At 41.0% G+C, this 72,089-nt stretch overlaps 1 protein-coding gene across 2 annotated transcripts; it reads right to left on the bottom strand.

Annotated features, from left to right (window-relative positions):
- Positions 1 to 30,690: 30,690 nt before the first annotated feature.
- LOC140310339 (LIM domain transcription factor LMO4-B) lies at positions 30,691 to 34,668 on the bottom strand. Of its 2 annotated transcripts, none has more exons than XM_072388614.1 (5): positions 34,327 to 34,668; positions 33,386 to 33,622; positions 33,165 to 33,261; positions 32,657 to 32,815; positions 30,691 to 31,830 (listed from the first exon to the last, which is right to left on the bottom strand). In XM_072388614.1, the coding sequence occupies exons 2-5, from the start codon at positions 33,598 to 33,600 to the stop codon at positions 31,822 to 31,824; spliced, it is 480 nt and encodes a 159-aa protein (XP_072244715.1). In that variant the 5' UTR covers positions 33,601 to 33,622; positions 34,327 to 34,668; the 3' UTR covers positions 30,691 to 31,821. The 2 variants fall into 2 exon arrangements, with proteins under 2 accessions (XP_072244715.1, XP_072244714.1); XM_072388613.1 differs by having other exon boundaries at positions 33,386 to 33,627.
- Positions 34,669 to 72,089: the final 37,421 nt, after the last annotated feature.

Raw genomic sequence — 72,089 nt, forward strand, 5'->3', positions numbered from 1 at the left:
GGAAAAGAGGGGGGAAAAACACCATAACACCATTCAAAGGATATCTGTTGGAACAGGGAAACATAGGTTAATAACCACAATAATGTCACATGTACATAAAATCAATTTTGAAATTAAACAGGGGGAAAAAGAGAGCAAAGTGAGGAAAGGTGTGACAGATGAGGTCCCCCAGCAGTCTAAGCCTATAGCAGCTTAACTATGGGATGTTTCAGGATTACCTGAGCCATCCCTAACTATAAGCTTTATCAAAAAGGAAAGTTTTAAGCCTAATCTTAAAAGTGGAAAGGGTGTCTGCTTCCTGGACATTTACTGGCAGCTTATTCCACAAGAGAGGGGCCTGATAACTGAAGGCTCTGCCTCCCATTCTACTTTTAGAAACTCTGGGAACAACAAGTAAACCTGCAGTTTGGGAGCAAAGTGCTCTGTTAGGAAAATACCTTACAATTAAATCTTTAAGATATGATGGAGCTCGGTCATTAAGAACTTTATATGTCAGAAGAAGAATCTTAAATTCTATTCTGAATTTAACAGGGAGCCAATGAAGAGAAGCTAAAACTGGAGAAACATGATCTCTCCTGTTAGTACTCATCAGAACTCTGGCTGCAGCATTTTGGATCAGCTGGAGGCTTTTCAGAGAATATGTGGGACAGCCCAATAATAAGGAATTACAGTAGTCCAATCTTGAAGTAACAAATGCATGAACTAGTTTCTCTGCATCACCCTGAGACAGGATGTTCCTGATTTTAGCAATATTACGAAGGGGAAAGAAGGCAGTCCTAGAAACCAGTTTTATATGTGCGTCAAATGATAAATTCTGGTCAAAAATAACTCCAAGGTTCCTCACTGTAGAACTAGAAGCCAAAGAAATACCATCTAGAGTAACTATATAACTAGACAATTTCTCCCTGAAGCGCTCAGGTCCAAAGAGAACAACTTCAGTTTTGTCTGAATTTAAAAGCAGACAGTTCTGAGTCATCCAGGTCTTTATGTCTTTAAGACAGGCTTGTAGTCTGACCAACCTGTAGGTTTCATCTGGTTTCATAGATAAGTACAGCTGAGTATCATCAGCATAACAATGGAAATTTATGCCATGCTGTCTGATAATGTTACCTAATGGAAGCATGTATAAAGTAAAAAGAATCGGTCCAAGCACAGAACCCTGAGGAACTCCATGACTTACTCCAACGTGTGAGGAAGATTCTTCATTTACAAGAACAAACTGGAATCTGTCAGATAAATATGACTTAAACCAGCCTAATGCAGTTCCTTTAATCCCAATAACATGTTCAAGTCTCTGTAACAGAATGCTGTGATCGATCGTATCAAATGCAGCACTGAGATCCAACAGGACAAGCACAGAAACAAGTCCGCTATCAGAGGCTAACAGGAGATCATTGGTAACTTTCACCAGTGCTGTTTCTGTGCTATGATGCACTCTGAATCCTGACTGAAACTCTTCAAACAGATTATTTCTATGTAAATGATCACAAAGTTGAGCTGCAACTATTTTTTCAAGAACTTTGGACAAAAAAGGGAGATTGGATATAGGTCGATAATTAGCCAACACTTCTGAATCAAGAGTAGGTTTTTTAAGTAAAGGTTTAATTACAGCAACCTTAAAAGTCTGAGGTACATATCCTGTCAACAAAGACCGATTGATCAAATCCAATATGGAAGTGTCAATTAAGGGGAAAACCTCCTTGAACAGTCTGGTTGGGATTGGGTCTAACATACAAGTTGATGGTTTAGAAGAGACTATTGCTGTTGTTAGCTCAGAAAGATCAACGGGACAGAAGCTGTCTAAATACAATTCAGGTTCGAAAGATACTTCTAAAGCTGCTCTACTTGATGATACATCAGTGATAATAATGGGAAGGATTCCATTAATCTTCTCTCTGATAGAAACAATTTTATTGATGAAGAATCTCATGAAATCATCACTGCTGAGAGTTAAAGGAATACATGGCTCAACAGAGCTCGGACTCTTTGTCAGCCTGGCAACAGTGCTGAAAAGAAACCTGGGATTATTCTTATTCTCTTCTATCAATAATGAATAATACGCAGTTCTAGCTTTACGAAGTGCTTTCTTATACGTTATTAAACTATCTTTCCAGACTAATTGAGACTCTTCTAAATTAGAGGAACGCCACTGTCTCTCCAGCTTTCTTGCAGTCTGCTTTAACGCACGCAGCTGTGAATTATACCAAGGAGCCAACCTCTTCTGACTGATTACCTTCCTTTTCAGAGGGGCAACATTGTCCAGTGTTGTACGCATTGAAGCTATAGTGCTGTCAACAAGAGAGTCAAGTTCTACTGGAGTAAAATTTAGGTAGCCATCCTGTGTCATATCAGCACATGGCAGTGAAGAAAAGGATGATGAAATCAACTCTTTAAATCTGGTTACAGCATTCTCTGACAGACACCTTCTATATGTAGAATTCTTCTCAGAAACCGTGTAGTCAAGTAATGTAAATTCAAAAGTTATTAAAAAATGGTCAGACAAGACAGGGTTATGAGGGAACACTGTTAACTGTTCACTCTCAATGCCATAAGTCAGCACAAGGTCAAGGGTATGATTAAGGCAGTGAGTAGGTCTGTGGACACTTTGAGAAAATCCAATAGAGTCTAATATAGAATTAAAGTTAATATTTAGGCTGTCATTTTCAACATCTACATGAATATTAAAGTCACCCACTACAATGACTTTATCTGTACTCACCACTAACTGGGATAAAAACTCTGAGAATTCAGACAGAAACTCAGAATAAGGGCCAGGTGGACGATACACAACAACAAACACAAGAGGTTTTTGTGATTTCCACTTTGGGTGGGAAAAACTGAGAATCAGAGATTCAAAAGAGCTAAAACTAATCTTGGGTCTAGGACTGATTAGTAACCCTGATCTGAAGATAGCTGCCACTCCTCCTCCTCTGCCTGTGGTTCTAGGAACATGAACATTTAAATAGTCAGAGGGAGTTGATTCATTAATGCTAACATGATCCTCCTGCTGCAGCCAGGTTTCTGTAAAACAAAATATATCAATATGATGATCACAGATCAAATCATTCACTAACAGAGACTTCAAAGGGAGAGATCTAATATTCAGCAAACCACATTTAATAGTTTGATGTTTTTGTTCAGTTAAAGTTTTTGTTTTAATTTTTTTTTGCACAAGAGGATTTGCTCCTTTTGTGTTTTTTGATTGAGGGGGGGGGCAGCATCAGGTGGGAGGCCGCAGAGAAGTGTGTAAGACTACAACTCTGCATCCTGGTCTCAACCCTGGGATGTCATGTTTTTGGATGACTAATAAATTCGTCCATATTTCTAGAAATGAGAGCCGCTCCTTCCAAAGTGGGATGGATGCCGTCTCTCCTCATCAGACCAGGTTTTCTCCAGAAAGATTGCCAATTATCTATGTAGCCCACGTTGTTTGCTGGACACCATCTAGACAACCAGCGATTGAATGAGGACATGCGGCTAAACATGTCATCACTGGTCAGATTTGGCAGGGGTCCAGAGAAAACTACGGAGTCCGACATTGTTTTGGCAAAATTACACACCGATGCAACATTAATTTTAGTGACCTCCGATTGGCGTAACCGGGTGTCATTACCGCCGACGTGAATAACTATTTTACCGTATTTACGTTTATCCTTAGCCAGCAGTTTTAAATAGGATTCTATGTCGCCCGCTCTGGCCCCTGGAATGCATTTGACTGGTCGCTGGTGTCTCTAATGCCACGTTTCTGACTATAGATTTGCCAATTACCAGGGTTTTGTCCTCAGCGGGTGTGTCGCTGAGTGGAGAAAATCTATTAGAAACGTGGACAGGTTGATGGTGAACCACGGCCTTGACTTTAGGACTATGACTCCGCTTCCTGACAGTCACCCAGCCACTCTTAAGTCCCGGCTGCTCGGGATCTGCTCGGGGACGACTAACAGAGCTAGCTACGCTAGGTGGCTCCGCACTGACTAAAGGGGCCTGGCTCGCTATCGGGTGGTTTTCAACAGTGCAGAGCCGAGCTTCCAATTCAGATAACCTTGCCTCCAAAACTACAAAAAGACTACATTTGTTACATGTACCATTACCACTAAAGGAGGCAGAGGAGTAACTAAACATCTGATAAGTAAAACAAATATACATTTTCAGTTTCTTAATATGATTTTTGTAGTTTTTTTTCAGTTTGTCTATAGTAGGTTGAATGTAGCTGACCAGAGAAAATATACAACCTGAATGTGTAATTGTGTTTTTTTTTTATAGTAGTAGCTTTTTTCTAATATATACTAAAGACTTAATCAGATAACCATAAGCAGCAGATAGACCTAATTAAAACAAGATCTGCATTTAATCATTTCCTTGCTCTGAATTTGATTATTTTTCCTGTTGTGTTTAATCTAAATCTATTAAACTGAAAAGTAAATGAATCTGACTTTATCATCAACAAATACTTCCACTTGAAATTACTTTGGGCTAAGGAATTAGTTCACAGGGGCCTGATCCTGTATGGATCATGGTTCACACCCCTATGTTCTACGCTACTGAGGTATTTTTGCCTGTATCAGTATCCTCCAGGGGACCTCGCAACACACAGAAAACATATGCCATAATTTTGTGTAAAATATCACACCACTACCTTCTCTGCTTCGAGAAGAACACAAAGCAAATTGCAGAATTTTAGAGGAGTATTTAACTGAAGGCGACAGTGATCAGTGAGATGAGGCATGTATTTTCCAGAGAGCAAATTTAAACACTTTGCTAAGCAGACACAGCTACGTTGTGTCCTAATGAATGGAACAATGCTGTCTCTCTGTGTTCGTATTTGTGGGAGTGTGTGTGTGTGTAAGTTTTCCTGTTATCTTTCAGCAGCACAAGAGTATCTTTCACTCTCAGGAAGTGGCTTATCAACATCTACGCAGAAGTTGAAATGCACTTTGAAGTTTCAACCCACTGCAAAAAAAGAAGAAAAAGGCTCCAGAAAAAGCTGCAAGGTGACAGAGAAAGGTTGAACAAAGCACACGGAGGAAAACCGACCTCCTCCTGTTCCTCCCCACCAACCTGCAGTCAAACAATTGCGATCTCTACACCTCTTTGTTCAGGACTGCCATCAGTCTCACAGTGGGAGGTGTGGTCAGAAAGAAGAGGAAATTGTTCTGAATTTGTAGGTAATTGAAAACACCTCTATCCCCTGTGTCCCCATCTCTATCTACTTTAAAAAACTCCACACCCCTTCTTACTCCCTGGTGCCCATCTTCTATACCAATACTCTCTTAATGGCACCCCATGTCCATCCTGTCCTCCATCTCCCACTGGACTGAATTGATGCAAACGATTGCGTATCCATTTGCTGTCTGAAGGAGAGGTGACCCACTTGTGTGGTTTGCCCGTTGTCTCCTGCCCTTCCTTTCCCAATTGCTGGTATTGATGCCCCATCATTGTTTCCCACCTGCCCAGGGGGTGGAGTGGTTTGTGGGAAAATTGGGGGACCCCTCAGGTGTTTGATGGCTTTTATCGATTCACACCAGACTCTCCATCTCCCATTTACCCTCTGCTATGCTGTCCAAGCTTTTTAAATAGGAACTGAACTGCAGAGGTGAGTACTGTTAAGCGGTATTTTGTTATTTTGCCTGTGCATAAGAACTTTTTTTTTCTTTTCTTTAGTGGTCACTGTTGTTGTGCTTCTGCATCTTATATCATCAATATTTGCTATAATTACACAGTTGTGTGCTTTAAAATAGACTACAAGGAATTTGGAAATAAATGGCATTTCTCTAACTTAGAGGAGTATCAATTAAAAGGTAGTCTAATAATGTATTAGAAAACCCTTCATTAAACTAGAACTGCTTACTATACATTATTGATTGCAGAGAGTAAGAACAACCCCAGTTCTTTTAAGCACTGTAGCCAGGCTGGTGAAGAGTCCCAGCTCTGAGCCATGTGTTCTCAGTACTAATGATTTCATGAGCTTCTTTACCAATAAAATTGTTTCTATTAGAGAGATGATTTTTGGAATCCTTCCCACTATTATCACTGATATATCACCAAATACAGCAGCTTTAGAAGTATCTTTAGAACCTGATTTGTATTCAGTTTTTGTTCAGTTGAACTCTCTGAGCTAACAACAGCAATTGTTTCTTCTAAACCATCAACTTGTATTTCAGACCCAATTCCTAGCAGACTTTTCAGTAAGAAAATCAACAATCATCAATACTGGATTTGATCAATCGGTCTTTGTTGACAGGATATGTACCTCAGACTTTTAAGGTTGCTGTAATTAAACCTTTACTTAAAAAACCTACTCTTGACCCAGGACCGTTAGCTAATTATTGACCTAAATCCAATCTTCCTTTTTTGTCTCAAGTTCTTCAGAAAATAGTTGCAGCTCAACTTTGTGATCATTTGCTCAGAAATAATCTGTTTGAAGAGTTTCAGTCAGGATTCAGAGTGCATCATAGCACGGAAACAGCACTGGTGACTTTAAGTCATATTCATCTGATAGAGTCAAGTTTCATCTTGTAAACAACAAATCTTCCTCGCACACCAGAGTAACTTATGGAGTTCCACGAGGTTCTGTGCTTGGACCGATTCTTTTCACTTTATACATGCTTCCATTAGGTAACATTATTAGACAGCATGGCATAAATTTCCATTGCTATGTTGATGTTACTCAGCTGTGAAACCCAGATGAAACCAATCAGTTGGTCAGACTGCATGCATGTCTTAAAGACATAAAGACATGGATGACTCAGAATTTTCTGCTTCTAAATTCAGAAAAAAATGAAGTTGTTATCTTTGGACCTGAGTGCTTCAGGAAGAAATTGTCTAGCTACAGTATATAATTTCTCTAGATGGTATTTACTTGGCTTCTACAGTGCTAAAGCGAGGAACCTTGATTTTTTTTTTTTTTGCCAGAATCTGTCATTTGACATATATATAAAACAGATTTCTAAGACTGCTTTCTTTCACCTCCACAATATTGCCAAAATCAGGAACATCATGTCTCAGAGTGATGCAGAAAAATTGGTCCATGCATTTGTTACTTCAAGATTGAACTACTGCAGTTCTTTATTAGTGGGCTGTCCCACAAATTCTCTGAAAAGCCTCCAGCTGATCCAAAATACTGAAGCCAGAATTATAATGAGAACTAGCAGTAGAGATCATATTTCTCCAGTTTTAGCTTCTCTTCATTGGCTCCCTGTTAAATTCAGAATAGAATTTAAGATTCTTCTCCTCACATATAAAGCTCTTCAAGACCAAGCTCCATCATATCTTAAAGATCTCATAGTTAGATATTTTCCCAACAGAACACTTCGCTCTCAGGCTGCAGGTTTACCTGTGGTTCTTAGAATGTCTAAAAGTAGAATAGGAGGCAGAGCCATCAGTTATCAGGCCCCTCTCTTTTGGAACCAGCTGCCAGTAAATGTCCGGGAAGCCTCTCTACCTTTAAGATTTGGCTCAAAACTTTCCTTTTTGATAAAGCTTATAGTTAGGGATGGCTCATCCATTGTCATGCTGCTATATGCCTAGATTTCTGGGGGACCAGAAATACACCTTTAATACACCTTTCCTCTCACTCTGTTCTCTGTTTTGTTTATGTACATATAAGACTATTGTTGTCTTTAACTTGTGTTTATCTTTCTCAGCAGGTATCCCTGGTCTGGTGTCCTGGTGTTTGTTGTCCCCTCTTTTCTGTCCTCTCAAACTCCAGCTGAGCAAGGCAGATGCCATCCTCTCTGAGTTTGGATCTGAGGTTTCTTTTTGTTAGGGAGTTTTTTTTCTTTCCACTGTCACCTCGTTCTTGCTCAGGATGGGAGATTGGATCAAAGTGAAGTTTCTGTGCATTCTGTTGGTTTCCTTAGTGTGACAACTTTCTTTGAATTGGGTCTGTATGTATTTATTGGGCATGTTCTCCCTGTGTATGCGTGGGTTCTCTTCGGGTACTCTGGCTTCCTCCCACTGTCCAAAAACATTCATGTTAGGTTAATTGGTGTCTCTAAAATTGTCCTTACTTGTAATGTAGGAGTGAGTGTGAGTGTGTGTGTGGTTGTTTGTCTCGTTTGTCTCTGTGTGGCCCTGTGATGGACTGGCGACCCATCCAGGGTGTAACCCGCCTCTCGCCCCGATAACTGCTGGGATAGGCTCCAGCCCTGCCGCGACTCGACCGACGGATTAAGTGGGTATAGAAAATGGATGGATGGAATATTCAACTCAAATCAAACTTCTAATTTCATGTTATGCAATAGGAATAAACAACCTCCATCTCTCACAGAAATACTTCTAACTTAAACATCCACCCACAAACCATGATATTGTAACTAGACAAAAGCCATGATCTCTGCCTTTGTAATTTGGCATGCATGCACTGTAATATAAAAAAATATTGTTCAAGTTACAGACACATCCATTTTAATTCTGGTTGTAAAGCGTACTTGAAAATGAAAAAAAAAAAGTTTACTTGTATCAAGAATCTTGAGTACTTGATACAATCCCTGGTCTGGTGTCCTGATACAGGACAAGTACAGTGGTTCACAGCTAGAATATAATATCAACTAAGTATGTGGAGTTTATGTCTTTCTTGTTAAAATCATGCAATAAGAAGCCAATTGTTTGCTTCTTTTTCAACAATAACAAGAAAACAAAGTAGTAATGAAAAATATTATTTTGTCACTATTGTTTGAAGCACAAAGAAACTAAGTGCATCAGAATAGAAATCACGCAACCAACTAGCATCTTGGCTGTGTACATGCAGACTGGTGCAAAACCATCATCGCACAAGTATGGATTTTCACAACAGCTTACATAGACTTGGGTGTAAGATCTGATTTATTTATTTTGGGTACATAATGAAACTTAAGGTCTTATGGCAAGGATTCAAGTTTAGATAAACACAGTATCATTTCTGCTGTTCATATAATTGTAGGCTATACGTTGGTGTGCTACATCAGTGAACCACAATGCTCTTGGGAAACAAACAAAAACCTCTCTTAGCAAGGAAATAAAAAAAATAATTTGCTAACACAAAAAAAAAAAAGCTCTGAACTTACTCGAAGAGCAAGTTAAAAAAAAACAGCACACAAGGCCAAACTAAGAATCCCACTTTAACGAGGTATGTACAAAAAAAATACTATTCTATTAAAGCAAAAGTAGCTAAATGGCAAAGGCCAACAAAAGGATTCCAAACATGGTTCGAGACAGACTTGACTTGACCTGACTTGACTTGACCTGACTTGACTTGACTTGACTTGACTTGACTTGACTTGACTATGGCAAAGAGGCTGGTGTGCAAGACGAAAGGACATGACACAGTGGCACGGAACAAAGGGAGACACAGACTATAAGTACACATGAGGAAAACGAGGGAACAGGTGGACACAATCAGGAATTAGGGAAGACAATTAGACTGGTGAACCATGAGGAAGAGCAAGGAACATGAAACGAGAGGAGAGTTAATTTTCAAAATAAAACAGGAAGTCACACAACAAACCTGGTGACAGGATAAAAACTCAACTTGACCAATGGGTGTGACATGAAGTACAACATAAAAGCGTTTGATAAGCATCCAGCCCCATGTCTCATGGCTCTGCTGTAGCTGTGGATGTATCAGCTCCAGTTAGTAGTCCAATTTTGCAATAAAAAAGATGAAAAAAGATTTGCCAAAAATTATGGCAATTTTGTTGATTATATTCTGTTAAATTAAATCAAGGGTTACTCTGAAACATTTCTAAATATTTTCTTCTTTCAAATGTAGGCCTTTGTATGTAGGAATATTCTGAAAAGATGAATGCACACCACCCTCATTTTGTGCTGTTTAAATGTATTTCTCAACTCCAAAAAAGTAATTTTAAAATAAGGGTAATTTAAAGCTAATTAAAACAGTGTGATGGCTAAAGAAAGGGGAAAGGATAGGTTCTCTTGGAGTTTAAAACCTGGTGATAGATCAGCAAAGTTAAAAGGTGGCAGAGCCTTCTGGTGAGGCTCCATTGCTATTATAAAGAGGTGGAGATGGAGAGGAGGCAGGTTACAAGAGAGCCAGCCTGGTGGGAAACTGACAGAATGGAGGAGAGTTTAGAGATTGGGATTATTTTGGCCCTCATGCATGCTACTTTTTGAGCAGGCAAGGTCCATTGGACCAAAGAAGTGACAACTAAATTAACCTCTTCAACCCTGTTGATCTGACTTTGATGAAGGCTCACAAATGTTACAAGCTTTATTTTGAGACGAAGATGGTTTACACAGAGTTTGTAATTGCAGAAAAATACTCAATTAATTTTGGGCGTGTCATTTTCAAGCAGTAACCCTAGAAAGACTCCTGGAGCTAAACAGGTAAAGAATGAGGTGAGTTTGACAGTGTGGAAAAACAGGATTGACAAATAATAAAAAGTTCAAACATCTGGAAATGAGGGCAGACATGGGAAAAGATAATTCTTGTTGAACCTACACTATAGCTTTAGTTGAATAGGTTATATTGTTATTTTTTAACATCTAGTCTCAGAACCTACAGCATACAGTAACAATAGATGTAATATGATAGTTACCTTCACAGCTCTAAAATCTTTAAAACCTGTGACCCTTTTTTTGCCATAGACACTTGTTTCTTTTGTGAAAGAAGTTTGAAGCCAAAATTTGGCAACTGATGAGTCTCATTTGTTCATTTCTAATTGTTGCAATTCATTAGATGCACAAAAAAGACAAAACAAAAACTTTACATCAATCAAAGGCCAAGCAAGGGATGAAAATGAAAGGAAACACTTTCATTAATTGGCAGAGCAATAAATTGTACAACATCACATTTCTGCAGACAATTTCATTCCAAAAGGATGTAACCTTGTCTGCAATACAAAATTACGTTTAGCATATAAATTTACAAGTTCTCATTAAAATAATCATACACATTGGTTGAACAGACGGAAACTGCATATTGTTTAGAGACTGGAGGAAACAGGGTAGTAATGGTCTCTTAGCACTTCATACATGCCCCACAGGGACCATTTGAAAGTCAAATAGCAATAGCCAACAAGCTGATATCATTACACCCAAATAAGCTATGGAGAGCTAATTGCATGATGGTATCTGAAACATTAAGGTACTTTATGTTCCCAGCTTTGGCCACCCAGTATGTTAACATATCAGACAGCTTACTAACTGAGTCAGACTTTAAAGTTAATTCAAATTGAGTCCTCAGTATTACAATTCCTGCAGGTTCATCTATTTGGTGATCCAGCTGCATCCAATTCACATTATGACAGGTTGCAATTGTTTGTTCTGGTTTGAGGTATATCTTTTATTAGTATGAGAATTGGGAAGCAAGCTGTGCAAACAGAGAGGCTAAAAGTGGTGAAGTTGTGCCAACAGGTCTGGACTCCACAGAGTGGAACCAGTCAAATTTACCATTATTTGAGTTTAAACTAAGCAAAGGTTTCTGGAGTTTGTGACTTTGGGAATTTAACTTTATTGTTGTTATTTTCATTGGTAAAGAATAGCTATTGATGAAAATATAAAGTTTATGCATCACTACGTTCTGTCTATTCTAAGAGGCAGAATTTTTTTAGATTTTGTTTGCTTTAGTTCTGCAATCTGACTTAATGCTGGCGGTTAGGCAGGTAAATACCATGGTCATTTCATTCAGAGCACACACTAATCAGTCCTAACATTATGACAACCTGCTTAATGTTGTGAAGGTTGCCCTCATGCCGCCAACAGTGCTACGACTAATCAGGCAGTGAACAAAGAACACCTGAAGATGTACAAGAGGGGGTGGGTCTTCATGGCTTGCTTGTTAGAGATGCCATCAAATCCCATCAGAATGGTTTGTGGGGGAATTGGAGGCCAGCAGACTGCAATACGAAAATGTTTAGGTAGCTGGCGAGTAACATCCATATGATTATCGGGATGCAGGTTCTCTCAGCAGAACATTGCATTGTATTAAAGTGATCAGTGGTAATCAATTTATCACTTGTTCTGTCAGTGGTCACTAAGCCAAAGAGCAGATCAGTCTACTTTAGCCTCTGCTGTCACACCTTTCAGAATGCCAAAAAATAGCATATTTAGATAAAAAATTTTAATGAAGCTCTTGGCTCATAGAACTTCTGAAATTTTGTGCACAAGTGAAATAGGCTTTGTTTTATCATCAGTCCAAGATGTGTTAAATTACCTACTCATCAACTTGTCCACTGTTCCAACATAGAGTGAGACATAAATTAATTTTACAATTACTTTATGATACAAGTTATAAATGTTATCACTTAATGATGACAATATTGTCATAATGTCCAAATTATCACTAGCCTAAAGGTAATATTTAAAAAGAATTGGGGTTTTCATAACGTGCATGCCCCAGCGGCCAAGGAGGCAATAAGTAGAATTCCAAGACTGATGATCCGGATCTATTTATTTTTCTTCACAATAATTTACATCACATACATCAACACAGACTTTTGTCAGGCTTTTGTCTTCTACTGTCCATAAGCACACACCTACACACTCTCACAAACTTACACATATTTTATGTAAAGCGACCTTGGGTGTTTTGAAAGGCGCTATACAAAACGAAGGTATTATTATTATTATTATTATTATTATTATTATAATATTCATGGGTGTGTCTACGAGGGGCTGGGGGAGGCAACACTGCTCAACAGACTGCTTTCCCTGTTCTCTACGCACGGCCCCTCCCTCCTCAAGTCCTTCATTCAAACCACTCCTCCTCAATACAAATCAGTCTGTTCTCTTGCCATTTTGAAATTTGCTAGATTCGACTGTCACTAAGCTGTCTCCTGTCTGAAATTGTCGCTGCCTTCTTAGCTAGCGAGCTGTTATTACAACATTAGTACGTAACACCAAAAGACATGCATAGGTGGCTCCTTAAAAAGCAGACTTCGTCTGACCCTGTCGCTGCACAAGCTTCTGACTCCGCTGTTGAGCCCAGCATCGCTGCTGCCAACACGGAGCAAAGCCCCTTGGTAATCACGTCAGGGTGTGCGAATCCTTCACAGGATCTGAATAGTTCCGCGCCATCCAGCAGTTCTGCGGCCGCTTCAGGCACTCAAAACTCTGCATTTCACAAAGCATGCAGTCATCCCAAACCTCTGATGTACACGTCCCTTCCAACTTAAGTATGGATAGCCAGTCCCAGCCTATTTGAACTAATTACCCCAAGCGCCCATTTGGACAAACCCTTCGGTGCTTTAGTGCAAGCTGGTATCGTTCTCGACCGTGGCTCGAGTATTCCGTTATCCGCGATGCCAGCACCATCACGAGGGTGGGGAGGAGGGACTTTTCCTGAAGCTTTTTGATTATACAATCAAAAAAGATGAGAAATTGGCATAAATTGTAAAACATATCCCAGACAATGCAAAATACACGTCAAACAGAATACAAAATGACATAAATTGAAAGCCTCACCAAAATGGTGCTAAACAATATCCAAGCCAGATACGAGAAAGCAGACTCTCCTGGACTTTGCATTAAAAGTGATGATACCAGAGGTCGCTGTAACATAGAGAATTTGTCTGTAGTAATTAGATTTGTCCAAAACTCTGTCCCCAAGGAACACTTAATTGGATTAATTGAACTACATCAGCTTGATGCTGAGTACATTTCCAACCACATTCTTTCACATTTGACTGAGCTGGGTTACAGACCAGACAATTTAGTGTGTCAGTGCTATGATGGTGCGTCTGTCATGTCTGGGGGAAAGGGGTAGTGTCCAAGCTTTGTTGCAAAACAAAGTGGGGAAGTAGATTCCGTACGTGCACTGCTACAACCACCAGCTCCATTTGGCAGTGGTTCACGCAATGGAAGCAGAACCCCTGGCAAAGAAGTTCTTGACTGGTCAAATTCTTGAAACACATTTTGTCACAGACATTATGTTTCCCCCACATACAACACACCTACACTGAAACGACTACCGGAGATACGGTGGACCAGTCATTATGGCGTTACGAAGCCCATTGTCACCAATGAGGACACAATCAGTGTGCTTCTCTCAGATGTAGCAGATGCTCCTTTTGACATCAGCACAGAGGCATTGGGTCTTTCGACCCAATTAAAACGACAGTGTTTCTTTAACACAGGAAAGTTCCTCCTTCAGGTTCTTGGTGCACTGAAACCAGCTAATGCAATTCTGCAGGCCCAAGCAGTGGATGTATGCACTGCTGCGGAGGTGGTGACAGCTTCACTGGCTCCTCTGAAGGAGATGAGGAGTGACTCATTCTGGCAGGAGCATTTCTCTCAGGGTGGAAGCAAGCCTACCGATTCGCCCCCACCTAAGAGAAAACGCAAAGTTAATTCACTGCTTGGTGATAGCGTTGTCTTGTCAACACTTGGACATTCTGACCAAATAGTCATCAAGCTTTTAAAAGGGCCATGTTAAACATTCTTGACAGAGCTATTGTAGAGATGGAGACAAGATTCTCTCAGAGAAATGTTGAACTGATGAGGTCCACATCATTTCTCCTGCCAAAATCAAAGTCGTTTCTTGAGCCCTCTCTCCTGAAACCACTTCAGGTGCTTGCAGGTACAGAGCTTAACAGCATAAGCTTCAAAAATGACATTTCTGTGGCAAAAGCAATGTTACTCAATAAATTGCCAACTGATGCTAGCCTCTCTGAAGCATGCAAGTGCATTCAGCAGTACAAAGAGGCCTTCCCCATGTTGCATTCAATATATGTCACAGCATTTGTCATTGGTGTGTCTTCAGCTGCATGCGAAAGCTCTTTCTCCACCTTGAACCGCATCCTCACTCCACTACGCTGAACAATGCTGCATTCAAGGAAGAAAAATTTAGTCATTCTGGCACATGAGAAGGAAATCACAGAAAATCTTGACATGAATGAATTTGTTTCAGAATTTGCTAAGTGTAACCGCAGACATGTACTGTAGAAAATGGTCCAGGTCAAAGGTCAGCTATTCATGAATACCAGTAGATGGTGCATCCCAACATTTCAATGTCAACATTACATTATTATTATTATTATTATTATTATTATTATTATTATTATTATTATTATTATTATTGAAGATTTCCACCAATTTTCAGATATTGTTTTCTGCCCCCCAGATGAGCTAACTGCCCACCCACACATGCCATTCTGGTCACACCTCTGTTATTATTACTTATATACATCCTGGGCTAGAAAATGAGCTGGACTATACCATTTAACCCAGGTAAAATCAGAGACACACACATAGCTATATCTACAGCAATATTTACATAACTCATCACTAGAAAATATATATATAATCTTAATAACCATCAACACCCACAGTAAACCTAATAAATGCCCACATATATTTTACACCAGTTAAATACATATTTACACACCATGAAACTCCCTTCTATCTATTTCCCACTTGTCCTACTCCCTCCCGGATCTAATAAGGTGCGCGTGCCCCCCGGGGAATTCTTTTGCCCGAACACCTCGGGAGACAGGACAAAAAGCTGAGGTAAATTTATGCAAATCCCCGCTCAGTACAACCACCACGCGTTGTGTCAGCCTTAATTGCCTTCTACCGCTATCGGTTTATGAGTGTTGTCTCCTTCACAGGTGAACTACGAGGTGCGTCAGCCCCGTGTACCAGTACCGCACTCACTCAAAAAATACCTTTTTCACCCGTACCCGTGTGTTTCGTCTGTGCAATCTTCCAACTGGTGAATTGTTCAAAAGTCTTTTTAATAACACTCATCTGGTGAGCGCATGACGGCGGCGCGTTGTCACAGTGCATAAAAACACGAATTGTCACAAGTGTTCACACGCATCTTTTATAGTGCTGGAAGTGTTTTCCTATTTGTTTATACTCTGATACCTGCCTCTTCCTAATTTCTAATTGGCCAGTATGTGTATGACATTGACAAGTCAGACATTTGCTCATATAGTCACCTTATTTTCAAATGAAAGGACACTTGCAGGAAAAAGCTGCTAAAACAACAACAGCTATCTTTGCACAAAGACTCAGCAGTGAGTCCAGATAAGTCTCTACACACATCATGCAAGGCAGAAGACCTTATACACATAGAATTTTATATATGTATATATATATATGTGTGTGTGTGTATGTGTACATGGCAATTCCATCATGTTTTACTGATGGAAAGTAAAACCTTCCTGATTCCACTTTCAATTTCTGCTGGCCGTTCACTCCAGCAATTCATTTCCCAGTCTCAGGCATGAATAGTATACACTTCTAAATAAAGGTCTTAGCCAAGGGTTTACTTATAATACAACCATTAAGGGAAGGCTTAGGAAAAATCCATAGTTTTATTTATTGCTGTAGAGAAGCGTTGTTCAGGTTTCACATTGTTAGCCCGATTTTTTTCATTGGAAGCCCAAGAACAAGCTGGAGAAATCGTTTATTAAAAAAGTATTTATTAGTGGTCACAAGTAAAGTATATTACAGCGCTGGACTCGGAGTGCCAGAGCTCCCGCAGGAAATCCGTCAGGCCGAGCCCCGATATCCGGAAACATGTCATATTCAGCTTTATCTCACAGAAGTTGTTTTCACACTTGTCAGAGTATAATCGGCCAGTTTTGAGTGGCATGATCAGGCCAGCTGCTGTCCTTGTTGTGTTCTTTGGATGTGATAAACAATGTGTGTGTGTGTGTGTGTGAGTGCTGTTTTAGGCGTGGATCTAATGTACCAGACCTATCTGCCCTAATAGAGATGTTTTGTCTGACCCAGTTGTTTATGTCATCCTAAGGTCTTGGACCATTTAAGGTCATCTGTTGTGCAGTATGAGCAAAGTGGAACAGTACCAGCTAGGAACATAGGTTATTTAGGAAAATACAGAATATGAATTTATAATGTCTAAGATCAAAGCCAATTATAACAACATTATGAGTTTGGCTTTGGTGGTCTCTGTGGCTTACAGAACCATGGAGCTGAGCAGGGTGCTATTGGCAGCTTAGTAGGAAGGGAGCTGCTTTCCTGCTGCTTCACCCAACAGCAAGTCAAACCAGATGGGGGCATTTATGGCCAATTAGCAGTGTGCTGTGAATGGAATTCCACTGACTCACCTAGCATTGTTATTATTACAGCTTTTATCGGAGCTCAACAGAAACCTGGCAGTGTCCAAATTGGGATTTTGATGCTTGCTTGACCCCAGATGTATGAGGAAATTGCAGATCTTGTTCTGAAAATTGTGACAGACTGAATATGATAAATTGCTCAGAGAGTGTGTGTCACTTAATCATGGCTTAGATTTGTAAAGAGGTTGAGTGCTACGCATATTCGTAGCAAAAGTGAGAAGGCACTTTGAGCTTTACCACTGAACAGGAAAACATAAAAGTAAAGGTAGTGGGACTGCTTCTAATTGGATATGGGCAACGTGCAGAGACAAGAGTGTCCTGTTACTGAAAAATGGGATCAAGTCCAACATAGGAATGTTGCTCTTGCTCTCCCACCCCCTTTCACCCCCATCTAATCATTCCCTCCATCACTTACTTGGCCTTTGCTTGACTCCTTCTGTGATGGTCCACTTCACTTAGCTCATAAACAATGCCCCTAACCCCCTCTACACCTTCATATTTCTGTCTGAATATGAGCTTCAGCCTCCACTGCCTACCTACCTTCAAGTTATGTCAGACCTTTTAAGAGTAATTAGTTGAGGGACTGCAGCACAGCAAGATATTTCCCTCATTTATTCCCATCTCTGGAATAGAAAGAACAGTAAGGTAATGCTGCACTGTTTGGAGTCCTGCTGAGATAATGACAGACTCATCACACACTTCCAAACAAAAACCAGACATGGTGGAAAAAAACTCATATTTGTTATCCTTATTGTGTGCAACCAGCATTACAAGAAAACTGCATAAAAAAGAAAAAAGGAGCAAGACCAACTGCTGCAGTCTATTGTCTGTGTACATGCTAAGAGAAAATGCTGTTCTGATCAATGCAATTACAACTCTGAAAAGATAACACTTCTTGGGAGGATTTTTCTTCACCCAAGCAGTGGGCCTCTGAGTGGAGGTGCTCTCTCACTGAAGAGAGCGTAATTTTCTGCCCCATGCTATGTCTCAGGGGGCATCAACCGCCAGTGACAACTCAGCAGTGTTTGAAAGCCTCTCAATGAGAACTCCTACCTCTAATTGTCCCTGCAATGCTTATCAACGCTGCCAATCCCAACTAGAGCGGAAAGACAGAGCAATTTTCCCATTACAACAGGAGCAGAGAAATGGAGGATAGACAGGGTAGCCCAGTGTCTCCAGAGAGCCGTGCAGATGGCTTCATCTCCAAGTTCAAAAACAGATGGGAGGGATGGGGGTGAGGGACACGACACATGCAAACATACTTGTAATGTCTTTGTGTGGAAGATATGCTGCACAGGCAGAGACAGATTTCATGCTCTTTCACAACTTAAAATCAATAAGATATTAACCTCCTTTTTGCAGCCAGTTTCTTTCAAGGTTACAGTTGTACAGAGCACAGCCATGGAGGACTCATATCAATTAGCACTGAGATCATTGCTGTATGCTTACAGTAACTGAACCCCTGCCACAGTGGTTAGATAAGTTCACTTCACCACTCTATCCTGTGCTTTGATCTCCTTCAACTCAAGCAAAGGCTCCAAAGAAATTCATATGTTTAGAGTTCCTCCCCTAATATAGATTTACATTGAAACTTGATTAGAAGAGCTACATTTCTTCTAAAAGCTGCATTATTTGGAGCAAAAGAATGCAGTATGACTGTGATGCTATGGTTATGACAACAAATCCTGATAACATCACAGAGACGAGGATTCAACTTGAGCTTTACTCACCATCCCAGCACTACTGAGAGAAATCTGTTTACCTACTTTCTTGAAAGAAAATGTATTCAGAAAAATGCAACTGCATATACAGTTCACTGTGGGAACCCAAGTTGAAAGTAAAGCAGTTTCATATGTGTTTGGAGGAGGAGATGTTGTCTAAACTAAACTCTCCCTTTATTATCAATGGAGTCATCTTTAAGAGTCAGCCGTCTGGCTCCACTAGGCTTATCAGTTCTTCATTGGCTTACACAATTAAATAAAACACACACTAAAGTGTGTAGCCGCACATACACCCAAGGCCATATTTGTGTGCAGACATACACACACATGCAAAGAGGTATTTCAAAGCCCACTTAAATCTAAAATAGATCAACTCAACCTCCTCCCTGTAGCAGAGGGGTTGTACAAGACCCCACTGTCTACACTGCCAGACAGTGACAATTCCTTTTTTTGTATTACAAAAATTCATCATGATGTTTCCCCATCAGCTCAGAAATTGAGCCCTGTTTCAGCTTTCCCTTTTCAGCAGTCACGACCAGCAAAACAAACTAACAGTAAAAGATGAAGCCAAAGATTGGTGGAAAGCTGTCGGCCTGATCTCTTATCTAGCAGCACCTCTGCAAACCTCCACTGGCAAAGGAAAGCCCAGGTCAACAGCAAAAACAGTCAATGGCGCTTGGCTGCCAGCCATCAGACTTTCAGGTCTAATATTTTTTGTTAAAATTTTCTAATAAAAGATGTTCTCCTTTAAATTGAACAATTCAACATACTAGTATCATACCTCATTGTCTACCTGGCCTTACCTTGCCTGTCCATTTGTTTGCCTCACCACCAACCATACACAACACACATACACACTCGCATCCTATTGTTCGGACTATACAGGTGTATGGGTGATAAGAAGCATAGGTACCCCGTGGTTCATGGAGGTGAGGCCACATTGGCTGCGCTCTGCCCTGACCCCTATATTGGCATTTCCATTTTGGAAAGGTTCTACCAAAGAGGGCAGAACAGAGACAGAGCTTATCAAAGACACAGTTGAGGACCAGACACTCTGCAGAGCTATAGGGCCTTGAAATTCTTAACCTGCATCCCAGCATCTCGCCCAGCACTGTCTGGTAGCACAGCCCTGCCGCAGTCAGGAAAACCACAGTCCACCACTCTCAGGGTGAGACTGAACATGCACGCCACCCCCTCCCTTAACCAACTCTGTGTACTTCTCATGCTGCTCTGCAATGATATCTCTGTCTGAAATGTCAAACCTCAAACACACACACATGGGAACGACACACTAACATTTCAGTTGCACTTTTTCTCATTCATGTGCTTGCACTTGGCTCTTCCCAACTCCATAGACTGCAGAGTGGTTGTAAATTGTGTGGGAGATGCTGTGAAGGTATACATATATGAGATTGTAATTTTGTAATACCACCAATAAAGTGGACCTCCCTTCACAAAAAGAAAAACTGCAGGAAGACAGGATTCCGCAACCTCAGAATGCCATCCAGAGATTATTACAAACCCAATGCAGAGAACCTATTTAGGTTAATTTCTGCTCAATCTATCAAACTGATCAACATCAGACAGGATATCTCCCTTCTTGATTTTTAACATTTTGATGTGGTGTGCCTGGTATAATTCCACGAAACACCTGTGCAGTAAAAAGCATACCTGCAGATTATAGACTTTAAGCTCTTCCTTCTGTTCAGTACTGTCCATTGGGACATTGGGAAGCCCCTGACAATGTTTCTGTTCCCACCCCACACACACTATCGCACTGGTTTATTGGATAATGAGAAAAATTTCTAAAAGGGATTTTGTGGCTGGGAATCATACAGCAGTCAGCTTCCTAACTGGTCCCAAAGTGATTAGTCACTAGATTCACAGTGAACCTGTAAGATGTTTGTGTTGTGATATCAAAATGATAATGTAATTATATAAGGCAACCGGACCATTCTGTGTGCAGCAAATGGTAATTCCTAACATGCTTGCTTCAGTTGACAGTCAAAAGATGTGTCTAAAATAAAGCAAATTTCTCTGTTAATTTAACTTCAAAGTCTGATGAATGTACTTCATTTTTTCTAATGTTTCAACTAGTTTAGCTCGGGGGCATCTGCAGCCCCTTGCAGGGTGTAAACCAACTGTGTCTGTGGAAATCCAACCCACTTTTCCAGTACAGACGCCTCAATTAGGGAACAAGGTTGGAGTGTTGTGAATTAACTTTTAATGGGTAAAATGGGCATATTAGCTTTACAGCAAGACCCACTGGAAAGAGAGCAGCTGGGTTTGGAAAACTCTGGAATTCTCTCTGTTGAAGGGAATTTGATCCAAAATATCCCACTTGTTTAGAAAACATGTATTTACAGAAGGTTTATGTCTGTGATAGTGCAGCTGAAGCACTGGATACATATAGGAGCAATTTCTATGTTCAAGGTATTAGTGGGTCTAGCTGGATAACATCCTGACATGGAAATGTTGATAATGACTTTGTTAGTTTCTAATAGGATGTTGTTTGGAAACCTGAGTTTGTCACTGGAGATAAATTAAAAAAAAGGAAATGTAAAAGTCTTTAATATTCCAGTATTTTTTTCTTTTTCCAAGAGTGAAATGAGAAAAAATGTCAGACTGAAAATGCACAACTCTGCCAAACTCTAGTTGGTAGGTAAAGTGCATCTTATTTTAGAAAAAGAAATAGATAAATGATAGCAACACTGTACAAAAAGAAGAATAATTTTGTTTAAAAAAACCAAACAGTTCTTTCAGTTTAGTGGTTGACAGTTATGTTCGTTATAGTTATTCTAGAACTAGATATTTCCTTATTTCCCGACAGACATACAAACATAAAAAGCACTAATAAAGAGAGCCCTCCGAGAGGTGTTTCATGTAGCATCTTAGCATGCTGATGTTAGTAGTTAGCTCAAAGGATTCCCAAACGACTTGATGGAAAAATTAAAGCTAAGTCATCTGCGAAGTGAAAGGTGAAATGCCAGTTTGATTCCTGGCTTCCCTGGAACCCCTTAGCAAAAAGTTGTATACTTGAAGTTAATCTTATTAAGTATGCTTGAGTATAAGTATAAGTATAGCAAGTATACTACGGACCATGTACTTGTAGTGTACTAGAAAGTATACAAACGTAATACTTCTTTGGACTAAATTGGAACATTTTAAGTTGTATACTTGAAAGTACACTTTCAAGTATACAAGTAACAAGTACACTCCTCTATATACTTCTAGTGTACTAGTTATATATTTACAGTCCACATTTTAATTTATTGAAGTATACTTTAAGTATACATTTATGAACTTTGAATTGCTAAAACTAAAAAAATATTTTTTTCTGCGAGTTACTCAGCATATTACTTGTAGTATGCTATTTTTATACATGCATTTGGCAAATGCTTTTATCCAAAGCAACTTACACTGGTAAGATAAGGGAGCTTGCATAAGGAACACAGGGAGAGGTAGTACCTGTCATGCATGGGATTTGAGCACAGGCCATCCACATGAATGGTGACAATGTTAGCACTAATAAGCTTGACAAATTTAAAGAACATTTTAAGAGATACCATTCAGTCTATTTACAAATATCTACATTTCAAAAACAAAGAGCCTCTATAAAATTAAGTCCTTCTTTGCTGGGTCAACAACTTGAGCTTATTCTGTACTTGGATCAAGAAAAAATAAGTATTAGTACTTTGTGACATAAATAAGTAAGAAGTATACTAAAGTACAAGCATAAGCTTTAGTGTTAAAGTATAAGTGTAAGTCTTAGTATTAATGTACTTAGGCTTAGACTTTTTCTTTATACTTTTTCAGTATAAGCCAAGTATACTTCACTTAATTCTTAAGTATATAAAATATAATACATAAAAAGTAAACTTCAAGTATACTGCCTCAGTTTTAGTATAAAATAAGTATACTCGTACTACACTTGGATAAACTACTTTTTGCTAAGGGACACATGTTGAAATGTCCTTGGGCAACACACTAAACCCTGCGTTGCGTACATCAGTGTGTACAGAGAAATAACGCTACCTGTAACACTGTATAGATTAAGATTTGCGGTATGAGAGTGTGTGTAAATAGAAGAATGTGGCTAGTAGTATGAAAAAAGGCTTTGCGTGGTCAGCTAGTCAATTTATTGTTTGTTCCTGCAATAGCTGTGATATGTCTCTGCCATTTTGGACTTGAACTAGAAAGGACTGTACAACAATAGACAAACTACATTTTTGTCATATATGCTTTATTTATATTTGTAGCAAAAATTTGATAAATCAAAATATCATGAATATGTATACATCATTACAACTATATACTATAGAATGGGAGGCAGAGCCTTCAGTTATCAGGCCCCTCTCTTGTGGAATAAGCTGCCAGTAAATGTCCGGGAAGCAGACACCCTTTCCACTTTTAAGATTAGGCTTAAAACTTTCCTTTTTGATAAAGCTTATAGTTAGGGGTGGCTCAGGTGATCCTGAAACATCCCATAGTTAAGCTGCTATAGGCTCAGCCTGCTGGGGGGCCTCCTATGTCACACCTTTACTCACTTTGCTCTCTTTTTTCCCCCTTTTATTTGTTCATGTGATATTATGTACATGTGACATTATTGTGGTCATTAACTTGTGTTTCCCTGTTCCAACAGGTATCCTTTGAATGGTGTTACGATGTTTGTTGTTCCCTCTTTTCTGTCTTCTCCAAACCCAGCAGGCCAAGGTGAATGGCCACCCTTCCTGAGTCTGGTTCTGCCAGAGGTTTCTTCCTGAGTCTGGTTCTGCCAGAGGTTTCTTCCTGTTAAAAGGGAGTCGTTCCTTTCCACAGTTGCCACAGGCACGCTCAGGACGGGAGATTGGACTGAAGACAAGTTTCAGTGCAATCTGTTGGTTTCCTTAGCTAGGATATTATTTTTGAATTGGCTCTATAAATAAATTGGATTGCTATGAAATTAATTAATTGGATTTGATTGGATGATGATTACAATGAAATTACCTCGAGTTTGGTTTGAATGGTTTATTTAAGTGCCTTGAGATGACATTTGTTGTAATTTGGCGCTATATAAATAAAACTGAATTGAATGGACTTGTATAGCACCTTTCTAGTCTAACTGACCACTCAAAGCACTTCACTACATGCCACATTCTCCCCACTCACACTGCATGTCTTAAGATTCATAACTACGTGCTTTTCTAATCATTCATACACAAATGATACACTGGCAACGTGGGGTTCAGTGTCTCGCCCAAGGACGCTTCGACATGAGTCAAACCACCGACCTTCCGATTGGTGGGCGACTGCGCTTCCTCCTGAGCTACAGCCGCCAGTATAAATATAATTATAATTACAATTGGTTGTCAATATTTTGTTGCAGTGATTCAACAACAAGACTGAAATCCTGATGTATATCATTTAGATTTATATATTATGTCTAAGCTTGTAATTCATTTTCATTTGAGCAGGTTGTCCTGTATGTCACATAAAATACACAAAAAATGCCTAAACTGATCATAAAGAGTGGTGCTATGATCAATAAAGCTACATTTAATGAAGAAAGCACACACTTGTGAATACAATTATAAATAAATTTTTTTGAAAGTGCCTGTTGTTGAAGTCCATCTGAGGATTTAATTGAAACACAAGGTTGCTGGAGGTTAACCTGACTTGCCAGGTGACTTGCTTCACAGTCATCTTTAGATACTGTTTGGAAAAAGGCTGGTACTTTTGAATGATATTTGGCACATTCTTCGATTATTTATCATCTATCATGACCTAACTTTAGCCAGATTTGTGAATCTCTGCTTACAGAGTGTTACGGCACAAAACAATATGTACCACGGAACATGGCCATACCATGAAAAATATGTAAAAATATTAGCGTGGCTTATCCAAATAACATCATGCAAAAATCAGGCCTTTCTTGAGTTCCCAGCAATAGACTCACCAAATATAAAGTATTGTTGAACAAGTAAATGACCATTGAGAAACACGGTGAAAATTCACAAACAGAGACTAATGCGGTGTCCAATCAAGGAGAGTGTTACCCAGGTTATGTCTGTAGATAGAATTTACATATGTCCCCAACATGCCTCGCAGGCTGACAGCAACAGTTTACAGACATCCTGTGACCCCCGTGCACATAGACAAGTAGTCACCCCGAAAATCTAACAGAAAGCTACTTTTAGCAAAATATCAGAACTTCAAAACACCCTAAAACTTTGGCACACTTTCTTCCACTGCAAAACAGCTACAAAGTTTAAAAGGCTCGGATAAACAGTTCACTACAGAAGTGAAGAACAAACTCACACATGCAGATTCCTGGATTTACTAGTTTGATACATGTACCCTAATGAAAGGTTCATCTTCTCACAACAGAAAAAGCTCAGTCCAGATCCACAGGTGATGCATTTTTCTGGCTCCTGCAGCTCTCTTGCACTTACTTCCCTCTAGATAAAAATAGCCAAACATAAGGGAAATGATATATGATCTCAGTCATTCATCTAAATTGGAAAAATGAGGCCCACAGGTCTGAGCTGAGCTGAGCTCCCTTCATTCCACCTCACCACGATATGACTGAATGAGCCATTGCATGTATGCACGTGTGAGAAAGTCTCTCTCAAAGTAAGAATGGATGGACGTGGATGTGTATATGCCTGAGTGCGAATTCACTTTAACATGACTTTCCATAGTATTAGCTTGAGTATTTGTGTGTTTTCAGAGTATATGTGTGTGTCTATCCTCATACACAGCTCTATGTGTGGGAGAGTAATGTAGTGAGAGGTTGCATTGTTGCATCTGCTCTTCATTAAATGATGATAATGAACGCATGTGTGTTCCACCTGGTTTGGTGGAGTGGGGGGGGGTTGATGAGGGCTTGGCCTTTCCCAGCTTACCTATCGTAAAAACTGTTTCAAGACAAACAAGGGAGCTTGATCCCCAGACATTCATCTGATGAGAGTTTGCCAGGTCCTTCTCTTATAATGAAGGTGATGCTTGGTGGCCCTGCCAGGCAAAACTGTGAATATACTATATACTATGTTTAAAAAAAGCATTAATTCATTAATTAATTTTCACACCTTTTCAATAATTATTCCTTTTTAAATTAGATAGGCTAACCCAAAGATGATGTGATCTCCCACTTTTGTTTCCTCTGCAGTAGAGAGACCTCAGGGTTGGGGGTTAGGTTTCCCTATTACAGCTAAACACTAGGTTACTTTATTGCTGCATGAGATGGGCATGGGAAGAAATGTATACAAGAACAAAAAGCATTCATCTGTAAAATCACAGAGAAGGATTAATCAAATCAGCAGAACACTGGGGAGATAAGGAATAAATTTATGTCACTACAATCACAAACCATTCTGTTGTTGTCTTGCAGCAGTCAGTGACTCTCTGTGGTGAGAAACTCTCCCTCAGGTTTCTCCCACACTCTCTGAAGGTTGGTATTGACATAACATTCTTGCGTGCTCAACAAACTTAGCTACTGTAAGAAACTTTGTCTAATCAGACAATTGTGCAACCATTTCAATTTGCTTGGATGCGAGTTTGACATGCTATGTGGAGAGTTAAAAACTAAAGACATTTCTTAATGAGGCTCAGCTGTGGTTAGACTGAAGTATTCAACTTAATGTTTTACTCTGCAGTGTTCAAGCTGTCTGTCCCTGCAGGTTCAGACACTGATAAAGCAATAAGTCATTCTATAGAGATGTCCGTTCTGTTGATATGCTACCGTGGTCAGTTAAAGAAGTAAACAGATTTCAGCAGATTTTGGTAGACTTTTAGCACTATATCCCTGCTACAGTGGGTCTGATGAGAACTTTTTTTTTTATCAGTGGGCCAGGTCGAATTTCAAGATATTTTCTGTTTTGTTTGCAAAACCTAAATCATAACAAACAATTACCCAAATAATGAGATGTACAGATGATGTTTTCAAGAATAAATATTGTCCACATGTGAGTTGGCAGAATAACTTTGTTTTTGTTTTGTAACATCTTGCTTTGGTCTAATTTTCTAATTTTCCCTGTGGCTCAGGATGGAAGCTGCTTTGAGACAAACACACAGTTTCCTCTTTAAGGGCCTGCTGCAAAGCAGAATACATTTTCTGAAAATGTCTGGTGATCATGTTTAAAAACCCTACTTACATTTACACTGGAATCTTTATGTGAGCCGATGGAGTGGGAGAAAAGCAAACATATCTAAAAGGATGCTACAAAGCAGGTACAAAGCAGAGTGAAAAGTTCAAATGGTTATCAGCCCCCCCCCCCCTTCATTAGTTCATGATCTGTCAAAAATATCCAGTATGATGTAGTGGCATTTTGGTTATGGGGTTGGTTATCAGCCTTGCTAGCCCAGCCTTATTGTTTTTCTTTAAAGAGCAGCAAAGCTGGAAAATCAGAGGTGGGAAAGGAAGTTAAATTGTTAACTGTCACATTTCTCTGTCTCTGTGTGTGTCTATCATTAAACACACAATTCCACTGATATCTATCAGTAACAGCCATGGGTAATGACAGCTGAATGCTTGCTTGCTCCTCATTTACTCAGAGCTGGTAGTGTAACAGCATGCTAAGAACTTTTAAATGCATGGTAATTTTATATGCAAATAAGTCACTTGTCAATCTGGATAAATTTCAATCGAAACGCTTCTGCTATTGCTACTGGTTGACTAGAGTTTGAGTGTAAGGAGTGGATAAAGGTCCAGAACAGGTTGAACAGAGAGCAACAGGGGATGTGACTAAATGACAGCAGGAAGATACAAAGGTGCAACGTATTTAGGACATAGAATGGAATTCCAGATGGCACATATGGAACATGCATGGTGGCTGCCTTTAGCCTGAACATGTGTAGCACATCCAGGTGATGCTGATAACACCTCGAGTTTGCCATCCCCGATCTGTGTCAGCCGCTTTTTACAGCAGATACACCTTCCAAACAGAATCAATTATGAAAGGGAGCAAAAAGCCTGCCGATAGCCTACATGATAGAGTAACACACACACACACATACATACACCATCCTCTACCCATATCTATTTGCTAATGACAGACCTTAGCTCAACCTTTGCCTACATACATATGGGTGGTGTTTTGTACTGAAAATAAGGTGAACATGTTATTGAGAAGGTGGTGGGGGGAGGATTGCAGGCAGTGTTAAGTCAAGCAGGAACCCTCAACGTTGCTAATTTATTTACAGATTTAATTAGATGGATTGAGCCCTCACAGATATAAGAAAGAAAAGAAAGATGTTGCCAGCGTTACAGCACTTTAATTATGGTAGCAGGCTCCTGATCCCTGCGCTCTGCTGTCTAGGGAGCCAGTTAATTAAAATCCTCATTATTTTACTTTTAATTAGTTCCCCCCTCTTTTGTTTCCTTTCACCATATGGCCATGTTCTGTGGTCAAATTAACGTAATTGAGCTAATTAAGCCGATCACTTTAATTATTCAAAGCGTTCCGATTGGCCAGGAGAAGTTTTCTCCCTCTCCCCTCCCTAACATTCCTGAATGAAGCTCTTAGTTGTAAAGTCGCTCTCTTTGTCATCATGATTCTCTACTCCCCTGCTGAAGGCAGTGAATTATGGCTGCAACATTCCTCATGTTCCAGCTCTGTCTCATGTTTCACTCCCATATAATGTGGGGTACACAACGCAGCACTGGGGGAAGTTCGAAGAGGTTTCTTGAATAATTGTTAACATTTAACAAACTATGGTTATGACAAATTAGGTGTGTTGAAAGTGTTGGATGTGTATTGGAAGTTTTTGTAGTGGATTCTGCACATTCATCTGGCGCATTGGGACTGGAACCTACTATAATACCCTGAGAAGCTTTCATCATTTTCAGCATACTGAAATTGAATTAATATGTTTGGATTTTTAAAAAGGTGACAATCAGATGGCAGTTTACAGAAACATACATGTCAAGCTAAGTGCCTACAGTTGGACGAAACTGCTCTATCAGCATTCATCTAAAGCAAAAAAAAACCATCATGCAATACCTTGCTTGCACCATTCAGTCTCAGCTCATTTGCTTATTTTTAAAATAACGAAGAAGCATTTATTTCCACGTTTCAAAATCTAAGTTATCCACGTTGTAATGTAGCACTTGGATCAAAGATCCTTGGAATGTTCATAAACAAATTATTTCTACAGTATATACTGTATGTGACTTAATATAATGATGGAACATACATAGTACCTGGCTTTAGTGGCGAAAGAAAAGTTTTCCTGTTATTCTAAGCACCATGTATAAGTCGTTTCTGAGAACTACCATCAGACAGTAAGTCATTTACTTTATATTTCAAGTTTGTTTAGAATATAAAGAGTATGAGTAATGATGCTCTATATACTCCAAACAGCATGAAACTTCATACAGAACCACAATACATTTAGTCTGTAAAGAGTACTAACGACAAATCTCTGCACAGAAGCCAGCTAAACATTACAAATTGTGTTGTGAAAACAAAGACAAAACCTGTGTCAGAGGTCACACAAATGATTTTTTTTGTTGTTGTTGCTGTTTTTAAGCTTTGGATTCTTTCAGTGTTCATTATTGTCACAAAGTGAGGGCGTCACAAAACAATTCTTGCCTGCCTTCAGCAAAGCAACTCTCTTGAGAAATGATGCTGCTCTCAGCTCTCTAAAATACTTTATGATTTTCTCATAATACACCATCAGAACGTGATGAAGAGAATCGATGTAATATAAAGAGGAAGATCTGTGAGCACTGACATTTCTCAGGGCTGCAATGACAAAAAGCTGCAAATTGTCTCGTGATTTGTGGTAGATCTATTAAAAAGTTATCTATGAATCTATTAAAACTAGAATGACCATGCAGTTTGACTCCTGATACCAAATTAGCATAGCATTTACACAAGCGAAGATACTAACAGAATTTGGCAAACAGTCCGAATGACATGAAGCATTTAGCATTAACGGCAGTATTTAAGAAAAATTAGTTAATTGATTCCATTATAAAAACATTCAATTGGTAACCAAGTGGGAAGTAAGCCCATGTGCTCTGCTGCTGTACACACTAGTTTGCATCTAGTGACACAAAGAAAACTGGACTATCACAGTCAATATGAACCAGCATCAGTACATTGTCCTATCTCCACAGTACCATGGTTGGTGGCCATCGAGGCACCACCGGAGTGTCTCTGAAAAAGAAGGCAGCTTTGCCAGTCCTCTTCCTCTTCATCACAAGCATGTAAAAATACCATGGCATCTTCTTGTGTCTTCACACAGTGTGGGGTGGAGGAGCTTAGGCAATTACACTCATTTGCATGTGTTAATATGATTAATTAGCAGGAATAAACACTTTCCTATGACACAGGCTACATGGTGAGCAACACACCTGCAGAAACTCTGATAAAAGACGGCGCCTCATGGTAAGGAGCTTTTTCATGAGACCTGCTAATTGGCATCTGAAAACGTTCTGGCTAATTAGGAAAAGGCAGATGAGGCTTGATTAGTTTGAATGTAAAGTGTAACTTGTGGTGCTGTGGGAGTCAGGAATGTGCCAGGGTTTTATTTCTTCACCATCACGACACAAAGATAATTGTAATTGTGATCATTTGCATACGTTAATTAATTTACGTGACGCTTCTTGATCAGACGTGGAATAAATAATTGATGCAGTATCAGCACCAGCCATGACAAGTGGGACGTTTTGAAATAACTAAGCGCATTAAGGTGCAAGTTTGATGGCTTCTATGCTCCCAGGCAAGGTGTGAAAGTAGAGCAGATGTTATCTCCTACTTCCTGCACACAGCGTACTCCACTGGAACTATCACACAATGATTAACTCCCAACCTCTGATGGTATGCTGAGGCTTTAAAGTTTTCACGTAGCAATAAAGAGGCACAAGGAGTTAGAGTGAATTAGATAGATGCAGCTAAAGAAAATACTTTTCAGAAGCCATGCAGTGTGTGGCAGAGTACAAAAAGCTATGATGGGAAACAAACCAGGCTGTGTGGGAGCTTTAATTGGAACATGGTAAACAGTAAATACATCAGATTGTTTCAAATGCTCTGGGTGTAAAAGGGCCACTCCCCTTTAATGAGCCTGCTTTCAGATTAGGCTTTATTAGAGACAGACAGCCAATCATCCACAGGATATACCCCAAGTTCAGTCTCCCAGGAGCTCTAACAGCATAGATACAGGGCTCATGTTTAATTGCTTCTTTAAATGGTCAGAGCTCAAGCCCCTTAATTCCATTCCTCAGGGTAATCAGGCATGTTTTCACCATACAGGGATAAATAGAGTGAGAGAACAAGTGACAATTGCCATGCTAGGTTCAATGCAACACAACGTCACTCTAAAGCTGCAACGACCCGGGTCGCTTTGTGACATGTAACAGAAAATCATTTCAATAGGATTTTTGTTTTCATCCCCACATTTTTTAAGACATTGCACAGGCATTTGATAAAGAAATAAAACTGCATAGAAGGAAAAAAAAAAGAAAATCATGACTGGATCATTTCACCTCTTCTTAGGGTAGAAAAGGAAACGTGACTAATCAGCAAGTGTGAATAATGCGTTGTTGTCCAAAAGTTTTTGGTCCTACTTTTTATTTATTCAGGGTTTTCCTGTGACGGAACGTTTTCAGATTCTTCCCTCACACCAATAATTGGTTTATGTAATTCTCAGCGATTTAATCTCAAGATTATGATATACAAGAGGGAGATCAGGAGATCATTATAAACACGCTCAGGAGAAATAATGCAACATGGCTGAAGCAAAGCTTTGACAGCAGTCCATCAAACATTCACACAAGCACCTTTTGTTGTCTCTGCAAGCAGATGCTGCTTTTCAGCACCGTCTTCCTCAAGCTTTGTTCAGTCCTGAAGAACCCTCTATGATCTGTGCATAACACATAGATCACTTTAACAATAAACACACCAGAAACAGGACCGTGATGTATAGAGATTCACTGATATGGTGAGGGACGGGAGAAACTGCGTCCTTTACAGGAGAAGGAAGGTGGTGGAGGCAGCGATGAGACTCCACAACAGCAATGGTGATAGTAGCAAGAAAGAAGGAATGCACCCAGGTGAAGTGAAGGCTGGGAGGGAAACAGGGTGCCATCTTACCACTCAGCATACCTGCAGATAGGACCAGAGGGTCCCGGGAAAATGATTAGGTCAACAGCACCTCTCCCTGTATGCATTTTTAAATTGTTTGAAAACAAAACCACACTCTATTCAGATGTGTGTGTGCTTCCCTCCAATTAAAGTATTAGCTTATCTTAAAATGTCAAGTTCATTTAAGCACTAAGTATGCAACCATACCTACAAAATAAGAGAAACAGCAATGTTAAATAATAATTGCTAATAATGAATAATGGATTCAAAAACAGAATACAGTGGTATAAAACATCATGGCCTCTTACAGTTACCAAGCGCATTGAAACATTTGTAGGTTACGAAAGCATAAAATAAAGCCTGAAATATTTTACACTAAAAAAATAAATAAATCATTGTTCAGTATGCTGCAGAGTAGTGTCTTATGTAGTAGTGCAGTATTATTACTGCACTACTACATAAGACTATGTTCCAATTACGTTATTGGAACATAACATATAAAGATTAGATATTAGATAAACGTAGACTAATGGTAGTAAAATGTAGGGTAATAATGTAAAGTAGTAAAAATGGCACCTAATAACAACAGCACATAGTAGGAGTCTTTTTTTGTTCATCCATTCTTTCTCATATTATTTGATTAATGCTTATATATATCTATATCAATATACATCTATATATGTATACCAAATTGTTCTTGTTTTTCTCATTCCTGTGTAAACATTGTCTGCATTCCCCTCTTATTTCTATTAGTTACATGGGGAATCAAACACGTTTCTATTCATGTTAAGCTCTGCTCCAATTATATATGGGTCTGTAATATCATACTGGCAACCCCTTTATTTACCTTCTGGTCTGTCAGCACAGAGCTGCTCTGAAGTGGAGGCAGGTGGTTGTTGAGCAAGGCAGCACCAGGCCTGTCGTGCTCACAAAAGATTGTACCATTGATGTAATGGAAGCGATCTCCAGGCATTAGTCTGTTTCTACAGGTGGCACAGCTGAAACACTGCAGAGTGGGAAGAACAGAAGATGAAAAGACAAGAACTATCTCTTAAATTCAAGCCGCTAAAGTCCATAAATACCCTTCAGGTATAATTCAAATCAAAATAGGAACATTTAGCCACTTGATGTGAATTATATTGTATGGGGAGTCTGTTAGGAAATACTTTAGTGAACAGCTAAAATAATTCTGAAGAATGAATTAAAAAGATTACAGGAGACAAACAGACAGCAGGTACAATTCATATCATTCCTAACAATTTCTGGAGCAATGTCTCTCCCCACCACATCCCAGATGTGTCTGTCACACAAGCAGCAGGAGATGAAGCACAATCCTGTAAAAGCTGGGGATTTACCTTGAGGTGGTAAACATTTCCCTGTGCCCTCATCACCATTTCGTTAGCTGGGATCGACTGGCCGCAGGCACCGCATGCTCCGCTGTGCCCAAACAGTCTGCAAACGCAAGAACACAGACTGCTCTGTCTGTGCAGCTACAAAAATCTAAAAACAACATCTCCTTTTCCTCCACCTACTCTTCTCATCCATCCTAACTCTGCCACCTCATCGTTCCTCTCACCTGATGTAGTCGCTGCGACACAGAATCATGCCCCCTTTGCTGTAGCAGGTGGTGCCAATGTCCCCCAGCTGGGCTTGGCAACAAGAGCATTTGAGACACCGTGTGTGCCAGTATCGCTCCATGGAGAAGAGCAGAAAGCGATCGGCGATCTTCCCCCCACATCCTGCACAGGACCTGGGGGCTGGTGGTACACCTGACACCTGGCTGTTCACCATGCTGATGTGACCCCAAGGGTTCCTGGACTGGAAACAATAGAGATACAAGAGCTGAGACAGGTCTGAGATGGGTAAATTCAGCCATATTCACTCTACCAACACTTAAAGAAAAACGTGAAGTACAAATTCAATATAAAATCGCTTGAGTAATAGACTTTAAACAATAATATTTGTGAGAAATATATTATTTGGAGTGAACATTGACAACAATAATTGCAATTACTTCAAATAGGAGCTTTTATAGTCATGCCTTTCCTACATTTTAACCTTTGAAGATTCGTTTAGGTGAGCAACTAGCTGACAGCACCATGACAGGGTGTTAACAGGTTGACCGAAACAGAGCATACTGATACCGCTGATAAACACATAGCACACATCAAAATAACAAGCACATTTCAGGGTTTTGAAGTGTACTCTTTGAAGCATTATGATTTAAAAACATCAATTCTAGTCTTGTTATTGGTTAGACAACTAGACCAGACCAGGAGAGTGTAGGTTTTTTGTTGTTGCATTATGTCAACGGAGTGTGAGGGGAGATGTGCGAAGTACCAAGCCAGACTTTTGAAAGCGTTCCACAAATCATTAAGTGCTTTTCTTGTGCCTTTATCATTTCTAGCTTTCAAAGCTTAAGAGACATGAGTTCCCGAGCTGCTAGCTTACAGTAAAGCTGTATTCTGCTGTGCGCGCGTGGACGGGAAACATGAGGAAAGAGAAGAGGCGCGTTACCTTATTGAAACAAAGCTGTTCTTCCTTCCGTGAGAACTTTGACAAACTGGAAAAAAATATTCACAGAAACTTCAGTTAGAGTTGTGAAACCGCTCTCAAGCGCGTCATGTTGTGGTATTCATAGCTTTCCACAAAAAAAGGCAAGGGAAAACACAATGAGGGGAACAGTTGGACAAACACTCCGCGAAGTCCAGCTTTGCGAATGAACAACTACAAGTAACTATGCGGAGGGGACATAACGCAGCTTCACTTCCTTGTCGTCTTTGCTAACAATAAACGACACGACCACTCTTAGCGTCTTTGACAGCGACTCTATTCATCAAATTGTGCATGGGGCTACTTAAGTTGCCAGGCGAGGACGCAGCCGACAAGAGTCACGCTTCAGCCAATGGGAGAACAAGAGGCGTGTCCTCAGTCAAAATGATTTATGTGTTGATAGTGGCTCATTAATATGCACATTCAGATACCTAAAGCCGAAATTCCATCCGAGTGTGTACCTATGTATGATGACATGGAAGAGACTGCAAAATCTAATTGTACAGGATGTTTCATACTGTACAATTTCATTCACTTTACTGAGGGATATGAGTCAAATACTAATTCAAAACTGCCTCATGTCTGTCCACTTCCTACTCAGGCATCCAAAGAAAACCAAGGTAACTATTTACCATGTGATTTAATGAGATTTAAGAGAGTTTTAGAACACAAAAGTGTTGGAAACGCTATTAAAAAAAAAGTCAATTTCTGATATGTTAAAAAAAAAGAAAGACTCATTTCTGTGTTCTGAAGGCAAATCCATCACATTATAATAGGAGATTCAGAAATTCAACAAATGGTTTATCTTCAGTACATACACTCACCAGCCACTTTATTAGGTACACCTGTTCAATTGCTAGTTGATACAAATAGCTAATCAGCCAATCGCATGGTCGCAACTCAATGCATTTAGCCATTTGGAGGTGGTCAAGACGACTTGCTGAAGTTCAAACCAAGCATCAGAATGGGGAAGAAAGGGGATTTAAGTGACTTTGAACGTGGCATGGTTGTTGGTGCCAGATGGACTGATTGAGTATTTCAGAAACTGCTGATCTACTGGGATTTTCAAACACAACCATTTCTAGGGTTTACAGAGAATGGTCCGAAAAAGAGAAAATATCCAGAGAGCAGCAGTAGTGTGGATGAAAATAAAAAAGCTCATAACATCTCAAACTGGTTTCTTGAACATGACAATGTCTTCACTGTACTCCAGTGGCCTCCACAGTCACCAGATCTCAATCCAATAGAGCACCTTTGGGATGTGGTGGAACGGGAGATTCACATCATAGATGTGCAGCCAACAAATATGCAGCAATTGCCTGTCATGCTATCATGTCAATATGGACCAAGATCTCTGAGGAATGTTTCCAACACCTTTTTGAAAGTATACCATGAAGAATTAAGGCAGTTCTGAAGGCAAAAGGGGGTCGAACCTTTTACTAGCAAGGTGTACCTAATAAAGTGGCCAGTGAGTGTATAGGTGTATATCAAATACGGCTGTTAACTGCATGAATACACAGTTAGGTGACTAATTAAATCAAAATCTAATTTAAACTGTGTTGTTGCCACCATGCACTGCCAGAACAGCTTCAATGGACCATGAGATAATGATTTTACAAGTTTCTATGATCCTGCTGAACAGATGGAGAAAGCATTCATTCTTTTAGTATACATCACACATGTACTCTCCCTTTTGAATGACTCACTCACTCAGTCTGACTTTTTTCTACATTACAACTGTAATCACTCCAATGAGCATTCAAATGTGCATTGGTCTTTATAATGACGTGTTTATGAACATTCTCCCTGTGTTTATGTGTGTCCATGTGCTCTGCTTTCCTCTCATATTGCAGAATCATGCATTTGAGGTTAATTGATGATTCTAAATTAGTGGTAAGTGTGAGCATATATGGCTGTCTGCCTTTTTGTGATAGCCCTGTGATGGACTGGTTGGTCAGTGCACTCCAACCCGAAAACTAATATATCTCTTAGAACATATCAACAGAATATTTTTGCTTAGAGTAATAATGTTATGCTTGACCATTCTCTGTAACTACTGGATGTGTTTCTCTTTGTATTTCCAAAATACAATAATACACAAATGCCACTTATATCAAATGCACCTTTCAAACACAATTTCTGATCTGTCGCTCAGGAGGAAGAGCAGTTGTCTGCCAGTCGGTGATTTGACTTCTGTCTTCCCGGAGCCGCATGTCTTTGGGCTGAAGCCCAACCGCACTGAACCCATGTAGTGTTTAGAAGAAAGCACTGTGTTGCCTGTAGACCAGTGTGTGGGTAAACATGGCATGTAGCATAAAAACGCTTTGAGTGGTCAGCTAGACTAGAAAAGTGCTACACAAGTACATTACATTTACCATCTACATGCAGATGTTACCTTAATCAGAATTTCTTTTGAAAAAAAAAAGTCAATTGAACAATTCTTTTGATGACCATTGCTCTAACAATGACCTCTTTTTGAAAGACTGTATGTTATTCTCTTACCACTTTGGAAATGAGAATAACTGAGCCAACTCAGCTCAGACATTGTGTATGTTAAATGGTTAATTTCATATTGCTATGCAGCGTGTGGAAGTGTGTGTTCAATGTGATTTTCCACAAATTTATTTTGCTTTTTCTTAAAACTCCCTTCCCTAATACAAAAATTAATGTGAGGAATCCATTGTCTTGTATGTCTCAACGGTTCAGTTGTGAAACTAACACAGATAGTCATGTTTGAATACACACAGATAAATTACAGAAAATGAAAACAAGGAAAATGTCTTCTATGTTTTTAACAGGACTGAAGTGTTGGTTGTTACAGACCTTCATTTTGCCCACTGGAGGGCAGTAATCCATCACAATTCAACTCACCAGCAACAAGAACACACTGGATATTTCAGTGAAACAGTCAATGTAACTGTACTACTTTTTAAATTATTTTTTAAATTTGATTTTAATTGCAAAGATGAAAAACAATCCAATGAGAAAGGAAAATTAAAAAACAAATCAGTAGACAGAAAACACAGTTAAAACAACAGAAACAACTAATGTATAGTAGGGCTTAACCATGGTGGTGGCTTGCACTTTTACTCCGCAGCAAAAGAGTTCCTGGTTCGAAACACGACTGAGGCCCTCCTGTGTGGAGTTTGCATGTTCTTCCCTTGCATGTGTACTCTGGCTTCCTCTCACCATCCAAGCACATGCATGCTTGGTTAATTGGTGACCCTGGGAGTGAGTCCACAAGGCTGTGTGACCCTGTGATGGGCGTATCCTGCCTCTCGCCCAAAGGCAGCTGGCATAGTCTCCCGCCACCCGCAACCCTGAATTGGATCAATCGGGTATAGAAAAAGGATGGATTGATGATGTGTGCTAGGACTTTTTTTTGTGACAGTGTACTTTACCTCATCCTCTCGTCCACAGGCGGCCATATTAATGGTAGTTTTATAACTTACAGAAACTTGTTTAAGTTCTATATAGCCTAAGAAGATCCTACACTGACAGGGTGCAGCATAAGAGATGCAAGGACATTACCCAGCTCAGTAAAAATAGGTTAAAACCAAAAGTGCAAAAGAGTTCACCTTTACATAAGTCAAGCATACATAAACAAACAACTGGTCAGATTTGATTCTGCAAAAGGCAATCAGGAAACACGAGCAAATCAAAGAAGGGCTAGTTAAGCCATAGCAATGGAATTAATCCTGATAGGTGGTCAAGCTTGAAAAATAAGAGGGATGGGGACATATAGGGAACAGGGGAGTAACTGGTATGGAGGAGAAGTGACTGGCAGAGAGGAATTACCTCTGAAACAGCACTAAAATAATCATCTGGACATGGATTTTTTGCATTTTATACACCAGATTGTAAAATACATGTGTATGTACAGTATGTTTATAAACTGTATAGAATATAGAAAGAAAAGACTATGATGAGAACCATTTTGATGTAAGATGTGTCCGAGTAATTTTTTCTGAACCAGTAAGAGATAAAACTTCACTTTATATCTACCATACTGTAATGAAGAGAACTGTGTTTTTGACATGATGTTTAAAAATCTATATGTGAAAGATGGGATTCAGTTTAATGGTGGATTTCACATCTAATTTAATACTTGCAAGAAAGTAAAGATTCCAAATTCAAAACAGTTCATACAGAACTGATTTAAGTTGCCTAGCTAAGAAAACCAATAGATTTTACCGAAAATTCTATTCGATTCAATCTTTTGTCTTTAAGCGTACACCATCTGACAGTGGAAAGAAAAAACTCCCTTCTAACAGGATGAAATCTCTGGCAGAACCAGACTCAGGGAGGGTGGCCATCTGCCTCGACCAGGTGGGGGTTGAGAGGACTGGAAAGAGGGGAGAACACCATAACACCAGACCAGGGATACCTGCTGAGAAAGAGAAACCACAAACGTGGTCATCATTGTAGCATGAAAGGCAAACTTAGCCACGAACATCAGTAGGATTAATCCTCTGTCAATCACAATTTATCATAGCAGTCTGCACGAGAGTCATTCCTTTTCAACATGGCTCGATGGAAGCCAATCTATCAAGGTGCAGTTCCCTGCAGTGGTACCTCCAGTTTGGCTGTATGTTTTTGTATCTGTAAGTCTTTCAGTACACACTTACATTAATGCAAAACTATATTCCTCAACTTTCACAGTGATATTTTGGTCAGAACACCTGTTAATCCTTAGGAAGCTTATGTTACTGCCCCATACTGCACTTTGTATTGCTTATCTCTGTCCAAGCATCTTTAGGATCACTCACAAACATGGATATAGGACACCATGAAAATGTATGGTCCCCAAAGGATGAATCTTTTTGTATGACTTCTTGAGTGTCACCATGACTGTCACTGACAAGTCTTCACAACTTCTGGGTGAATTGGCCTTTATTTATGCTGTGGAGTAATTTCCATAGTATGATAGGGGTGATTAAGGGGTCAAATTGGTAATATACCTATAGGGACTAATCTGAAGGAAAATGGAGCAGGCTTGATATCTCATTATGTGAATAATGTTAAAACTACAGAGCATTTTGTTTACATCCTAAAATAAATAGCGTGCAGATATATGACCTGAATGGAAATATGGTATGCTATCTTACCATGTGGTGCTATTTTTCTCTCCTGCCGAGCAACCTAATAAAGATACCTTCCTGATTTCTTATTTTCAAAATGTATAGTATCAATAAGATTGTTACAGATTTGGTTGGTCTTTAACTTTTCATCTATTGCCATTATTGGGTCAAAACTGGGACACGTATTTGTAGTTCCAATGCTGGATGCAGTTGTAGTTTGAGTTTTATTAGTTACTGTCCTTTGAACCAATGTTGACGTAAAAGTGTTAACTTGTGTGTGAGCCCTCAGTTCAAACAGAGACCTTTGTGGAAAAATCAACTTAACCTTCACTAAAGGTATTGTTTACACACAAAAATGTATTAGCCATGGTCCAGACATTTCTGTTAAGGCACATCAAGCAGTAAATGTAAAGAGATTATCCCAGGTCATAACTGACCTGTTTTTGTCTTTATATAAAAAAATAAAATAAAAAAAGTTGAGACTGTTAAAGTAATTAATCTATTTGTTAAAAACGGGAAATTATTAAGTGTGGTTATATTTGTTGTGAAGTCTTTCACTGTTCTGAGAAAATGGAAGTATTTGAAATTGAAGCCTGGTGCAAAAGGAAGCAGCTAGCTTATGAAAATGCTGTTATTTTGAGTGATGTTGACCCAGATGTCACAGATGTAGTTCTGCTAACAGCTTTGAGTCAGGTTAAAGCATTTGGAAAGTCTTAGATAGTTGATCGTTGTCTTGATGTAGCTTCTAAAATGCAGTTTATACTGATCAAGACTTCCACTGACTTGACAAATCAAGACCTACCTGATGTTGCTGGACTTCCTGGTGAGACTGGTCCATGGCCTGTTCAAGTGCTCACTGCTCCTGCAGGAAATGAAGAGTTTCAAGCCAAACTAATGTAATTTCTGAAGACTGAAGGTAAAACTCTCACTGATGTCAGCGGCTTACTCCAACCTTCACCTCTTGACATGAACACTGCACTCATACACGCCATCAGCTCCCCAGTGGATAAATGTAACACTACATCTGCTGATTTTCAGAGTTATTGCAAGTTGCGTATGTTCTCTGGTGTGAAACCTACACCCAAGAAGAGTATGATGCCTGGGCAGAGCAGACAACACATTTGCTAGAAGAGTGGCAGTGCAGTGACAATACAAAGAAACAGAGAATAGTGGAAAGCTTGAATGACCCCGCTGCTGATATTGTTAGATTCCTGAGAGTGCAGAAGCCCACTGCAACTTCATATGACTACATGCAAGTTTTGGAGACAGCTTTTGGAACAACTGAGAGTACATCCGATCTCCTGGTGAAATTTAGACACACATCAAAATGTTGGTGAAAAACTGTCTACTTACCTGTTGAGGCCGGATAAAATGCTACACTGCATCTTCAGGAAAGGAGGCGTGGCGCTGTCTGACATGAATCGTTTGCGGATGGAGCAGGTTGTGAGAGGAGCACTGCAACAAGACATGAATGCTCTTCGTCTCCATATGATCCACAAGCTGCGAGAACCTCCTTCTTTCAATGAGTTGCTCAAAGAACTAAAGGAGGAGGAGGACATGCTCCAAAGCAGAAACGATGTCAAGAACACCGTAATGTCACAGTCTGTAACTCCTATTTCCAAGCCTGCACCTGAACTAGATCCTGAAGTAGCAAAGCTGAAAAAAGAGATCAGTGTCATGAAAGCTGAGATGATCAGTCTTAAAGCTGCTACAGTTGCATCACATCCAGACACTCAGAATCCACAACTAGAAATCCCTGCCAAGACGGATGAAGTCAGAGATTGAAGAGTATTGCAAGTCTTGTGTGAGGTGCATAAAAATGAAGACTTTACCCAATAGAGTTGCACCCTTGTCTCATCTGCAAAGTGATGGACCATTTGACCTTGTTTGTATGGACGGGCTCCGTTGAGCCCGATTCGAGCAATACAGAAAATGTCCTGGTCATTACTGCTCACTACGCTCAAGCTTTTCCAACAAGGGACCAAAAAGCCTCTACCGTGGCAAAAGAGTTGCTGGAGAAATATTTTGTGCATTATGGATTGCCCAAGAGGATGCACAGTGATCAGGGCAGAGATTTTGAAAGTCTCCTTGTCCACGAAGTGTTGAGTTCATTCGGAGTTGAAAAATCAAGAACAACACCCTATCATCCTCAATGTGACCCCCAACCTGAGAGGTTTAATAGGACATTGTTGGACATGTTAGGGACTCTGGAACCCAACAGGAAGAAAAAATGGAGTCAGCACATTGTACATTTGGTTCATGCTTATAACTGTACTCCGAATGAAGCTATAGGATTTTCTCCCTATTTTCTTATGTTTGGGTGTGAAGCCAGACTACCTGTGGATCTATGTTTTTAGACTTCCAGTGACGGCACACAACAGAAAACCTACTTCAAGTACATTTCCAACATGAGAACGGAGTTAAAGACTGTCTATGAACTAGCAGAGTCCATTGCTGCCAAGAAAAATGATGATAACAATAAGCAGTATGTATGACAAAAGTATGACAAAAGGATCAGATTTACACAATTGTTGCCTGGAGACAGAGTCTTGCTATGGAACCTTGGATTACAAGGGAAGCATAAACTGGCAGATCTGGGCATCAAAACCATATGTTGTGGAAAGCAAGATGCCAAACTTACCAGTGTTCCGGTTGGAACCTGAAGATGGTGAGGGACCAATCAAAATCCTCCATTGGAATCACCTCCTGCCTCTCGGGAAGAGGATTTCTTCACATCCTGTATCTAATACAGATGTTACACCTGCAAAGAGAGTTCTTCAACAGAGAAGACAGAAAGAATGCACAGATAAGCCTGAGAAGGAAAAGACCCGATCACAGAAAATGCTAGATAAAGACTCTGACAGAAGAGAGGTTAGACCCAGTGATCCTGTTGGAAACGACTACACTGACTCAGAGGATGAGGATTATGGACCATGGTATGACTCAACTATTGAACATGGATGATGATACTCTGGAACCATTCAGTCTGGATTTGGATATTTTCTTAAGTGACTTGACGAGACAACCAAAAGCAGTTGAACCCGAGATAACACAGGAATGTGTGGACGTACCTCAAATGGACAGTGGAAATGAACTTGAGTTTACCGAAAACAATAGAATCCTGACTCGCAGACACAGACTGCAAGGAGGGTCGACTCTTGATGCTGTGACTCTGTGGAAGTACAAGGTGAAGGCTGGACTGAAGCTGGAGTTTTGCTTCAACAGAATCACAGGAAATGTAGATGTCTTTGCACAACAGTGGGCTCATGAGGCGCTTTTGTCCCAGGTGGCTGGTGTGGAACTGTAATTTCCTTCCATCCATCCATCCATCCATCTATCTATCCATCCATCATCTGCTGCTTATCCGAGGGTTGGGTCGCGGGGGCAGCAGCTTTACCAGAGAAACCCAGACGTCCCTGTCCCCGGCCACTTCCTCCAGCTCTTCCGGGGGGACCCCGAGGCGTTCCCAGGCCAGCCGAGAGACATAGTCTCTCCAACATGTCCTGGGTCTCCCCCGGGGTCTCCTCCCAGTGGGACGTGCCCGGAACACCTCACCAGGGAGGCGTCCAGGAGGCATCCTAACCAGATGCCCGAGCCACCTCATTTGGCTCCTCTCAATGCGGAGGAGCAGCGGTTCTACTCCGAGCCCCTCTCAGATGACTGAGCTTCTCACCGTATCTCTAAGGGAGAGCCCAGACACCCTGCGGAGGAAGCCCATTCAGAAAGCCTGAATGGGCTGAATGGTGTTGCTTGTACTTGCGATCTCGTTCTTTCGGTCACTACCCACAACTTGTGTCCATAGGTGAAGGTAGGAACGTAGACTGACTTGTAAATTGATTATGATCCACAAACCAGGCAAAAAGCCTGACACCTGCTTCGCGAATATTCTGCACCCAAAGTGGCAGCTGCCCAACCCGGTGCAGTGCCTAGGGAGGATGAAGGCCTTATTTGAGGTGGTCGTTAAAGGTAAGCCCATGAACTGTATCAGTGATACCTTTAATTGTCAACATATCAGAGTACTACAAAATCTCATCAGAATCAGAATCAGAACTCATGAATACTTTATTAAAGCCTGATGATCAGACAACTATTTTCATTTTCCACACTTATGGATAAAATAAATTTGTAATTGAGTCTAGGCTGTTATTTTATAATGTACCTCTCCAGTCATGTTCTATTATATGTAGGAATTATTAATAGTTAAAACTTATTTTAACATGGATTAATAGCATAGGTAATAGCACAAAAGGTACAACATTTACTCTCTCATTGAGAGCTGTGAAATGTCACCACTGTTGCTTCTGATAGGTTGGACAAAGGGCATCATGGTTGAGATTGAGAAGTTGAATTGGAATTGAGGTTGTGTTTTGCATATTTTAGCCTCAGTCACACCTAGACTAAGATGATGAGTTGGTTGTGCAATAATCTCACATTTTACTTACATGCAGAAAAATTTCTTCAGGTGGAGGACTATAAAAGTACCTCTTTAGTGACAACCTTTGCTCAGATGTGTTGTGGGGCAGATTTTAGGTGACACATATACATTAAAAGTACAAATTTGAGTAAGGGTCTTCATAAATCAGAATCGGGCGACATAGAATCCTATTTAAAACTGCTGGCTAAAGATAAGCGTAAATACGGTAAAATAGTTATTCACGTCGGCGGTAATGACACCCGGTTACGCCAATCGGAGGTCACTAAAATTAATGTTGCATCGGTGTGTAATTTTGCCAAAACAATGTCGGACTCCGTAGTTTTCTCTGGACCCCTGCCAAATCTGACCAGTGATGACATGTTTAGCCGCATGTCCTCATTCAATCGCTGGTTGTCTAGATGGTGTCCAGCAAACAACGTGGGCTACATAGATAATTGGCAATCTTTCTGGAGAAAACCTGGTCTGATGAGGAGAGACGGCATCCATCCCACTTTGGAAGGAGCTCTTCTAATTTCTAGAAATATGGACGAATTTATTACTCATCCAAAAACATGACAACCCAGGGTTGAGACCAGGATGCAGAGTTGTAGTCTTACACACTTCTCTGCGGCTTCCCACCTGATGCTGCCCCCCCCTCAATCAAAAAACACAAAAGGAGCAAATCCTCTTGTGCAAAAAAAATTTAAAACAAAAACTTTAACTGAACAAAAACATCAAACTATTAAATGTGGTTTGCTGAATATTAGATCTCTCCCTTTGAAGTCTCTGTTAGTGAATGATTTGATTTGTGATCATCATATTGATATATTTTGTTTTACAGAAACCTGGCTGCAGCAGGAGGATCATGTTAGCATTAATGAATCAACTCCCTCTGACTATTTAAATGTTCATGTTCCTAGAACCACAGGCAGAGGAGGAGGAGTGGCAGCTATCTTCAGATCAGGGTTACTAATCAGTCCTAGACCCAAGATTAGTTTTAGCTCTTTTGAATCTCTGATTCTCAGTTTTTCCCACCCAAAGTGGAAATCACAAAAACCTCTTGTGTTTGTTGTTGTGTATCGTCCACCTGGCCCTTATTCCGAGTTTCTGTCTGAATTCTCAGAGTTTTTATCCCAGTTAGTGGTGAGTACAGATAAAGTCATTGTAGTGGGTGACTTTAATATTCATGTAGATGTTGAAAATGACAGCCTAAATATTAACTTTAATTCTATATTAGACTCTATTGGATTTTCTCAAAGTGTTCACAGACCTACTCACTGCCTTAATCATACCCTTGACCTTGTGCTGACTTATGGCATTGAGAGTGAACAGTTAACAGTGTTCCCTCATAACCCTGTCTTGTCTGACCATTTTTTAATAACTTTTGAATTTACATTACTTGACTACACGGTTTCTGAGAAGAATTCTACATATAGAAGGTGTCTGTCAGAGAATGCTGTAACCAGATTTAAAGAGTTGATTTCATCATCCTTTTCTTCACTGCCATGTGCAGATATGACAGAGGACGGCTACCTAAATTTTACTCCAGTAGAACTTGACTCTCTTGTTGACAGCACTACAGCTTCAATGCGTACAACACTGGACAATGTTGCCCCTCTGAAAAGGAAGGTAATCAGTCAGAAGAGGTTGGCTCCTTGGTATAATTCACAGCTGCGTGCGTTAAAGCAGACTGCAAGAAAGCTGGAGAGACAGTGGCGTTCCTCTAATTTATTTTAACATTAATTCTAATCTAATTGAGTCTCAATTAGTCTGGAAAGATAGTTTAATAACGTATAAGAAAGCACTTCGTAAAGCTAGAACTGCGTATTATTCATTATTGATAGAAGAGAATAAGAATAATCCCAGGTTTCTTTTCAGCACTGTTGCCAGGCTGACAAAGAGTCCGAGCTCTGTTGAGCCATGTATTCCTTTAACTCTCAGCAGTGATGATTTCATGAGATTCTTCATCAATAAAATTGTTTCTATCAGAGAGAAGATTAATGGAATCCTTCCCATTATTATCACTGATGTATCATCAAGTAGAGCAGCTTTAGAAGTATCTTTCGAACCTGAATTGTATTTAGACAGCTTCTGTCCAGTTGATCTTTCTGAGCTAACAACAGCAATAGTCTCTTCTAAACCATCAACTTGTATGTTAGACCCAATCCCAACCAGACTGTTCAAGGAGGTTTTCCCCTTAATTGACACTTCCATATTGGATTTGATCAATTGGTCTTTGTTGATAGGATATGTACCTCAGACTTTTAAGGTTGCTGTAATTAAACCTTTACTTAAAAAACCTACTCTTGATTCAGAAGTGTTGGCTAATTATCGACCTATATCCAATCTCCCTTTTTTGTCCAAAGTTCTTGAAAAAATAGTTGCAGCTCAACTTTGTGATCATTTACATAGAAATAATCTGTTTGAAGAGTTTCAGTCAGGATTCAGAGTGCATCATAGCACAGAAACGGCACTGGTGAAAGTTACCAATGATCTCCTGTTAGCTTCTGATAGCGGACTTGTTTCTGTGCTTGTCCTGTTGGATCTCAGTGCTGCATTTGATACGATCGATCACAGCATTCTGTTACAGAGACTTGAACATGTTATTGGGATTAAAGGAACTGCATTAGGCTGGTTTAAGTCATATTTATCTGATAGATTCCAGTTTGTTCTTGTAAATGAGGAATCTTCCTCACACGTTGGAGTAAGTCATGGAGTTCCTCAGGGTTCTGTGCTTGGACCGATTCTTTTTACTTTATACATGCTTCCATTAGGTAACATTATCAGACAGCATGGCATAAATTTCCATTGTTATGCTGATGATACTCAGCTGTACTTATCTATGAAACCAGATGAAACCTACAGGTTGGTCAGGCTACAAGCCTGTCTTAAAGACATAAAGACCTGGATGACTCAGAACTGTCTGCTTTTAAATTCAGACAAAACTGAAGTTGTTCTCTTTGGACCTGAGCGCTTCAGGGAGAAATTGTCTAGTTATATAGTTACTCTAGATGGTATTTCCTTGGCTTCTAGTTCTACTGTGAGGAACCTTGGAGTTATTTTTGACCAGAATTTATCATTTGACGCACATATAAAACTGGTTTCTAGGACTGCCTTCTTTCACCTTCGTAATATTGCCAAAATCAGGAACATCCTGTCTCAAGGTGATGCAGAGAAACTAGTTCATGCATTTGTTACTTCAAGATTGGACTACTGTAATTCCTTATTATTGGGCTGTCCCACATATTCTCTGAAAAGCCTCCAGCTGATCCAAAATGCTGCAGCCAGAGTTCTGATGAGAACTAACAGGAGAGATCATGTTTCTCCAGTTTTAGCTTCTCTTCATTGGCTCCCTGTTAAATTCAGAATAGAATTTAAGATTCTTCTTCTCACATATAAAGTTCTTAATGACCGAGCTCCATCATATCTTAAAGATTTAATTGTAAGATATTTTCCTAACAGAGCACTTCGCTCCCAAACTGCAGGTTTACTTGTTGTTCCCAGAGTTTCTAAAAGTAGAATGGGAGGTAGAGCCTTCAGTTATCAGGCCCCTCTCTTGTGGAATAAGCTGCCAGTAAATGTCCGGGAAGCAGACACCCTTTCCACTTTTAAGATTAGGCTTAAAACTTTTCTTTTCGATAAAGCTTATAGTTAGGGATGGCTCAGGTAATCCTGAAACATCCCATAGTTAAGCTGCTATAGGCTTAGACTGCTGGGGGACCTCATCTGTCACACCTTTCCTCACTTTGCTCTCTTTTTCCCCCTGTTTAATTTCAAAATTGATTTTATGTACATGTGACATTATTGTGATTATTAACCTATGTTTCCCTGTTCCAACAGATATCCTTTGAATGGCGTTATGGTGTTTTTTCCCCCCTCTTTTCCCTCTTTTCTGTCTTCTCAAACCCCAGCTGGTCGAGGCGGATGGCCACCCTTCCTGAGTCTGGTTCTGCCAGAGGTTTCTTCCTGTTAAAAGGGAGTCGTTCCTTTCCACAGTTGCCACAGGCACGCTCAGGACGGGAGATTGGACTGAAGACACATTTCGGTGCAATCTGTTGGTTTCCTTAGCTAGGATATTAAATTTTTTTTAGCTCTATATGAATTAATTGGATTATGATTACAATGAATTGAATTCCAATTGGCTTGAATTGGACTATATTACTTAAGTGCCTTGAGATGACAATTGTTGTAATCTGGCGCTATATAAATAAAATTGAATTGAATTGAATTGAATAAATATACATTCATACTTTATTTGTAACTGCTTATGCTTAGTAGATCGCCGGAGTTGCTGGGGCCCATCCCAGCTGTCAATGGATGAGGACAGGGTACACCCTGGACAAGTCACTGCTTTATTGCAGGGCTGACACATAGAGACAGACAACCATTCATACCTACAGGCAATTTAGAGTCATCAGTCAACCTAGGCTGCATGTCTTTAGACTGTGACAGGAAATCAGAGTCCCCGAAGAAAACAGACGCAGCCATGGGGAGGACTTTCTAAATATATATTGCAGGTAATATAGGGTCTGCTAGTATTGAAAAATTAATTAACCTGAATTGTGAGAATGCTTTAAGGCATTGTAGCGAACTCAAGTGTGGGATTTAATACAAACTTAAGACTTTAAATTACTATTTTTTTGTGTGTGGATGGTCATTGTGGAAATACCAGATGGGGGATTTCTACATCAAAGAAGAGAAATTTACAACAACCTTTGCCCACGAAATCATTTCGGGGGAGTTTTCTCAGCCCCTCTTTCCACAGACCTGTGCCATATATTTAGGTAAATGCATTAATAGCTTAGCGCTAATTAAGCTGAACAAACAACGGATCCTTTCAGGAGAGTATTGGGGAAAACCAGAACAGGACCCTCATGACCCTATATGGGTCAAAGTAAACAATGGTGACAGTTTGCCCTGACTCTGACTCAAGGCAGAGACAGTCGCAGCATGGACCTCTCAAAAGGATCTCACCCAGAATCACTATTTAGCTGAATCTCGAAACTGTATTAAATGTGCTTTATATCATTGTACAAGTTCTGTCATGTTCTCAGTGATATCACAAGCTGAATTTTAATACCTTTTTCATGACCGTACGTGGAAGGATACGAAAGAAGTAATTATTTTGGAAAATGACTAATCAGCTTATGGAGCAACATTGCCCCTGTGTGGTTTGTAGTACTGAATAGTTGAACCCAAAACTAAGTCAACAACTTGCATATGACATGTGACATTTAACACAGGAAAATAACATTGTTTAGTTCGTTATTCATACGTCATAATTTTACAGATATCCATCTGAATTTTGAGACTCATAACCATCATGTTATATTATGTTGTTTTTGATGTCTTTATATCCTAAGTTTATGCTATATCTTTACCCTTTATATCTTAACAAGTTTTTAGAATCCTCTGAACAAATGTTTATGAGACAGAGGAATGCAGGAGTCGAGTTGCTTTGAGGCACCCTCGTTGCAGGTCACCTTACAAAATACGCCCAGGCACACGACAGTTCCAGGCATACCATTGGCTGAAAGTGTAGCGTAGGCCTTCGTCATGCCCCACCTCCGCGAATCAAACTCTGGAAACTGCGAGGAAAAGAATAGAGAATATTGAAAGTTCAGAAAAGAGTCCAGATCAGAAAAGAAGATGAAGAGCAGAGAGTTTTAAGATTGATGGAATGAGAGTCTGGCGGAGAGCCAGGTCCAAACAAAGACAGAAAGGGAAGAATGTTGTAGAAAGATGCGTTTTGCGTTTTTGTTCATCCGTCATCCTGTCTCCTCTCTATAGCACGTTTTAAACTCTGCTGCTGCAGCATCCTCACCTATTTTTGATCACCAAAAGGAGCCAGCATTAAGCTTGTCAACCTTTTTGTCAATCTTTGGTGAATTTAAGTTCACCTCATCAGAGTTGGTCAGCAACCAAAACCAACTCCACCCTTGGACAATTTTGTCATTATTTGCGGTGAATTCCGACACACTAACCCGTTCGTCTTCCGAGCTACCATAAGCCACCTTCCAGTGCAGGAAAGCGACCGGTCACGTTCCTGAAAGTCAATCACAATGAAGGCCGCGAGACGTGGAACCGAGAGAGACCCAGTGGGACCCGCTGGCGATTACCTGTGGTTCGGAGCTGACCTAACCGTAAGATCTGCCCTGTTCTTACATTTCAGACGGTATGCGGTGGGTGTCGAGAGAATTTGCTATTAAAATGATAAATTAACCCAAGTTGATAGCCTTTAAATTCAAATAGTAACAAACCTAGACTATTTCAATGATTCCGGTATCCATCCATCCCCTCCCCTTAGTTCTTTTCAATTCACTAAGTGTTTCTTATATAATCATCCATACTCAAAGCATTTCTCCTGTTGTCTTAAGGTTCATGTCTTTGGTCATATCATTGTAATAAATAGTTCATATATATACATATATAAAATCAACTGGTTTTTTGTGTATGTGTTCTTTACGTACGTGTGAGTCTAACAAAATGAGAATTCATGAGTAGCGACTATATGAGACTGGAATTTATTAATTAATAATTGATAATTAATTTAACATACCAGAATTGTAAGATTCTGTCTTTTTCCTTCGATTGAAGGTGGTGCCCTAAAACCAGGTAAAATAAGGCTTATTCAGATAATGAGAACTTTTGGCTAAATCCTTATATCTTATCACATCACGCTATGTGTGTCCGCTATAAATATATATTGTTGGTGCCTCGTGTGCCGGCGATATATAATTTGGCTATATCACTATTGTTTTCCCTTTTCCCTTTATTATTATTCCTTACGTTTTTTGACACAATTTTCTGCTAAATATTCACATTTTTCTGCATTGTTTGTCATCTCTCTGATTTTTTTCCCTGTTAGTTTTGGATATTTCTTCTCTTTTCTGCCTTCATAAAGCTCCAGATCCATTCAAAAAACCTTTTCAGTGCTTTGAAGCTTCAGCTAATAACTTTCTGCTAAATTTTCAGCTTTTTGAGCATGGTGTTATAATTGGGTTTGTTCTTAGACATTATGTATTCATAATCTGTATTTTAAATAACCTATGTTCCTAGCTGGTACTTTTTCACTCTGCTCATACTGCACAATCGATGACCTTAAAATGGTCCAAGACCTTAGAAGGACATAAACAACTGGGTCAGACAAAACATCTCTATTAGAGTAGATAGGTCTGGTACATTAGATCAACGCCTAAAACAACACTCACACACACACACATTGTTTATCACATTCAAAGAACACAACAAGGACAGTGGTTGGCCTGATCATGCCACTAAAAACTGGCCAATTATACTCTGACAAGTGTGAATACAACTTCTGTGAGATAAAGCTGAATATACATATGAAATGTTTCCTGCGGGAGCTCTGGCACTCCGAGTCCAGCGCTGCAATATACTTTACTTGTGACCACTAATAAATACTTTATTTAATAAATGATTTCTCCAGCTTGTTCTTGGGCTTCCAATGAAAGAATCGGGCTAACAATTGGTGCCGTGACCCGGATTGGCTGACTCTGAGACCGTGTCCGATCGAGGACTTCCGGAGCTGAGTGGAGGGGACTCTTCTTCAGACAATTCAAGGTGCCTAAAGCACAAGGTGAGCAGAAAACCTCTTGTATCAGCATATGTGAAATTTCTGCACATTGGTCATGCTAAATTAAATTAAATTGTACATGTAGTTATTTAGTCGAAAAATCTACAATGATAATGGAAGTTTTTACTAGAGCATTTATCATCAATTCAACAATTAATTTATTTTAAAATAAATTTGAATGGGAGAAATACCAAAGTGAATGGACAATCTGAAATCCGATTTTCAATGCAAGTATCAAAGTGCAGAGATAAGAAGCAATACAATGTCCAAAATAAATCCAAATGTGTAAAAAAAAGAAGGAAAAAAATATATAAAAATAAAAATCCAAAATAAATCCAGGAAGAACAGACTGTTTAAAAATAAACATTAGAACAAGTTTGTTGTTGAATTAAGATTTCACAGCTCTCTTAGAAAGTTAAAGTCAGACAAACAAACACAGCATTTAAATCTTTGAACCTTTAATTGAAAAACAGCCTGAACAAAAGATGTTCTACAAATTGAGACTTTATGATTTCCACCTGAAGCAGGTCTGACCATATGACATATGGGAAAATATCATGATTTAACAGCAAGGTCAGGCAGATAGGTGTCAGACAGTTTCTTACCATCTTAAAGCATTAAAGGTTAGCCTTTATTGTGTTAGAGATCACAGTAACATGACTTTAAAAATGTAGCTGATCTAAATACTTATCCTCTGCTTCTTTTCACCAATTCTGAGTTAATATTTATCATCAGTATTTATATTTGATCTCATTAAACCATTTAACTATTTAACTGCAGCAGATCTATGAATCAATTGATCTGTTCTATTAACAGAGCAGTAAAGTGCTTTATATAAAGGTTTAAAGTGAGTTAGAGTATTAGGAAATTAACAAAAACAGCAATAAAAGGCACAACGAGAGTCAGATATCACCAATGAGTTTCTTAAAGAAGAAAACTCTAAAAGAAATTTAAAGACAGCTGCGCTGCAGTAAGTCTGACTCATAACAAGTCAAGTCAAGGTTTGTTTTCATGGCACATTTAAAAACAGCCACAGCAACCAGAGAGCTGTACAGCTGAACAATATATTAATACTATTAGCAAATTCTAACCCTGCAGATAAATATTAATTAATCAAACAATAAACATGAATAAATTAGTGAAATAAAAACAAAAACAGTGTTTACAGTTAAAGACATGCCTCTAAACCAGACATGTGTATTGGAAAAGGAAAGGCTTTGGGACTTCAGCAGGCACCCCAGTTAAACACTTGAATCAATTACTCGAACTATATTATGCCATACTTGAACCAAAACAAGTTGCTATAGTCAAGTGCAGAGGACATCAAAAGGGAGATGGGAGAGTAGCGAGAGGCAACAGTGCGGCAGATAAGGCAGCAAAAACAAAAGCAAGGTATACTGCATTTAACCAGATGTCTCAGAAAACATTGGAGGAAAAATCACAACGAGAATTATGTATACAAAACATTAAAGAACTTCAAGAACCAGCGGCACCATCTGAAAAGCAAGCATGGAACGAAAAAAAAAAAGATTCCACAGGACGCTGTTGGAATCATGAAGGCAAAATAGTAGCTCCAACTGGTCTACTAAATTTGCTATGTCAAGAAGCACACAGTAGAGCTCACTGTGCTAGCTCAAAAGTAACAGCGCTCATTTCACAACACTGGTTGCACCCCCACCTAAAAGACATAATAAAATATTTTGTGCAATCGTGTGAAATTTGCAACCTGTTCAATCCAAAAGTCTCTCTTAAAGCAGGACTAGGTAGTTTCCCAGTACCTGATGCCCCTTGGAAACAGATAGTAATTGAGTTTACTGACATGGGAGCAGCAAACAGAACTGAAGGTAAACAGATATCTTCTAGGGAGTGTAGCTCCCTTTTCTAGATGGGTAGAAGCCACACCTACTAAAACCAGCGGAGAAATTAGAAATTATTAGAGAAATTATTCCAAGATTTGGGGTACCAGAAGTGATAAGATCAGACAATGGTACTCACTTCTCCAATGAAGAACTAGGAGAAGTGGAAAAATTGTTTGGAATTACACATAAGCTCGGTGCAGTCTCTCACCCAGCTTTACAAGGACTAGTGAAAAGAGCAAATAGAACCATCAAAAAGGCCGAACAGAAGTCTGTGCAGACACACAGTTAACCTGGGCTGAAGCTCTACGTATTGTGTTAGCCTAAGATTTACTCCAAATGCCACCATGAATGTTGTCATGTTGTCCCACATGAGGTCATGACAGGGAGGAAACACCCTGTCCATTTACAACTGCACCAACAGACTCACCCCTTGTTGTACTACAGTATGGAAACTTGTGTGAATGTGAAACAACTGAATAACACGGTGATGAGGATATCTCAACAGGTTACAGAAATACTCACCAAGGAACAGGACCATGATACTTCACTTGTTGAAGTAAGAAACTGCTTCCTAAGGAAAGTGAACAAACTTAACTGGTCCTCTCCTATATGGACAGGACGCAGAAGCTACAACACATTGTGTAAAGGTATGGTTGACTGAGAATAGACTGAGTAACTGGATCCACAAGGATCACTGTACTCAGGCTCAAGATCCTACCGAAAGAACATTAACTGAGGTCCGGACTGACTTAGGAACGTCACCTACTGACAAAGACTAGACCACGGGGACTAAAACTCTATCAGAGACTGAACGGACCACTGACTATGAAACCAAAGGAAAACACCACTGTGGAGACTAGACTGTAGAACCGCAGTAGCAGAAACAATAAAGGTTACAATAACTAATTTTCACACCTCTCCTGTGTGCAAGTCAGACACTAAAAGCTCAAGTGACAAAGAACTACAACAATAATCTGGACACACCCTCTCTTCCCACCACTCCACACCAGGTGACTAAAAGATCTCTGGAAATTGGCAACAACCCACTTCAATTGCAATTTATTGAGAAACAAGATGGTATGGTACAATCCGATCTGTGCTCAGTCATGACATGTTGGTCAAACGAAAAAGATATGAATGGGATGAATAAAATGTGCTGTGAGAACAGTTTTAATCATGTGTTCATTCGAGAAATTACACGGGAGATGACCCAAGTTGTTTAATCTGGTGCAATCAATCAATCAATCGATCAATCAAACTTTATTTTTATAACACTTTTCATACAAGAAAATGTAGCACAAAGTGCTTCACAAGATGGAAGAAAATAAAACAAAGCAGTGAAACCCAAGGCCACATACAGACACACACACACACATACACACACACACACACACACACACACACACACTGGAAGGAAGAAGTAAAGATTAAGTAAAACATAATAAACTGAGGCAGAGCTGCTCGAAGTAAGGTAAAGCACAGAGCTTTGAACTGCACGATTAAAGGCCTAATTCATGTCAAGGGAAAACAAGAAGGATCCTGAACAATTTAGCTAACATTCCAAAACTGCTATGAGCAAAGAAAAATAGTACAAAATAATATCAAGAATCTGGGCCCTTAGGTCAAAGCGGTTACATGCTGCCGACATCTCGCCATTCCAACATGGGTCTCCTCCTATGGTCGGAATGGCGGTATGTTTTTTTTTTTTTTAACATACCGCCATTCCGACAGTTCCTTTTAATAGCCTATTTTTTACCCAAAACATTTTGCACTAATGATATGCCGGCGCAAATACGCCCTAAAGTTTGGCACACAAACTCATGCACATGCAAACTCACATGCAGAGGCCACAGCCTCGCAAACAAACTTTAATAATCTATTATCAAAATCCCCTGAATTTCAAATATAAAAATACATATATTAATGTAACTCTGGCGAGTCTGAAACTGATTAAGCAGAAATACAGTGTCAGTGAGCTGTCACAGCAGCCAGCTGGAGCGGAGCTCTCCACAGAGCCCATGCGTCTACAGATATCACGGCTACTGCACAGGACACAGTTGCGAGCACTCTGCCTTGCCTTGCCAATAGGAGAAGAGAGAAATGACAGCATAGAACATATAAAACACAACAAAATGCAGTAAAAACGTTTATTCATGTTATTCACGTGATTTATGAGTACTCGCTCCAATTTTGGGAAGCGCGGATGGGCTTTGCGCATTTGGCACAAACACACAGCCGTTGCGCAAGGCTTTATACAGCCTGTTGATATCTTAAGGACCTAACTGGTCACACCTGGGAGTAAATGTCATGTAGAGATTGTTTTTACATGGCATTACAGCTGAACATATAGCTTCCATCCACAAACCAACGTGGGAGAGCCCGAAGACGCATGTGCCAGACGCACATAGGCATGCGTAAAACCAATTTTGACCACTTCATGCTGTTTATTTGCTTTCTTTTACTTAACTTTCGTTTCTTTTGGATTCTTGTGCGTGTTATGGAGCCGTTTCGGTCCATGTTTGTAAGCATTTTTTTCCTAGATTAAATTTTCGGAAGTTGAAACAAGTGGCATTGGAGTGTGTGATTGAAAACCACCGCGGTCTGCTTCTCCTCCTCCAGTTGCCGAGACTTTGTGTTTTTAATAACGCTTATCTGTAAACATGTGTTAAACATATAAATTGCATGAACAGAAAGAAGGGACTCACCTGTTGAGTAACGCACATTTCCTTATACGGAAAGCCTTGTCGGAATGGTGGGACATTTGAACGTCGGAATAGCGGGATGTCGGAATGGTGGGACGTTTGCTGCGTGTCGGAATGGTGGGACGTTTGCATGTCGTAATGGTGGTATGTCGGAATGGTGGGATGTCGGAATGGTGGGATGTCGGAATGGTGGGATGTCGGAATAGCGGGATGTCGGAATGGCGGGATTTCGGAATGGGTGTTGCCACCCGGTCAAAGCATGCATGCAAGGTAACAGTGATCAATAACCAACCAAAGATCTGATGTCTGACAACACAAGCACGATGCTGTGGCACTGCTAAGGAAAAAGTTAGCAGCACAAGGCGCATCTAAAAAATTAATAAATGAGGAATTAAGACAAATAGAAAAATAGAATAAACCTTTGTGTTTGGTTCTAATTTGTATGGAAATATGTTATTGTATCATGTGATGTTATAAGAAACTCTGATGTCACACTGTTGGTACCACATGAAGTGTTTCTAATTCAAATGGAGTAGAAATAAAACTTAATGCGGATCCTGAACTGTCTGTGGATGGCTCAGCATCACGAAAAACACAGCCACTGGTAAGAATTAAATAGAATTTAGTATTAAGTAACAAGTGACAATTAAGCAGATCATGCTGAAATTTTATAAAAAACACTCTGAGCTGAATTAAGAGAGGACAGACAATATTTATCCCAAAAAGGTTAATCAGTTACTCATTGAGAAGAAATGGCTGCTATCCCCATTCAGCTAACAAGCATTCTTACTCATTCCACGACTCGTCCCACTGTGGACCACAACATATTTAAATCTCATGAAGCTGTGATAAAATTTTTTATTTTTTTTGTCGAGTCATCCCAATGGATTTCTATGAGGATTCTGAACATTTTGTTACCACAAAAACGAAAAAAACAAATCTGTTAATTTGGCCAAAACAGCAACATGTAACCCAACGCAATGCATACATCAGTACGTGCGTCTCCATCGTGCCTCGATGGGCCTTACTTTTCTCAATCAAAAGCGTTACCATGGTAACGGTAGATGCCAGGAAGCGAAGAAATTTGGATAGTAAATATCTTATCCCCTCTTAGCCATTCTCAATTCTGTGTAAAGATGGATAATCAAGCAGGCAGAGCTGTGCCGGCTGAAATATCCGAGGCTGTGGAAAATTTGGAAAACAATCCCATACCGATTCATGTGTGGAATTACTTTGCACCGCTGGAGTATGCACTCCTTAATGTTGATTATCAGTCATCTCCTACGAATATTGAAGAAGATGAAAATGATGAAATTGGCGTGTTACACGAATTAGAATCATCAATCCTGAATTTAAACGGGCCTCTGCCACCCGCCCTGAGTTTGCAAAATGAGTCACCGAATATTGTCTCACCAAATCCAGGTCCTTGTGTCACATCACTAGATACAGCCTCAGCGAATAGTGCTTCTCAAACTTCAGCATCAGATACTGTCTCACCAAATCTTATTTCTTTACCTTCTCCAGCTGCAGCAGAACAAACTCGGCAGCATGGTAGGGGCTTGAAATAGGAGAATGTAGCCGTCCCTGAACAGAGTCAGAGAGATACACCTCCACCGATTGGGGGCTTGAATCAGGAGAATGTAGCCGTCCATGAAAAGAATCAGAGAGACACACCTCCACCGATTGGGGGCTTGAATCAGGAGAATGTAGCAGTCCCTGAACAGAATCAGAGAGATACACCTCCACCGATTGAGCGTGAACGTTTCAATTGTCTTGAAATAAGACGTCCCGTCACAATACCGCGTCCGTGCCCTGATATAATGCCCAACATCGCTGAGTTCACTTCAGCTGTTATGAGCAATCTTATTGAATTGGCAGAAACAGCGCGATCACTCGCCAGATGTAATGATGTCGTCCAGCTAGAATTAGTAAGTGAGAGTATTTCTCAACACATTACCGTTTCTGTCACAGACGAGTCTGATGTAATCCTGAAAGCCTTTCTGGACTTTTTAGACGAGTTAACTCAATCGAACGCAGAGATTGCCTCTGATACTAACCTGGAGTTAGTCCTCCAGGTAGTAAGAAACCCTACAGGGGGTGCCAAACGAAAGGCTTCAAAAACCTTAGAATGCGAATTAATCCATAAGAAAAAACGTCACTTGTACATTACAGATAACTGTGACAATCAGCTCTGCTTCGCCATCAGTCTCGTGCACGTCTCCGGCTCTAAATTTACCGATAGTCAGGCTTTGGCCCAGGCGAGAGAGTGGCAGCGTCTGGCAGGGCTGACTGATCAGACGCCTGTATCTTTCAGTGATGTTGGAAAATTTGAAAAAATCCTAAACAGAAAAATTGTGGTGTTTCACAGAACCAAGGGTGATCGAGCTCTGTGTAAATTTGAGACTGATTTCATAGATCGATCAAGCCCTCTCTTTCTGTTATTACTCCAAAACCATTACTATGGAATAAAAAACCTCAAAGGATTTATAGGGTCGAGGTACATTTGCGAGCCCTGCTACACCAGTTACAATGAGCCACACTCACATTACTGTCCTGGTTACTGTCCTGTGTGTTGCGACTCGTCATGTACAAATCAAGAGCTCAGTCCTGTATTTTGTGGCGATTGCAACAGAAGCTGTCGTAACTCGTCGTGCTTCAACAGACACAAAGAACCCGAGACCCCGAGCCAGAATGCAAGTGAGTGATTGTGATCTGATTAAAAGGTGTCCGACGTGTAAGAGATTTTATCGCGTTGCGATGACTAAGGTAAAAAAAACCCACGTGTGTGAAGGTTTAAAATGTACAATCTGTGGTGAGAAACTGACCCCCAGTTCTACAGCAACTCTCAGTGGACACCAGTGCTACATTCAGCCTAGCAGCGCCGACGAACGGCTTGACGAAAAATGAATCTTTTATGATTTTGAATCCTTAGTCGGTCAGAACGATGTGCATGTCCCCTTTCTGGTCTGTGCAAAAACGCTGAAAGGTGTGGAGTGGTCTGCCTACGGATTGGATTGTGTCAGGAAATTCCTCCTCCATTTCAGGAGACCACGCTACCGTGGATACACGTTTATTGCTCACAACGGACGAGGATATGATAGCTATCTTATCCTTAACGTCATGGTGCAACTAGGTATGAAGCCCTCTCTCATCACACAGGGGAGTAAAATTCTCTGTTTTACAGACTGTGATTATGGTTTGAGATTAATCGATAGTCTGTCATTCCTGGCTATGAAACTGAGTATGATGCCGAAAGTATTAGGTTTCAGTGATCATACCAAAGGTTTCTTTCCCCACAGATTCTCTTCAGAACAGAATTTGAAATATGTGGGGCCTTTTCCTTCACCGAGTTACTACTCTGTAGAACTCATGAGCCCCAGTGAGCAGGGAGAGTTCTACAGATGGTACGATGGAGTTTGTAAAGGCACCTTTAACTTTCGTGAACAGAGCATGCTTTACTGCAAAAATGATGTAGACATACTCTTCAAGGGGTGTGTCAAATTCCGCGAGCAATTCTTTAACGAGACGCGCGTGGACCCCCTGACATGCATCACGATCGCGTCGGCCTGTATGAAGGTTTTTACTGCCAACTTTCTGCAGCCTAAAACCCTGGCTATACCTTCACCCGTTGATTACAGTCAGCAGAGTAAGACCTTCTCAAACGCATCCATCCAGTGGTTGGAGTGGTTAGCGTTTAGCAGAGGGATTGAGATTAGCCACGCGTTAAACACAGGGGAAAAGGGAATCGGTCCTTATCACGTAGATGGGTATGCGGAAATTGACGGTGTGAGGGTAGCTTTTGAGTTTTACGGCTGTTTCTTTCATGGCTGCCCCGTCTGCTATCTGCCTCAGGACACATGTCCGCTGAGGAAGACGCCATTTGAACAGTTCCATGCAGAGATCCGTGAGAGAGAGAGAGTGCTTCAGTCAGTGTATGGTCTTCGTCTCCATATCATGTGGGAGCACGAGTGGACTGAGATGAAAATGTCCCATCCGGAGGTGATTGAATTTCTCAAGAGCTTTAACGCCCCTGAACCTCTCTCTCCCAGACAAGCACTGTATGGTGGTCGGACCTGCGCACTCAGGTTGAGGTACAGTGCGGGGGTAGATGAAACTGTGCACTATGCTGACTTTACATCTCTTTACCCCTATGTAAATTGCAGCTTTCCTTACCCTCTCGGCCATCCCAGAATTATTTGCAAAGATTTTGATGACCCTGACAGCTACTTTGGTTTCATAAGAGCTGTTGTTTATCCTCCGCGTGGGCTGTTTTTCCCAGTTTTACCTTACAAGTCATCTCACGGAAAACTTGTATTCACTCTCTGTCGCACCTGTGCTGAAATGAATGACCAGGCAGGTGCATGCAACCACAGCGATGAGGAGAGAGCACTAACAGGTGTGTGGGTGAGTGTGGAGTTTAGCAAGGCGTTAAAGCTTGGTTATCGTCTTGCTAAAATCACTGAGGTGTGGCACTTTGACAGGACCAGTAGCTCAATCGTTGTAGACTACATACACACATTTCTTAAGGGTAAACAAGAGGCTTCAGGATATCCCGCAGATGCACTTGATGAGGAGAGTAAGCTAAGGTAGGTCAGAGATTATAAACTCCATCAAGGTATTCAGCTGGATACCAGCAAAATAGAGGTGAACCCTGCTAAAAGACAGGTGGCTAAACTGTGTCTGAACAGTTTCTGGGGTAAATTTGCGCAGAGGAACGACCTCCATCAGACCACCATCGTCACAGACCTGAATGAATTTTTTAATTTCATGTTCTCGGGTAAATACAAGATAGCCTACTTCCACTTTCTAAACCCTGACATGTGCATGTTGCAGTGGACTTACAACAAACGGTGCATCGCTCCTCCCAACAAGGTAAACAATGTATTCATTGCAGCATTTACCACCGCATATGCACGTTTAAAACTGTATAGCTGTCTGGAAGTAATGCAGGACAAAATTCTCTACATAGACACAGACAGTCTGATCTATGTGGTGAAAAAAGGTGAGACTCCTCTGAAACTGGGAAACTATCTGGGGGATTTGACCGATGAGCTGGGGGGTGACACAATTCAGGAATTTGTTGCAGCAGGGCCAAAGAGTTACGCCTACCAGACCAGAAATCAGAAAAAAGTATCGATGCGCGTTAAAGGCATCACTCAGACGCATGAATGCAGCGAGAAGGTCAACTTTGACAGCGTCAAAGAGTTAGTGGAGGGATACTTGGCTGACTCCAGAGAAACGGTGATCGAGACCCCTCAGCGTACCATCAGAAGAGATAAAAAGGGGTTTCTGTTAAAAAATGTGACATTCCTGAAAAAGTTCCGGGTGGTGTATGACAAGAGACGCCTTTTTTCTGATGGTACAACTCTGCCTTTCGGTTATTAAGATATTAAGGTGATTAAGAGGGAAATTTTTTTTTTTTTTAAAAATGTCACAATTTTCTGATATGAAGGAGATTGATTTTGACCCCAGACTAAAGACTCCTTTTTCATGTCTGTTTGTGGGGCCCAGTGGATGTGGAAAATCATTTTTTGTTAAAAGTGTTTTAAAAAAAGCGTAACCATGTGATGGATGTTGTACCGGATAATATTGTTTGGATTTATACCTCTTTCCAACCATTGTACGCTGAACTGCAGCGGCTGAATAAAAACATCAAATTTGTGGAAGGATTGCCTCATTCTTTTGAAGATGAAAATCTGTTCCCTCCTGATCGTAAGCACTTGGTTATTCTGGACGATGTTATTTTTCAGGCTTCAGACCATCCTGAAGTGGTAAAAATTTTCACACAGTACAGACATCACAGAAATATGAGTGTCATGATGTTGACTCAAAATGTATTTCATCAAGGGAAATACAGTCGCACCATCAGCCTGAACAGTAACTACCTGGTGCTGTTTAAGAATCCCAGTGACAGATTGCAGGTGAATATACTAGCCCGTCAAATCTTCCCCTCAGAGAAAGCTATCTTCCTGGAGAGCTTTGAGGACGCTATTAGAGAGCCGCACGGGTATTTAATCGTCGACCTGACCCACTCATGCCCAGAACAATACAGACTGAGAATGGGTTTACTTCCTAGTCAGTGGCCAGTTGTCTATGTTCCAAAAGCATAGTAATTTATCATGTCAGCCCCTATAAAAAGGAATGCTCCGTTACTCAGAGATCTGTACCACGCCACACCTCAGAAACGTAAGGACATTCTCGGCCATTGTTCACCCAACTTTCTTAAAGCTTTGTGTGAGATTGCTCTGAATATTTTAAAGGGTAACATTAAGCTATCCCCTCCCCAGTATCGGAGTTTGAAAAAGCAAAAGAAAGTTATCAGACTGCTGGCTGATAAGAGAACCGGTTTAAAACGTAAGCAGTTGGCTCTCAAAAGTCAAGGAGGTGGGTTTATTCTCCCCATCCTAACGGCTCTTGCACCCGTAATTGGGGATCTAGTGGCCGGAATCGTTAGAAGATAAGAACAACAGAAGATAAGAACCATGTCGCTCAGGACGGCACAAAAGATGTTTCTCATCTCACCTCATCAGTTCAAACACTTGAGTCAGTCAGAGACTTCTATCAGACAGACGGCGGATGATTTGGATAATAAAATGAGAGCGATACTCGACGAGTCAGGAATGACCTCTTATGAAAAAATTAAGAAATACAATGCCCTGCTGCAAAGATACCTCACCCTAATCAAGCAAGGTCAGATGGAGGAGCCACGGATGACTGTGACTCTTCAGCGAAACAGTCTTAATGATCCAATACCTGAATCAGATTCCAGTGAGATGGACCGTGTTCACGAGCCCGATCAGCTAGAATTGGATGCAACAGCGAGTGAGGTATTAAAAATCCTTCCAAAGCGCGATCGCAGAAATGGTGAATACATCTTGAGGAAATTATCTGAGAGAAATGGCTGGACCACCAGAGGAGAATTTGTTTATCAGGGGCAGGTTGTGAGAAGATCACATTTGGATGATTTATTTAAAAACCTTCTGCTCCCTTTTAAAAGAAAAGCCCAAACCATGCAACCAACAGGTTGGACAAGTTTTCTCAATGTCCTGAATGAACTGAACATACCTTTATCCTCTGTGAATAATCCGCAAGCCCGTGAACAATATCGTCGTCTCAAAACAGAGCCGAGCGGAATGGAGAAAATACCATCTGTAAAACCAAAGAAGAAGATAACCCTCTCCCCACATTTTTTAAGATCTGGACATGGTGAGCGAGACGAGGCTGCAGATGAACATAGTTTGCATAAAAAGATAAAACCTCCGCGCTCGGTTACCTTTTCACCATAAATTTCTGTAAGAAATTAATAAAATGATACCGTCATTTGTTCTCAATAAAAAATTTTAGAGTCTACAGAGTCATCACTTTCATGCATTCACAATTTGTAGCACTCTTTGAACATCTGTAAAGAACAGGCTCCGTGATGAAATGAGGTAGCACTGTGCTTTCTGATGCATCTCTGATATTTTTTCACAAAGTTAGATACCATCACATCATTTTTAAGAACATCGTCACTGTAGGAGGATAATACTTGTTGCAGAGACATTCCGCACGCCCGGTGGCAGAGGTAATAAACGCACTGCTGACCGCACACGGTGGACAAGGTGTTCTGAAGTTGACGATTATGGTATGTTATCTTCAGGGATCGGTCTTTCAGAAATTACACAATGTCTGAGGGGTAGTGAGAAAAATCTGGCGGTAGCCCGTAAGAGTCGAAAAAGGTGGCTTGACCATTCTCCTCCAGAGTCAGAGCTAGCCAGTGCTCCCCAGGCATGTGAGAAGGATGTGTGTTCACAATAAAGTAAGCCGGCTTTGTAAACGTTTGTGTGAGCAAGGGGAGTTGGTCACTAGCCCACACGCCACAAAATAGGTCTCCCAGTAGATGGTGCAACAGGCTCTCCAGTTGGTGGTTATTCATGCTTACTCTTTTAATAATAGTCCACCAGCACCTGTCTTCTCGAGTTGATCTCCAAAATGGAATCGTAACATGCGTAGACAATGAGGGTTGTGGTGTGAGGTAGCGGTACTCTAAACCTCATCTCCAGCCTTAAATTCCCATTAGAAACAGGTGACAAGGCGTCGCTATCCTCACCAGGGTTGAGATTAAAGATAAACAGCGAGTAACCGTTGTTAAATTCTTCACGTGTGATACTCAGAGGGAGATCTTTTAAATGACGACGGTCGCTGTAAACAAATTGTAAAATTCCCGGACTGAAATGCCTTGGTTGAACTGAGGCTGGAACGCCTTGGCGGGAACTTTTTTACCATCCTGACAAAGAACTAGATACTCTATATCCATATGTTTAAAGTTGAAGGGTGACAAGTCCCTTCTTCCCGTGAATGCCTCGTGGTGCACCATGCCTAAAACAATATATTTAGGCATCGCTCCCAAAAAGAGATTCTCCTGATTACATATCCTCGAATTTTCAGGGATGGAGTATGTTTTTACATTCACTCGTGACAGTGGGTAGAGAGCGTTTCCTCTCATTAAGGCCGATGTGTGGCCTAAACGAACAGCGGGGGAGACGGAAACTTTTTTGATAAAAAGAGAGGCACCTAATATCATTAATCGGAAAGTCGAGTCTCTGGTTCCCATGAGATAGAAAGCCTCACTGGCTCTGGTTAGTTTAACTCTCATATCCACAGAGTTCAGCAGGAGCCTTTCGCAGAAAACGATATCCCCATGGAGGGGGCCCATTAGGTGTACTTCTCTGGAATTAGCTGTACAGAGAGCTCTCTGGTTTAGCCCTCTGTTCGGCCCATTATTGGTTACTATAGAGTCTATGGCGCTGGCTGTATCTTTATAATAAAGACCAGCGCTGAACTGACTCTTTAACGTGTCTTCAGAAAAGTTTAGCAGAGTCTCGATCATAGCTCTATATGGGTGGGTGGCACTAGACTGTGAAATTAATCTGTCCCCCAGAGTAACGTTGCATTGACTGAATAGTGTATTGAGAGGATAATTGATGAGACCCACAGGTGCGTCGTTCGCCAAGTTTGTGCCGTCTCCATTGGTGATCTTCACGTGTTGATGTAACAAGGTATTGTTGAGATCCAGATACTTTTCACCATCTCCCGGTATAAAAAACTCAATCGGACCATTCTCAGTAATAGCGGATAGAGGCATAATTTCCGTGTAGATCTTATCCTCGATAGAAATCTGGGTCATATGGACTGAAAATAAGTCCTGCCAGTTCTGCCAGGGTGCACTCAGGGGATTTGTTATGCAAAAGAGCCATGTTTTACTCTCTTTCTCTCTCTATTTATGATTCAGTGAAATATATCCCTGCTCCGTGCATACTTCCTCCCTTTAGGCTTGATCCTTCCAACTGACTTCTTTCTTTTGAGCGGCCTCACTATTTGTGACCTCCTCACACGTTCACCCGGCGGCCGCTTTCTTGGTCTTCGTGACAGAACCATAATACCCGATCCTTCTTGTCCTCCCGTCTCTGCAGGACCAGAGCTCCTTCTCATGGTTTTGCCTATGACATCTGAGGCAATGTTTGTAGCTGCTGTTTTCAGATGAGGCTTAGCTATAGCAAAACCTTTTTTAACAAGGGGGGCTACGAAGCAAAATAATTTTGAAAATTTAGAGCCTATTCCGCGACCGTACTTTACAGGTGCTCCATAAAAACCAGGCAGGGTACCTCCGACCTGGTTCTGGTAATAGTTTACGAAGCGGTGAGGATCATCCCTCATGCTTATCTGAACCATGTTGCTTTGTTTTGTTGTCCTCCTCCTGACACAGACACAGACACTGAGGTGACCTCTGACTGAACGTTTGATTGATAGTGACTAATGAGTCTGTGATCAACCCGTTTATATATATACATATACATATATATATATATATATATATATATATTTATATATATATTTATATATATATATATACTTCTGATCAGAGCTTATCGGGAGAGATAGAATCACAATTCCCTCTTACTCTCTCTGTGATTTCAGAGTGAATGACCATCATTTCATTACGCGTTGTGATATCACTGGTCGGAAGTGTAGTCTCACAACGTTTTTCCCATAAGTAAAATTTACCGGAGTGTTTTGATCCGTTTTAATCTCTATGTGGATGTTTTCAATATGCCTCTTTGCTACAGGTAGATAGTTGACCGGGTTAAAAGTATGCGTAATTATATCGCCAAACTTACCCTCTAGTCTAACTGTTCGCAAGAGCGGGGCATAAGCATCGCCGACTATCTGAGGAGCAACCACATCGCTGTAACAGTAAAGCTGGTAGAAACCTGCTTTTAAATCCATCGGATAAGGGGCACTCCTTTTATCAAATACGATTCATTTGCCAGGCTCCACACCTAGCATGTAGCTCAGTGGTGGATAAAAACGCAGGTGGTACTGGGCACCTGCCTGATACATGAGTCTATTTTCCACCGTGTTCACGACTAAATAAATATCAGAACCTATTTTTCTAAGGTGACCCTCAATCTCGGCTTTGAGCTGTCCGCATCCTATATTCTGGCGGTAGAACTTTTCCAGCCCCGCTTTCCTCCATTCAAAAAAAGCCTGGTCCCTGGGGGCATTATGCCATGTGTACGGATAAGAAATCTCCGTCAAGGCAACCTGCCACGAACCTTCCAAATCGATATGCTGGGCTAAATCCACGCGGAAACTGGAACTGGTATTATTCTTAAAGACGTTGAGACTAGCAGGGTGGAGGGCAGGGTGATATAAAACCCCTCATCCTCTACCGTTCGGTTCATGGCGTAATGTAGCGGGCTAGGAGTAGTGATGGCTCCTTTATATCCCGTGAAGGTCACTGGCTCTGACCCAGCTGTTGAATTTCTCAGGCCAGTTTTTCCAATGGACGAAAACCTGTTTTACACCCCTGATGCTGCGTCGTTTTAATATCTTCTCCACTTGATACATCTTGTCTTTATTCAGTTTAACTTTTTGAAGCTCCTCCGCGTAAAAGGAACCTTCAAAAGCTTCTCCATCAAAATCTTTGAGTTTGTACACAGGGGGAGATCGTGCAAGCTGCTCGGTCACAGTAAACACTTCATGTGTAAAACTTTGCTCATATTTCTTGTCAAACATGCCTCGCAGTTTAGATATTCTTACAAGATCTCCATTTTTAAACTTTATCCTTGAGTCCTTGCAGCGTCGATCGCGTGCAGAGCCGTACAGGTTCTGAAAAACTTTAAAGGTGTTTTCTAGAGTCACCTCTACAGGCTTCATTTTGATGCTCTTGTGGTAACTGTGGTTGTAACTTTCCACGAGATCCTGCAGGACGTCGAGGTATCTTAAATTTTTTGTTAAAAAATTCTTTCCCCGCATCAGTTTGAAGTTTTTTAGGGGTCTCGCTTTCTCTAAAAACAGATTCAAAAGCCTTTACCACCTCTGCGGCTGTTTTTCTCTTCATAGTGCGAACGTAAGCCTTTTTTGAAAACACGTCAATGACGGTTAAAAGATAATTATACCCGTCATTGTACTCAGCCATGGCCTGCATGTCGCAGAGATCTGCTTGAAATTGTTTTAAGGGGCTGGTGACAAAAACTCTGTTTCTCGGAAAATGTATTTTTGCAGGTTTATGTAGAGTATATGCATCTTGCTCTTATAAGAAGTCTTGCACTTTTTCGCACGCGCCTTTCTTACCCGTTTCGTCCTGTACAGCTTTACGCAACCTCTCTACTCCCCCAAAACTACCTGGGTGGATAGGATCGTAGAAAACCTTTTTCATTAATCTCGTTTCAGCCATCTCACCTTATACAAACTCCGGCTTGTAATGACAGAAAACACAAAACGCAAGTATATTTCAACCTTTTATTTTTCTCTAATGTGTGATAATACACACACACACACACGATCACGAAAAGCAGGAATGCTAGTAATATAGGATTTAAGAAAAGTTAAATGTTATAACAACATCACATGATTACAATATTAATCTAAACACATCGAGCTGATGGAAAGAAGGAATGTAACACCCCTCTTTTAACCCTCCCAGAACTTTGTCATGGTTTGAAGCTGCTGCAATTTCTTTACATCTTCTCCAATCAACTGCTTGTACATATCGTGTATAGAAGTGTTGATTTGTTTCACCAGAGTTAGTTCGTACAAGTAAGCTTCTGCCACAGCCCTGACTCTGGCATCATCTCCACAAATGTTACGCGCAGTTAGAAGATGTTGAATGGAAGCAATGAATCGTTGATTATAAAGTCTCCGCATCAGAGTGTAGTAATGGTCGTGAAAAAAGTCGTCCTCGAGGACATACTTGCACTGATGTTGGCGTAAACTAGGGTGATCGACACTACACCCGTAGCATGATTCAATCATAAATTTTTTGATGGTCTCATTCAAGAGGTGTATCACTGCAGTTTTCACAACTTTGATAAAACCTGAGGGGACCCATCCATCAAATTCGTCCTCGCCCTCTCCTCCCTCATCCTGAGTGTCTGCAGGGGACCCCTGGCCTGGTGGAAGCTGAGAGTCCTCCATTTCGTTAGATTTAGCTTCCTCCGTTGTTACGGCCACGGTGGATCCTATCGGGTAGAGCGTTAAGCAGCGGTCATCAGACGCCGAATTTGAGAACTCGATCTCGAGAGAAGAGGAGGAGTTGGAGGAGAAGAAAGACTCAGACGAAGTCGCTGGTGAAGGAGGGTGATACGGCTCCAGGTAGTATCTGTCGCTGTCTGGTGATCCAAACTGGGGTGATGTTGATGTTGCAGAAGGGGTCCCTGTATGCATCAATAGCGATGGAGAAGCATTCTCCAGATCGCTGTCAGTGATCTCCTTGCACAATGTCTTCTGGATGCTAGTTCTCATCCTGTTCCTCGTGTTGATCGGTGTATGACCTGTGCTGGAGTGTTTCCTTATAAACCTGAAGGGGGTGTGGTTATTGAGGTTGAGGAGGAGGGTGCTCAGTGGAGGGAGGTTTACACAGCCAGGGTTTTCTTTTTTTTTTTTCCCTTGTCCTGTTCAGCATTATGGCAGCAGAATTGTAGTCTGAATACCTTTGATGCCAAACAGATTTGCTTTGCCAAGGGAAGTTTTATAAATGTAAAGCTCCCCTTGATGCCCATTTATTTATTTCTGTTGACAATATATGACATGTAACAGAACTGAACCGGACCGGGGGACAAGGAAAGAAGAAGAGGAAAGAAGAGGAAACAGAACAAAAATAGAAACAAAAACCAGACAACCAGCTGCTACACCTGTAAAAAACAAAACAGACAACAATCCATGGCCTCTGAGGGGAATCCAGCCTTAGCGCCACCAGGAGCTCCTGAAAGCAGACAAGCAGAGAAAAAACAAACACACAAACAAACAAAAACAAGCACAAGAAGCGGCAATCGCATACAACACAGCAGTGGATATAGATGACCTGAGACGACATGATAATACATCAACTGCTTAGTGACCATGCTACTGGGCTAATGAATGTGTGTGTGTGTGTGTGTGTGTGAGAGAACATGCAACACCCATGGCACAGGACCTACATGATAACCGTGCTTAGTTATGGGTGTATAAGCATACAGGGCCACAATCCACAGCTCCCCCAAGCAATCAAAAGCAGGCAGAGAGGGCCACAAGACTCAGGCCACCTACAGCCCCCATGGAGCACAGAACCCAGGATCCCACCGCAGGGGCAACCACGCATCCACCCAGAAGACTGCAGAGGAAGCCCCCCGGACAGAGCCCCCATAAGCATAGGGCAGAGGCCCTCCGGGAGCCAGGGGCAACAGCCCACCGACCCCGCCAGGCCCCAGCCACCCAGACACGGGCCGTGCACTGGACCCGGGCCCCAGGAGCCCGAGCACCCCCAAACCCCTCGGCAGAGGTCCCACCCAATACCCAGGAGGGCCAAGCGCCCCAGACAGCCACACAGTGGGTCAGCGCCTGCCCCAGCGCCCCTGGCCAAGTGCCCTGGGAGTCAAGATGTGCCCACAAGTGGGTGAAGTCGCGAGCAGCGGGGAGAGGCAACGCCGCCCCCCCATCAGGAGAAGCACAGGCAGGCTAGGCAACAGCAAGTCCCAGATCCAGGCCCAATCATTACCACACACACTTTCACGTCCCATACATCCACACATCCACACGTCCTCCCTCCCTCGACTCCGCTGGGGTGTAGTGCAGCGGGCACACCAGGGGGCCAGCAGCACCCCAGCCACCACAGACCCTGAACCAGCAGAACAATTAATTAATCCTCTTGGCCCCTCCCGCCCCGAGCAGCAACCAGGAAGCAGGGGTATGGGAAGAAGACCCCTCCCCTCACCCTTCTGGCTCTTCAATATTTTCTAATAGTGAGCGATTAAAATTGAGGGGCAGCCAAACTTGTAGAACTGGGAGTGCGGCCCTCTGGGGAGCCTACATACCCAAAGAGCCCTGCCCATCAGATGCCACTCAGTGTAACCACCCCCCAAGACCTAATGTGTGTGTGTGAGTGTGTTTGATAAGTAGTAATGTCTAAGGTGTAATTAAAACAGGGGCGGGGAACTGCAGAGTGCAACCAAAGGGGACCACCTACGTGGCCCCATCCACTACACCCCACCGAACACACACGCCCCCAAAACCCTTCATGTGTGAGTGTGTGCTGTGTACAGGAGCCAGAAGGGAGAGGGGTATGGGGATATACACCGGGGTAGCTACTCTCCCCCGGAGAGGGCAGCCAGGGACTGGCTGCAATAGGCATCCCCGCTACCTGGGAGCCAACACAGGGCAGGAGGGGCTGATGTCCACCAGGCTTGGGGCCTGCAGCGACCATATTCCGGGAGCTACTGTACCCCCAGAAGGTACCCATCCCACCCCACCCCACTCAACCCAACCCCACCCCGGAGGACCTCTACAAAAAACAAACAAACAACAACAAAAAACAAACAAACAAACCACCCGGTCACACCAGTCGCAGCATCCCAGGCCTGACACCCACCATCACCCAGGCCCCCCCAGGCCCCCCCCAACAGGGGAAAAGCACCCCCCCCCACCGCACGCCCCAACACCCTGAAAAAAAACCAACCATCTGCGGACACCTTGGAGGACCCAGAACAACAAGCCCGGCACCAGGACCTGCCAGGGTTTTCTTGACTGCTAGAATCTCACCCCAGTTCTGGCAACTGCAGAACAGCATGGAAACTCGATCCGCTATATCATTCATCTTCTCCACCCAGGCTGCATGAGGTATTGCTAACAGCGTCCTAAACACACCACAGTCAGAGTTATAACACTCAAGAACAAAAAGATCCCCCTCTTCATTCTCATTAGATTTCCGGTGGCTTGCACGGAAGAACCAACGGCCTGTAACGCCTGTTTTCGATTGCCACACAGCAGTGAAAACCATCCTTGTTTTGGCCAGCTCAGCATCATCCAGAGGACTCTTCAGTCTCGGACTCTCCAGTCTCGGACGTTTGGCTGCAGACTCTGCTGGGATTTCTTCGGGTTCTTCTTTCACTGTTAACACCTCCTCAGCCGAGCCCTTACCTCCTTCTATATGACGCGGTATCGCTAGTTTCAACACTCCCCAGTCGTTGGAAGTTAGCATACCCACAGTGGTCAGAGGTCCCGGTTTCTCACCACCCTCTTCAAGCTGATACAGACAGAGGTCACCTGTTTCATACATGCACACATAGCCCCATCTTCCACGCAGTCCATAAGACTCCAGTGACCATTCTTCCTGTAGAGACACGGGCAGCGGTTGCTGCGTTCTGCACAGAAACACCATCCTTTTCTTGGGAGCATTTGGTATCAAGGGCTGATCTTCAAATATAGTTACCGGAGTCTCACAAATGAGAGACCGCAGAGCACACGTCCTCTCCAGTGCCTGCGTAGATTTCTCCTCTACACTCACTCTGCTTCTTGTCCTGGGCATCTTGAATCAGCTATCTTTCACGCCAAAGTCGTTCTCTACACACTGACTGTCTCAGGGTTTTTATCCTTTACTCGAAACCCCTCCCCTGTCCACCCATTGGCCCTCAAACTTGGGGTCGAACAATACCCCCCACACATCTAATTATTTTCTCATCTTTACCTTACAGGGACCGGTCTTTGAAGCTGTTAAAATGTTGACCGCTTCTACAACTTAACCTTTTCTATTAACCCTAACTCTTTCTCTTATTTAAA

The sequence above is a fragment of the Leuresthes tenuis genome, unplaced genomic scaffold (assembly GCF_036924035.1).
Source record: "Leuresthes tenuis unplaced genomic scaffold, fLeuTen1.0.hap1 SCAF_6, whole genome shotgun sequence".
In the NCBI taxonomy this organism is placed as follows: domain Eukaryota; kingdom Metazoa; phylum Chordata; class Actinopteri; order Atheriniformes; family Atherinopsidae; genus Leuresthes; species Leuresthes tenuis.

Bases quoted from the DNA above. Each gene is read 5' to 3' on its own strand.
- LOC140310339 (XM_072388614.1), bottom strand. From the start codon at position 33,600: ATGGTGAACAGCCAGGTGTCAGGTGTACCACCAGCCCCCAGGTCCTGT. The intron at 33,262-33,385 runs GTGAGAGGAACG...TTGCGTTTGCAG, and splicing joins TGTCGCAGCGACTACATCAG to ACTGTTTGGGCACAGCGGAG. The intron at 32,816-33,164 runs GTAAATCCCCAG...CCCACTCTGCAG, and splicing joins GAAATGTTTACCACCTCAAG to TGTTTCAGCTGTGCCACCTG.